Raw genomic sequence first — 72,089 nt, 5'->3', positions numbered from 1 at the left:
GCGCGTGTTGACTGACGCGCGCGAACTGATTGACGTGCGCGTGTTGACTGGCGCATGCGAATTGATTAATGCGTGCGTGTTGACCGACACACGTGAATTGATTGGCGCACGCGTGTTGACCGATGCGCACGAACTGATTGACGAGCTCGTATTGACTGACGTGCGCGAGCTGATTGACGCGCGCGTGTTGACCGACGCACGTGAACTGATTGACGCGTGCGTGTTGACCGACACGCGCGAACTGATTGACGCGCACGTGTTGACCGACGCGCGCGAGCTAGTTGACGTGAACCTTCTCGATTCGTCCACTCTTTGCTTCGAGTTTCGTGCGGGCACTCATAGGTAATTTTAGACGCCTACAGATACCCCCTCCAAAGTTTTTCAGCCTTATTCTTTTATAGAGGAGTCTGAAATTCTTTGGATATGATAGACCCCCACCTTCCAATTCTTGACTTCTCCATATTTCAGCCTATTCTGTATTTTGTCGAATAGCTAAAATTTTTCCCGATGCTGCGTTTATCGTCTGACCGTTGTTAAAGCCTTGAATCGGAATCGGTGAGTAGATTTTGGCTCGTGTCATTGAGTTGACTTCTGAACTAATTATCTACATCGCAAAGCGTTGACCGGCGTTGACATAGGGCTACGCGTTGACCGGTATTGACCTTAGGGTTTCGTGTTGACTCTCATCGCAACGCGTTGACTGGCTTTGAGCTGGGGCCACGCGTTGACCGGTGTTGATCCTAGGGTTTCGCGTCGACTTTCATCGTAACGCGTTGACTTGAGGAGGACCAGTTTATACTCGTATACTCCTGGGAGTTCGGGAATTAGTTTAACCTCGTGTACCTGTCGGAGGTTGCCGGGTTATCCTTAAGAATTATTATACATAATATTCTCCAGGAACTTCCCGTCAAAAATGGAAAACAGTTTAGACTCGTATACCCGTTGGAGTGTCCGTGGACTTCGAATATCTCAAACATGAGCGAAAATGTCACGAAATTACCCGGGAGTATGAAAGTGGGTCTTGAATATCCCAAAAGTAGGCAAAAAGCCGCAAAACTTGGATCCTGAATATTCTAAAAATAGGCAAAAATGCTACGAGCCACCCAAAAATATAAAATTGTATCCCGGATATTCCGAAAGCGAGCGAAAATGCCGCGAAGCCACCTAAAAATATAAAATCAGGTCCCGAATATTCCAAAAGTGAGTGAAAATGCCGTGAAGCCACCCAAAATATAAAATTGGGTATCGGATATTCCGAAAGCGAGCGAAAATGCCGTGAAGCCACCTAAAAATATAAAATCAGGTCCCGAATATTCCGAAAACGAGTGAATGCCGTGAAGCCACCCAAAATATAAAATTATGTCCCGAATATTCCGAAAGTGAGCGAAAATATCATGAAGCCACCCAAAATATAAAATTAGGTCCCGAATATTCCGAAAATGAGCAAAAATAAGCGAGAATACGATGAAAAATGGCCACCGAATCATACCCGACCCGCGCTAACGCGGGTCAGGTGAATCCGACCCACGCGAGCGCGGGTCGGATTGATCTGACCTGTGTGAGCGCGGGTCAGATATCAATCTGACCCACTGGAATGCGGGTCGGGTCTCTTTGGGGATTAAAATCCCATCTTCTTTCTTTCTTTCTTCTTTCTTCTTTTACATTTGGTCCCAGCCTTTCTTCCTCTTTCCCAAGCTTTACCCATTCAAGAATTCTTCTAGCTCAAGACTTCCAAATGAGATCAAAGTCCTCCTCTTTGAATTCTTTGTCTTCTTCTTCTTTAAACCCTCCACAACCAGTTGAATTCGTGAGCTTTGGGAGCTAGGGTTTCGACCTATTCTGATTTGTGCTCGGACATTGCAATGGGTCCTCTTAATCAAGCTCTGTTCTTCAAGGGTTCCAAGTAAGACTCGATCTCTTCTCTTCCATTTTTGTTGAAATAGCTTGATGGTTGAAACCCTAGTTCTTGAGTTCTGGGGAAAACTGAAATTATCATTGAGTTTTGGGTGATGGCCGAATTCTTGATTTTAATTGTGTGCATAACTCGATAATTGAAGCTCTAATTCTTTGATTTTGGAGAAAACCAAAATTTAGGTTTGATTTTGATGGTGGCCGAAATTTTTTGACTGAGTTCTTTGACCCTGTACATGGCCGAATCCTCCTTCATGGTTGATGTTGATGAGAATCTATGCATGGTCGAATTTTTCCTTTGGTTGATGATCGTGGATTTGAGTCTCGAACTTATACATGGCCGAATCCTCCAGGTTGATAAGCATAGTCGAATTTTTTCTTTGGTTGATGACTTGAATCTGAGCTTAAGCGTATGTGTTGACTGAGAACCGAACTCGTTAACTTGTATGTGAGTGGAGCTTAATTTGCACATGGCCAAATTTTTTTTTAGCCTTTGGTCAATCGAGTGTTGCATCCGAACTTGTACGTGTATTTGAGTGGAGCCTAAACTTGTACATGGCCGAATTTTTGGGTTGATGTTGAGGGTTGAATCCATAGTTCTCGAACCTATGTATGGCCGAGGCCTTTGATTGTTGTCCATAACCATGTATATAGCTTGAAATTTGAGTCGATACTCATGCTTCAATATTGGATGACCTCGTGAACTTGTGGGATAACCAAAACGCTTTGCCCATATGTTAATGTGCACTTGTTACCTTAGTCTTGCATGTTTGATCTTCCCTGTCCTAAATTTCGATAATGGTCAAGGATACTCTTCTTCAAGAATTTGAGTGATCACCTAAGCTTTGGATATATACTGAGTCCGAATCAAATCCTTAAAACTCAATTTTGTATGGGAGCTATATTTGGATGCTTGATTTTGTATGAAGGTTTAAATGAATTCTGTGCATGAAGCTTGGTTGTATGCGAGGTTCAATTGAACCCTGAGACTTGTGATCATGACCAAACCATTTAGCTTTAATTTGTCAAACTTTGAGCCTTGTTAGTCTTGAAATTGATGAATTGAAGCTTGAGTGAAGCTTAGCTTTGAACTTTTTGTTAACATCGAGCCCTCAGGGATGTTTGGTTGTGTACGTGACTTGATACCACTCAATTCTTGTTCATACTCATGTATGTATGCATGTATGATTTCGAAACTCAAGTCAACATCCATGCTTCGATTTTGAGTAATTCTGTGAGCTTATAAGTCTACATGTTTGACGTGGTCGAGACCCTATGTTTGACTCTGTGACCCTTAACTTGATTTTGCCCTTTCATTTTCATGCTTGATTATACACGTGAGCTATGTAGGAGGCGCTTGATTCCCTTGACTTGTATATTTGATTTTCCTCTCACTTTAACTTGAATCGAGAATGTCGTATAGGTTTAATTGGACCCTTAACTGGAAAATTTCATTTTGTAGAATTTCAATTAAAGATTTGTAATTTCCCGTTTTAATGTTATATTTTTTAATTCTCTGAATAACTGAATTGTTGGTCCCCATTGCAGGTTAGCTATGTCGATGAAGAGATCACGCCTCCTGAGGAGCCGCTTGGCTACTCAGTCACCTGAGAGGGAGCGCCCATCTTTTCACCGGTAAACCCTTGTAATTTCTTGCTTATGAACATAATTTCCTACTTATGAATTCAATCTTCATTATGTCATATAGCATATTGCATCCCCTCTCTGTCCCCCTTAGTGAGGCAGTCGGGAAGAGCTGATATCCTCCTTTGTGGGGATGAATGCTTCTATATTACATCCCCGCTCTGTTGTCCTTGGCGAGGTAGTTGAGAAGAGTTAATATCCACCTTTGTGGGGGTGGATACTTATCGGATATGTTCTGCTTGGTCAAAACACGTCTTAAGGCAATATGGACGATTTTTATCGTATTATGTTTGTAAGATAATTTACGTTATCTTGTGTATTTGTGATACGGTTAAAATCATCTCGCACTTACCAAGTAGTGACTCCATCTCACGGATTGGTGAAAAGAGTTCAACATCCTGTATCGCCTGAATATTTCTTCATAACCGTGTTTGACAAATATGCGTTACTCGTTTCAGTTGAATACCCTGCGACGCTGTTTTCTCCATTCGAGATAGATGGCCACGGGAGTAGATATTATGCCACTATTGATAACCCGTCATCAATTCCTTCCACTGAGCTCTCTAAGTTGGTACGGGAGGGGGGTCGTCGCATCATGTGCCAATTAATTACAGACGCGTCGTTCCCTGAAGATATAGATCCTGCTCATCCTTTAAGGAAGACGCATTATATGTTTGGCAATCCTGTGACGGATCCAACCGTCATAACCCTCGAAGAGGAACGATGGTTACACAGTGAGGGTACGACTTATTTATATCTTCCTCTGTTTCCTCGTCAGTGTTCACTAGTAGAATTGTAGGGGCAAGCGGTGACACGACAAATGCCATAGATTCTGACAGAAGAGCACACCAACATTCCTTACGGGTACGTCACCAGCCATTCACTTCCGGGTTCCATTGGTAGGAAACACATCACAGGATTGCACCCCGTGTTAGGTCTCATGTTATGAGCCTACATCTTCTAATCTTGTTTTGATGATGGCAAACAATTCCTAATATTATTTGTCTAGTGTTTATCTTTCTTATTAGGTATGAAGCCATTGCATATCAAGCCATATTCAAGATCTAGTTTCTTCCACAACCAAGTCAAGTATATTGAAGATCTCATATCATGGGTAAATTAGTTTAGGGTTTATATCATGTGTGTTATTTCTATGAGCTCAAATATGCACACACATATATATTTGTGCTTTTCTCAAATATAAGTGTTTTTATGCAAAATAAGCTTTGGACTATATTTACATCATAAACAACTTTTATTATGTCCATATAAATATTCCATAAGTTTTCAAAACTTATTTTGAGTCAAAAATAAAAATCACATGTTTTTCATAAACACGTATTTTAGTGCTTTTGCAGAATACAATGTTTTTCACAAATTATAAATGCAAATTGAAAAATTCTTTTTCCAACATGTTTGCATATACGATTATAAAATTTTCCCAAGATTTTACATTTTTGGAAATTGTTTACTATTTTTAAAGAGCCCTCAAAAGTTAGATTTTGGACATGCACAGTGTCTGTGCATGTTCATAAGTCGACTTATTAGGTCTGATAAGTCGACTTATGAACTAGCTTGGAATATGCATTTATTCTCTGTTAAGTCGACTTGTTTTTAAAGGTAAGTCAACTTGTACTAAGTCGACTATAAGTCGACTTATAAACTGTCTTTATGCATTGTTTTTTCCTTCTGGCAAGTCGACTTGTATAGACTGTTAAGTCGACTTATATATAGTCGTTGGCACAGTAACGGCTAGTTTTCAGCTTTGATTATTTTAATGTTTTTAAGGGTTTTGGTTGGATTTTTGGGATGGTTTCTTCAAGCCTATAAATACCCCTTTGCATTAACTATTTCCAATTAACTAAGAGGTTTTTAACAAGAGTTTTTAAGTGTTTAAAAGTTTACTTCTTCTCAAGTTTGAGTTTGGTATTTGTTTACCAAGGAGGAAGCTTACGTTGCCAATTGAGGGATTCATCCTCAATCTTCTTCATCCTTTCTTTGTGTTTATAGAGAAGTTTTCCTAACTCTATTCTCTAGCAATTTGTATTTGATTTTCATATCATCATTTATTGCTAGTTTGTTAATTGAGTTAGAATTTTTTTATACTCATATTATCACACACACCCTATTTGAGCTTGTAGCATTTCATACATCATATATTGGGTTGTGGGATTGTGTTTTGTGAGATTGAGCTCACATTGTGTTCTCACCTATTATTGAGAACAATTTATTTGTATTGTGCAAAATTGTGAGAGTTACACATTATAATACACTTGTACACCGAGAGGAGTGTGTGGTGAGGACGGAGTCGATACCGAGAGGAGTGGCGTCGGTAGCCTAGTGAGAGGTGATAATTCCGAGCACTTGAGAGAGTCGATACGTGAGGACCAACACTTGAGGTTGTTGCTTATGTATGTACATTGTGAGATTTTGTGAGAGTTATCGGTTGACTTGATAACCGAGTGTGTAGAGAAGTTCCGGCTTTCAAACCGGGTTTGTCGATAGTGGAGATCTCCTCGAGGTGAGGAGCGGAGACGTAGGTCAATGGGACCTAACTCCGTGATCATATCTTGTGTTTGAGTTTGCCTTGTGTTCAATTATTTTGTTCTTGTATTTTTCATTCTTGCTCATATATCATTTATATATCTCTTACAAGAATTAATTAATCAATAAAGTATTTAATTGGCACAAAATCGGAGTAGATTAGCATAAGACCCTAATCACCCCCTAGGGTCTAACAATTAGTATCAGAGCTTGGTGCTCTTTGATTTAAGGACTAATCGCCTTGAGTTAAAGATCCAAGTTATTTATCTTGCTAATCTTTTTTTTATCTTATTTGCTTTCTTGCTTCATATATCATGGACATGTTTAATACACCTAGTCTCGGTTATGCTACAAATATTGCTCCTAGATTAGATAGCTTTCCCTATGAACAATGGTGTATTAGATTTAAGCTATTTACTAGTTCTAATGATATTGATATTTGGAAAGTTATCGATTGTGCTTATAGAGATCCCACTACGGAGAAATCCAAGTGGAATAATGATGATAAATGATACGAGTCGCCGTGCGAGCACTCTTGATCGCGGAATTATCAAGAGTGGGTAAAGAAGAAAACAACTGAAGAACACAAGAGTTTAATTAGGGCGAAGGAAAATACCTTCTCTAGATTATGAGAATCAATTAGATTTAAAAAATCTCTCTCTCACAATCTCTCTAGATCAAAGAACAACCTCCCTGATCTCTTTTCTGATTACAAACTGAGTTCTCAACCCTAGAAAAGTCGTGTTTCTATTTATACTAAACAGAAATCCCAACTGGAGCAGGAAACAGACTCAGGCCCGGAACCGCTACGCGGTCGACCGCAGTGCCCAAGTCGGTCGACCGGTCAGAACGACGAAATCTGAAAAATCGATTACAGTGTTTCCGGTCGACCGCAGCGCCACCATCGGTCGACCGCTCTCAGTCCCGAGAATGAATCCTTTCGACTTCGTTGCTTCCAATGGCCTCGTCCACGACTCCTCTACTCTATTCTCAAGATACCATGAGAATCATCTATCCTCAAGCTCCCATGAGGATCGCTAAGCTCCCGAAGAGAAGATACACCCGTATCATGGGTCCCCCCTTTAGGAACTTGAAGTCCCATTCAAGTTAGAACTTCAGCTGAGGGAACTCGCGAGCCCCTCCTTCTCTGTTGAACCACTTGGCCTTGCTAGGTACCTGACCTTGACGTCCAATGAGAAACGACTCCTTCGTCCCCCGCCTCGTCGTGGTCGTCTTCCGTTCCAAAATGCAATCTTCTTTCAGTGGCTCCTCTCTATCAAACCACAAGTCTTCAACATGCGGTAAGATCAACTTGTCATCACCTTCATCATCCAATAACGGAGGTTCAAACAACTTCAAGTACTCGGCATTGATCACCGAATACATGCCTAAGTAAGGTGGTAAATCTAAACGAAAAGCGTTGTCACCAATCTGATCGATAATCCGAAACGGACCATAACGAATAGGCTTCAACTTCTTCCCTTCTCCTTTGAGCCTCTCCTTACTCAATTTTAGCCATACCATATCGCCTTTACCAAAGTTACAAGGAACCCGATGTTGATCATGCTTCGCCTTGTACTTAGCTTGCGATTTCTTCAATTGAGCTTCAACCGTGGCATGAATATTTGCAATCTTCTCAAGAAATCGCTGAGCACGTTGTCTCTCACTCCCCTCCTTGCCGTCCACTGTGGCTTCACACGAAAACACAAGATCAAATGGGCTCGGCGGTAAAAATCCATAACAAGTCTCAAACGGTGACTTCCCTGAAGATCCATGAATCGCCCGATTGAAAGCAAACTGCAAATATGGTAAACTCTCATCCCAAGTCTTAGGATGCCTGGAATTATACCCCCGCAACATATGCACCATAGTCCGGTTGACTACCTCCGTTTGTCCGTCTGTTTGTGGGTGAAATGCCGTGCTCTTCTTCAATTTGGTGTCCATCAAACTCCACAAAGAATCCCAAAAATGCCCGAGAAAACGGCTATCCCGATCCGAAATAATCGAATTCGGCAACCCAAAGTGCTTCCACACATGCTCAAAGAATAATTGTGCTGCACCCGCTCCCGTCACGGTCTTCTTACAAGGAATCAATATCACCATCTTGCTGAATCGGTCCACCACAACGTACAAATAGTCATGCCCGCGCTTCGTAGTTGGCAACCCTCCTAGAAAATCCATAGAAATGCTCTCCCACGGCCTAGAAGGAACCGGTAATGGTAGGTACAATCCCCTCTTTCTGTTAGAAGGCTTCGAAATACAGCATAACTTACACCCTCAAACATACTTTGTCACATCATCAAGCATCCGTGGCCAAAACACATGTCGTCGTAGATTGAGAAGCGTTTTCTGAATGCCAAAATGCCCTTGCACACGCGAGGTATGCGCTTCCCGAATCCACTGCAACCTATCACCATCCTCCGGAATGCATAGTGATATCCCACGATACAACAAGCCATCTTCTCCAAGTGCATACTCCCCCCTTCGACCAGCCTTCGCCTGCTCAAACACACTACCAAAGTCCCTACTAGATGCATACAGCTGTACATACTCCAAAGGAACCAAGGGCTGAATACGCGTCGCCACCAACAACGACCTTATCGGTGGGCGAGATAACATATCGGCCAACTTGTTCGTCGCCCCCTTCTTGTACCTAATAATGATGTTGAAAGCCATCAAATACGACATCCACTTCATGTGCCGTGCCTGCTGTAGCTTCGTCTGGGCATGTAAGAACTCCAACGGCTTATGATCCGAATGCACGACCACCTCCTTCCCTAACAAGTACACCCTCCAATGCTTAATTGCTTGATATAGTGCATAGAACTCCTTGTCGTAGGTTGGGTAGTTCGCAACAGCACCCGAAAACTTCTCAGAATAGTATTCCACCGGTTTCCCATCCTGAATCAACACCGCGCCCATCGCATAATTAGACGCGTCGGTCTCTACCTCGAAAGTCCGCTGCAAATTCGGCAATGCCAACACCGGTGCCTCCGAGATCTTTCTTTTTAGCAACTGAAAAGCCTCCTCATGCGTCCTTCCCCACTCAAACTGAACTTTAGCCTTTGTGAGGCCATGTAACGGTGCCGCATAAGTCGAAAAATGTCGAATGAACTTGCGCAAATACTGGCAAGCCCCCATGAAGCTCCTCACCTCAGTCACTGTCTTCGGCGTCGGCCACTTTGTGATCACCTCCACCTTGCCTGGATCTATCCTCCGCTGGCCCTTCCCTACGATGAAGCTGAGATACACCAACTCGTCCTTTCCAAACTCGCACTTTTTCCCGTTGAACTTCAGCTGTCCGTCCTGCAACACTTCAAATACCTTCTCAACATGAACGAGATGCTCCTCCCAAGTCCTGCTGTACACCAAGATATCATCAAGGTAAACTATCACAAAATCCTCTATAAAAGGTCGCAGCAAATCATTCATAAGTCTCATAAAGGTAGCCGGAGCATTGCACAATCCAAACGGCATCACCAACCACTCGAACAGGCCTTGCTTGGTCTTAAACGCAGTCTTCCAAGTGTCTTCCTCCCGAATCCTCACCTGATGGTAACCAGACTTCAAATCCAGCTTCGTGAAAAACCTCGCTCCCTCCAACTGGTCCATAAGATCATCGATCCGCGGTAATGGGTAGCGATTCTTGATGGTAATCTTGTTGAGTGCCCGATAATCTACGCACATGCGCCAGCCTCCATTCTTTTTGGGCACCAACAACACTGGTGACCCGCAAGGTGAACAACTCGGCATAATCACTCCCGCCTCCAAGAGCTCCTGAACCTGTTTCTTGATCTCCTCGGACTCCAGTACTGATGTGCGGTATAGGCCTATGTTAGGTAAGGAACTCTCCCCGGTCAACATAATCTCATGCTCTATACCTCGACGTGGTGGTAGTCCTGTGATTTCCAAAAACAAGTCCGTATACTTGACCTTCAACCTGTCAAGATCTCCCTCCTGGAGCTTGCTCAAGGTGGACAAGCACATCCTACTCAGCTGCTCTCCATACGGCCGAATGAACAATAAAACGAACTTCCGTCCCGCGTTCACCAACCTCTTAGCCTGAGTCACTGTCACCAAGCTCGTCTCCTGTGGAAGAGATGCTGAACGAAAAATGAATTGCTCGCCATCCTTGTTGAACGTGTACTTTTGGGCTCGCCGATCATATACTGCGTATCTATCCCACAAATAAGGATTACCCAAAATAACTTGGCAAACATCCAACGGAACCACGTCACATGTGACCTCGTCAATATACGACTCATGGAGTGCAAATCAGAATGAACACTGGTTCACTACACTCAATCCCGCCTCCTTCTGAATCCACCCTAATGGATAGGGCTTCGGATGCTTCACCGTCTTCAATCCCAGCTTCTGTACTAATGCCTCAGATATCAGATTTTTCTGACTCCCTGGATCTACAATAGCATCCACTAAACTGGTCTTGACCTACAATTTCAGAACAAAGAGTTGCTCCCTCGGGTCGTCATCTTCTTTGGTGGCCTGCTTCCCCGCCATAAGGTTGAGACTGCTATTGGGTTCGGTCATCCCGGGAACCTCCTTCGGACCCTGTGCTATCACGTACGCCTTCTTCTCCTCCTTCTTCTTCAATCCTTTTGGCTTCAGATGAGGATACTTATCCCAGCAACGATCAGCCACATGTCTTGTCTGCTTGCAGTGATTGCATGTCAATCCTGCTTTCCCCGAGTCAACCTTCTTCTTCTCATCCTTAGACTGAGAGCCACCCGTCTTGCTCCCCGATGGTTTAGAATCCCCCTTTGTCTCATTGCCCTTCTTCTGCCTGCCCTCAATGGCAATGGCCTTCACGCTCGCCTCTGCGATAGTCTCCACTGAAAACAGCTTCATCTCCTTCCGGATGTATTCATTCAGACCCTCCATGTACTTCATGAAAATGGGGTACTCGGATGTTGCGATGTTTAGGACCATCGCCTGTTGCTGGAACTCCGTAGTGTACTCTTAAACGGTCTGATTAAATTTTTGGCGCAAGCCATACCACTTGTACCAACACTCCTCAAGGAACCCCACTGGATAAAACTGTTTCCGAAGCAGCTCCTTGAACTTGTTCCACGACGCCGCTTTCTTCTCCTGTTTACAATAGGATTTCCACCACGTCAACGCGTGTCTTGAAAGCTTCAATGTCGCGAACACTATTTTCTCCTTGGACGAATATCCGTAGAGAGTGAAGTACATCTCCATACGCTCGATCCAATCATCAAGCTTCTCCACATTGATACTCCCATCATAAACAGGAATCTCAACCTTGAAGTCAATCTTTAGATTCTGGTAATGATTCTTACCCCCTTGATGTCCAACAGTCTTGACAATCTCAGTCTCCCCCTCTGAATCATCTTTCTCGCTCTCCTCATCGGATTCGAAGAGTCCCTTCTTACCCTTTGAAGAAGATTCCTCCTTTTTGTCTCCTCCGTTGATGAGACCCACGGGTTGGGTAAGAGTCGTCCCGATCGTCTCAATCTGCTTCTCCATGGCATCAAGTCTTGTTGAGTTATCTGCTTCAGACATCTTCTCCTTCCTTAATTTCTGGACCCCTTCCGAGGAATTAAGGATCTCGCCAAGCTTCTTGTACTGTGAGCGAGTAAGGACCATAAACAGTTCCCCCTTCACAGGATCTAGTGCTCTGATACCAACTTGATACGAGTCGCCGTGCGAGCACTCTTGATCGCGGAATTATCAAGAGTGGGTAAAGAAGAAAACGACTGAAGAACACAAGAGTTATAATTAGGGCGAAGGAAAATACCTTCTCTAGACTATGAGAATCAATTGGATTTACAAAATCTCTCTCTCACAATCTCTCTAGATCAAAGAACAACCTCCCTGATCTCTTTTCTGATTACAATCTGAGTTCTAAACCCTAGAAAAGTCGTGTTTCTATTTATACTAAACAGAAATCCCAACTGGAGCAGGAAACAGACCCAGGCCCAAATCCGCTACGTGGTCGACCGCAGTGCCCAAGCCGGTCGACCGGTCAGAACGACGAAATCTGGAAAATCGATTACAGGGTTCTCCGGTCGACCGCAGTGCCACCATCGGTCGACCGATCTCAGTCCCGAGACACAGTTGGGGTCCGTGCACGATGCGGGCCAAAGCCGGTCGACCGGCCAGAGTCCAACTGTAATTCCTGCAGTTTTGATGAATCCTTCGACTTCGTCGCCTCCAATGGCCTCGTCCACGACTCCTCTACTCTATTCTCAAGATACCATGAGAATCATCTATCCTCAAGCTCCCATGAGGATCGCTAAGTTCCCGAAGAGAAGATACACCCGTATCAATAAAAGATCCTTTGCTTTGAACAAGTCTTTGTTAGAATTCTTAATCAAAGCCTTTGGCCTATCTTTTGCTAACTTACTTGATTCTTTTGATAGTGCTTACGAGCTTTGGAATTTAATAGAAGCTCATCAAGGTGATTTGGAGGCCATCCGACAAGAGTTGGAAAATCCCGCCTCAAAGTCTAAAGGTGTCTCATCTTCATGTATGGAACCACTAGGAGATAACCCTAGTGAGGTACACGAGCTCGACAATGATGATGATATTACTTTTGATGAGCTTGCATATGAATTTGATAAATTATTGCATGACCATAAGAAATTGAAACGTAGCTATATCGAGTTAAAAAGCAAGCATGTTAAAATAAAATCCTCACATGAAATTTTGGCTACTAAGTTTGATTTCATTGCAAATGAAAATATAAATCTAAAAGAATGCAATGAGAAATTGAGATTGGAAAATGCTAGTTTGTTTCATGCTAAATGTGATGCTATATTAGAAGTTGAGAACATTAGAAAAGAGTTTACTTCTTTCAAAATTGATCATGCATGTTCCACTTCTAACAACAATGCTTATGTGAAAAATGATGAGTTGAATCAAGTTAGAAATAGAATATCCACTTTAGACTCAACATTAAAAACATGTATTGTTAATAACAACAAGCTACAAGCTTATGGACTTGTATGTAAAGTCCCACAAAAATATTTCCAAGAAACCTATTCACTATGCACACAAGTATAACAAAATTTACAAGTGTTCAATTTGCGACCGTAAATGCTATATTGCTAAATTTTGTTATAATGCACAAAAGCCTAACGTGCCAAATCATGTTTGTGCATCCCATCAACCTTCTTCTTCTCATACACACGTACACACACATAGTGATAATCATGAACATGCTCATGTGTATAAGTGTGAATATTATGGTCGTTTTGGTCATTTGACCAAGTTTTGTTTTGATTTGAGAAGAAATTCCTATTTGCAAAACAATTTTAAAGAAAAATTCATTTTTGCAAATGAGCCACGTGCACAACATCCTGGTCAACACAAATCTTTTCAACCTCTACATTACACAAATTGCAATCGTATAGGTCATGTATACAATTTTTATTTTGACCGTATCCGTGCACTAAATTCGCTCAAAAGGGTTCATAACCCTAGGGCTTTAAGCTTAAAAGATAGGGGTCATGTCCTTAAGTTTTTCGGCACCAACAATGATTGGGTGCCAAAACAAATTTGACTTTGTTTAATCTTGTTTTGTTTTCATATTTGTGTTTGAAAATGTTTTAAATTTTTGTTTATAAATGAAAATTTATCAAATTTTTCTTTAAAATTTTATCATGCAGATAATTTATTGATAAAATATTTAATTCAAAGATTTTCATACAATAAAAATGAATATTACATTTCTTTTTTTTTGTATTTAAAAATTAACTGTTTTAAACATTCTGGAAAAATCTTTTAGTCATAAGTCGACTACAAGTCAACTTATAGTAAGTCGAATCGCAGTTAATTTGTGGGTATTTGTCTGTCTTTGGTTTGGTTTTGGAAACATAGAAAACCCGACCCATTAGTGCATTCGATCTTGGCCGTCTATTAGTGAGTTGATCTAATCCTAGCCTTAAATGCCTTTCCTTTAGAGAGAACCGAAACCCCATCTCCCAAAATTCTTCGTTCCTCTTCCTCTTTCTCCAAGCTCAAGCCGTTCTCCCTTCCCTCTCATCCTCTGCTCCGGCCATTTGACTGCTCTCCTTCGCTATTTTGGGTCTCTATCTCGTGTCTAGGTATATCTCTTGCTCCTCAACCCTAATTTAGTTCAATTTCACCTATTACATTATCTAGGGTTTGAGTTTTAGGGTTCGTTCTTAGACCTGTGTTCATATTTCAGTTCTGTTTTTATCCATTATGTCTAAAAACATCCACAAACGTCGTAGAAGTGGGAGGGATCAACCCTCATCATCACATGCTCCACAACCTCCCTCTTCTAACTTTGCATCCTATGAACATTATCTTAGAGATCATTCAGCCCTTACTAAATATCGTTTTATTTGTCAACTTAAGCCTTTTCCCGGACGATATGTTAATTTTAAGGACTTTAGTCATTTTAGGCTTCAAAGATATTTTCGATCATGTTCACATGACTCAATTTCTTTCTAGTACTAATGACATCTCCTATTATCCTCATATGGTACATCTCTTTTATGCGAACATGAGAATCGACAAATCCAACCCTCACAATCACTTCATTTCCTCTATAGTTAAGGATCGTCGAATCACTTTTTGTGCCGACGAACTTTCTATCATTCTTGGTCTTTCTCGTGGTGAAATCCTCTTAAAGGATGTTATGTACGATGATCCAGCTATAGAAGCACTCTTGACCAAACCAGGCTTTCATCTACCCTTATAATCTTCTAATGCCTCCTTCTTGGCCAAAATCATTGGTCGTATCGTTTGCTACAACATTTTCCCCAAAACTGGAACCTATAGTCACTACTCCCAAGAGCTTACTACAGCTATCTATGCTATTGTAGGGAATGTAGATGTTAAATAGGGAAATGTTATTTTCGATGTCATGACCACTGAACCCAGCACATTCATTCCTTTCGGGGCTATACTCTCTCGTGTCTTCACTCACGTTGATATTGAGTTATCCAATGAAGTTAAGGTCCAAGTCTGTCCTCTATTCGACATTTCTGCTCTTCATCGGATGAAAATTCCTACCACCTATCTGTTAGCCCTTATGTTTTGATGATGTTTTACAACCACTATTATTGGTACTAATGGCTTATTGAGTGTAAATGTAGTAAATTTATTTATCAAGCTCGTTAGTGCCATAAATGGAGGATGAATGGAATATATGCTACAACAATGATATCCAAAGGAGGAGGAGGCATAATGATGAAGCAATGTTAATTCAAGAACAACAAATTCATAAAGAAGCTTCATCAAATTTAAAGCTATCAAGACTCAAGAACTGTATTCTATGTGAGGATATTAGCTAGTTTTTATTTTCTCTCTAATGCTAGAATGTAGGCAAAGAGTCATTGATTTTACTTGAAGCTATTGGGAATCACACACACGTTTTCATACTTATGTTTTTAAGCGTTTTTTTCACAAAATACTATTTTTCACAAGTATGAGGACCTATCTACAAAATTCTTTTTCCAAGCAGTTTGTTTTTAGTATTAAAAACATTTCATAAAGTTTCAGAATTTTCAGAGGTCAAATAAATATTTTACAAATATTTTAAGTTGGGTCAAAAATCTGTTTCTACATATATATCAGAAAGCGGTCGACCGGGCCGGTCGACCGCTCCCATGGTCATTCATCAGTATTTTCCAGAGAGGTCGTCGGTCGACCGGTGCGGTCGACCGAAATATCAATTTCTTATTCGGTCGACCGCGCGGTCGACCGATGATGGCTCTGTTTGTTTTCTAAATTTTCAAAGCTGCCTCCGGTCGACCGATTATTTCGGACGACCGAAATTTTCTTTCTGTCAACGGTGACTTTTTTAAAACGGTCGTTTGCGTCGACTGTTGTGCTTTCACTTAATAGTGTTTGGCACAGTCTGAGCTAACAATCTGAAAAGAAGATTATCTTCCTAAATGGGAAGATTGGGTTTTGTTTTAAAATGATTTTATCTTTTCTATAAAACCCCCAGTCTTCTTCTTCTTCAACAAGCCCTAACGTTTGCAAAAACCAGAGAGCTCTGTTTTCCTGAGAAAATTTTCAAATCTGTTTTTCTCTGTGTTTTTGTGTGTGATTCACTTCCCAGCTTCAGTAACCTTTCTCTTTGTCATAGGGGCTGTGTAAAGAGAGAGTCTTTCACTTTTTTCTTCTGCTGTGAGGGTGAGATCTTGTGTAAGATCTACTGTGAGGGTGTGATCTGTTGAGATCAAACTGTGTAGTGAGAGAGATCGTGTGGGATCGCTGTGTAGACGAAGTTCCGGCTTCCAAACCGGGTGTGTAGTGGATTTCTCCTCGAGAGTGGGGAGCGGGGACGTAGGCCAGAGGGCCGAACCTCGTTAACACATCGTGCGTCAAGGATAACGAACTCCTAACCCTATCTCTCTTACTTTAATCTCATTACTGTTTTGTGGTCTGCTTGTGTTTGATTTTTATTGCATATTAGAGCCTCTTGACCCTAATCACCCCCCCTCTAGGGTCCAACAATTGGTATCAGAGCCAGGTTTCTATATTAATTTTTTGGTTTAACCACCTTAGAGAAAAGATCTAATGGAGGCCTCTTTGAATATGCATATGTTAGAAGGACAATCCACAACTAGACCACCTCTCTTCACCGGGACTAAACTTTGCGTATTGGAAGGCTAGGATGAGAATTTACCTTCGTTGCATTGACCTTGACATCCTAGAGCTCATAGAAAAGAAATATGTAGAGAAGTCCAAAGTCGGGAATATGACCGATGATGAAAGGCACCTAGCCAATCTCAATGCTAATGCCATGAACGCCTTAATTTATGGTCTTTCCCCCAATGAATACAATAGAGTTTCCACGTGTGCAACCGCATACGAAATTTGGGAAAAATTATGTATCACACATGAAAGAACCTCCCAAGTTAAAGAATCTAAGATTAGTGGACTTATGCATGATTATGAGCTATTTAAAATGCTTCCTAATGAATCCATTGATGCTATGTTTTCTCGCTTTACTAATATCATCAATGAATTACATGGTCTTGACAAGCAATTATCCATTCAAGAGATGAACTACAAGATACTTCGCTCCTTGACTCCGGCATGGGAGCCCAAAGCTACGGCAATTGAGGAAGCTCATGACCTCACTACCTTAGCTCTTGATAGCCTCATCGGAAAGCTCAAAGTGCATGAGAAGAAGCTCAAGGGGAAGGAAAAGGAGGAAGTGTCATCACGCGAAGTTGAGGAGCCGTCACCAAAGTTGAAGACCATAGCTCTCAAAGGAGCTAGTGACAACTCATCTTCATCGTCGGAGAGTGAAGTCGATTTTTCTAGAGAAGTGGCTCATCTCTCTAGAAGAATCTCTAGACTTATAAAAATGAACAAAAAATTTAACCCTCGATCTAACAACAAGTTTTCCTCTCGTGTAGGTAAATGTTTTGAGTGCAATGAACCGGGTCACATCGCTAAGGATTGCCCCAAGCTCAAGGAAAAGTACATGAAGTACAAGAAGAAGAACGCTATGTATGCCGGATGGGAAGAATCCGAACCAAGTGACTCGGATAGTGATGAAGAAGGAGCCAAACTTGCTCTTCTTGACCCAAATGTTTGTTTCATGGTAAATGAACATGAGGTAATATCCGAGGCCGAAAATGAATCTTTCTATATGCAATGTGACATAGCTATGGCTTTAGAAGAGTTGAACTTTGAATTTAAAAGAATGTCTAAAGAATACTCTTCTTTTAAAAAATTGCTGCCACTTGTGATATTAAGCTAGAACAACTAACAACCTCTCTTGCTCTAAAAGATGAATTGCTAGGAGATCTCGATTTTGAGAACAAGCAATTAAGATTAAAGATTGAAAGATTAGAAATTGAGGGTTGTAGGACTAGACCCACTCATGCTTATGCCAACTATAATCACCATGGTAGAAATAGGTTTCATGGTTCAAACATCCGTACATACAACAGAAATTTTGTATGCACCTATTGTATGAGACATGGACACATTTCTACTCATTGTAGAATTAAAGACAACCAAAATTTTTATGGATTGATATGGGTACCCAAAGGTACCAAAACTACTAACCACCAAGGACCCAAGACATGGGTACCTAAAGCTACTACATCTTCATCTTCATTTTTTGTAGGGAACGTCACGGCAACGACGTAAGGAGATGTGGTACCTTGATAGTGGTTGCTCACATCATATGACGGGCAACAAAGAGTTATTTGCAGCCCTATCAAGGATTGAAGGAGGCAATGTCTCCTTCGGTGGAGGTGAGAAAGGTAAAATTATTGGAATTGGTTCTATTGGTAAGAAACCCTCACCCGTTATAGAAGATGTTTATTTAGTAAATGGTTTGAATCATAATCTTCTTAGCATTAGCCAATTGAGTGATAAAAGTTTTGATATTTCTTTTAAACCGGATAAATGCATCATTAGTATGGATGGAAAAATTGTTTTTATTGCTAATCGCAAATCTAATGTATACATTTTTGAGATGAATGAACTAGTGAATCAAGATGTGAAGTGCCTTGCGGCTATTGATGAAAACCCTTAGATTTGGCACAAGAGACTTGGACATGCAAATATGGAGTTAATATTAAAATTGTCTAAGAAAAATCTTGTAAGAGGGTTACCTAGCTTGCACTTCATTAAAGATACAATTTGTGAGGATTGTGCCAAAGGTAAACAAACAAAATCTTCTTTCAAATCCATCCATGAGGTATCGACTTCTAAACCTTTGTAATTACTTCATCTTGATTTATTTGGTCCTATGCGTGTTACCTCTCTTCGAGGCAAACATTATGTTTGTGTGATTATTGATGATTTTTCTTGTTTTACATGGACAATATTTCTTACAAAGAAAAATGATTGTTTTGAAGAATTTGCTAATCATGTCAAAAGAATTGAAAATGAAAAGGATTTGAAAGTTGTTAAAATAAGAAGTGATCATGGTGGTGAATTTCAAAATGAATTTTTCTATGATTTTTGTGCTCATCATGGTATAACTCATATGTTTTCCGCTCCTAGAACACCACAACAAAATGGTGTTGTTGAACGGAAAAATCGCACCATACAAGAGATGGCACGCACTATGTTAAACTCATTTGATTTACCAAAATACTTTTGGGCGGAAGTCGTCAATACGGCTTGCCATATTTTAAATCGTGTCTTGATTAGACCAAAGCTTAAGAAAACTCCTTATGAACTTTATTATGGAAAAACTCCTTTCATTGGTTATTTTCGTATCTTTGGTTGCAAATGTTTTACTTTAAATACAAAAGATCACCATGATAAATTTGATTCTAAAATTGATGTTGGTATTTTCTTGGGTTATGCACCTCGAAGTAAGGCTTATAGGGTCTTCAATAAACGAAGCCTCATTGTTGAAGAATCTATAAACGTTACTTTTGATGAGACTAATATTGGTTCTCAAGTTGTTTTGCCTAGGAAAGATGATGATGATGATATTGAGGGAGGATTAGACTTTTTGCAAATCAATGATACTCCCTCTATAGAGGCTCAAAAGGATGTAGATAGCTCAAATGCTCAAGAACAAGTTGAACCTCCTAAAGCTTGGAAATTCACATCTAACCATCCAAAGGAACAAATTATTGGGAGCCCTTCAAAAGGAGTTATCACTCGCTCAAAAGCTTTGAGTGAGTGTGGTAATGTTGCTTTCTTATCTCAACTAGAACCTAAAAAGATTAATGATGCTTTGAATGATGAGTTTTGGGTTTTGGCTATGCATGAAGAATTAAACAATTTTCAAAGAAATGAAGTTTGGAAGTTAGTTCCTAGACCTAACAATGCTAGTGTTATTGGTACAAAATGGGTTTTTAGAAATAAACTTGATGAACATGGCATTGTTACTAGAAATAAAGCTCGCTTGGTTGCCCAAGGATACAATCAAGAGGAGGGCATAGACTATGATGAAACCTTTGCACCGGTTGCAAGGTTGGAATCTATTACGATGTTTTTGGCTTTTGCTAGCTTTAAAAATTTCAAACTATTTCAAATGGATGTTAAAAGTGCCTTCTTAAATGGTTTTATAGAAGAGGAAGTGTATGTTGATCAACCCCCCGGATTTATAGATCATGCTTTTCCAAATCATGTATACCGGGTACATAAAGCTTTATATGGGTTGAAACAAGCTCCTAGAGCTTGGTATGCTCGCCTCTCTAGTTTTCTTGTTGAAAATGATTTTTCAAAAGGAACAATTGATAACACTCTTTTTGTGAGAAAAAGGAAAAATGATTTCATTTTAGTTCAAATATATGTGGATGACATTATTTTTGGTGCTACTAATGAATCCTTGTGCAATGAATTTTCTAAAGTCATGCAGGATCACTTTGAGATGAGTATGATGGGAGAGCTTACATTCTTCCTCGGGCTTCAAGTCAAGCAAACTAAGGATGTGATCTTTATTTCACAAAGCAAGTATGCGAAGGAATTGGTGAAGAAATTCAATTTGGAGAATTCTAAGCATGCGCCTACTCCCATGAGTACTAGTGTTAAGCTTGATGCGGATGAGAGTGGTGAAGACGTGGACCAAAAATTATACCGAGGTATGATAGGTAGTCTTCTTTACCTTACCGCTAGTAGACCCGATATTATGTTTAGTGTGTGTGCATGTGCACGTTTTTAAGCATCTCCTAAAGCATCTTATTTAATTGAGGTTAAAAGGATCATTAAGTATGTTAATGGAACTTTTAATCTTGGCTTATTTTATCCAAGAAGCACCTTCTTTGATTTATATGTTTTTTGTGATGCCGACTTTGCCGGATGTAAGGTAGATCGCAAGAGTACTAGTGGAACATGCCAATTCCTAGGAAATTCACTTGTTTCTTGGGCTTCCAAGAAACAAAATTGTGTTGCATTGTCCACTACGGAAGCGGAATACATTGCCGCCGGCCTATGTTGTGCTCAAGTTTTATGGATGAAACAAAGTTTAGTTGACTATGATTTGAATTTTCAAAACATTAAAATCTTTTGTGATAACACAAGTGCTATAAATATTTCCAAAAATTCGGTTTTGCATTCTAGAACTAAGCATATTGATATGCGCCATCATTTCTTATGCGATCATGTAGAAAGACAAGATGTATCCCTAGTATTTGTTGACACAAAATCTCAACTAGCGGATATATTTACTATGCCTTTCGGAGAGGATGATTTTGTCGCATAAGAAATGGTTTGGGCTTATGCACTATGTGAAAGTTCTACATTGTTTGCTTGTTTAGTTGCATTTTGTATTTCTCCTTACCCCATTTTTGATGGTGACAAAGGGGGAGAGAAATCTCCTCATTTGTTGCATATATTTAGGGGGAGCTTATAGATAAGGGGAGCACCTATCTACAAGCTATTTTATTTTTGCTCTTATATAATGGTTGGTTGTCATTATCAAAAAGGGGGAGATTGTTAGCCCTTATGTTTTGATGATGTTTTACAACCACCATTATTGATACTAATGGCTTATTGAGTGTAAATGTAGTAAATTCATTTATCAAGCTCGTTAGTGCCATAAATGGAGGATGGATGGAATATATGCTACAACAATGATATCCAAAGGAGGAGGAGACATAATGATGAAGCAATGTTAATTCAAGAACAACAAATTCATAAAGAAGCTTCATCAAATTTAAAGCTATCAAGACTCAAGAACTGTATTCTATGTGAGGATATTAGCTAGTTTTTATTTTCTCTCTAATGCTAGAATGTAGGCAAAGAGTCATTGATTTTACTTGAAGCTATTGGGAATCACACACACGTTTTTATACTTATGTTTTTAACCGTTTTTTTCACAAAATACTATTTTTCACAAGTATGAGGACCTATCTGCAAAATTCTTTTTCCAAGCAGTTTGTTTTTAGTATTAAAAACATTTCACAAAGTTTCAGAATTTTCAGAGGTCAAATAAATATTTTGCAAATATTTTAAGTTGGGTCAAAAATCTGTTTCTGCATATATATCAGAAAGCGGTCGACCGGGCCGGTCGACCGCTCCCATGGTCATTCGTCAGTATTTTCCAGAGAGGTCGTCGGTCGACCGGTGCGGTCGACCGAAATCTCAATTTCTTATCGGTCCGACCGCGCCGGTCGACCGATGATAGCTCTGAAAAGGAGATTATCATCTTATTTGGGAAGATTGGGTTTTGTTTTTAATTGATTAAATCTTTTCTATTTAAACCCCAGACTTCTTCTTCTTCCCTTGCCTTAACGTTTGCAAAAACCAGAGAGACTGCTGTTTCCTGAGAAAAATTTTCAAAGTCTGATTTCTGTGTTTTCTCTCTGTTTTTGTGTGTGATTCACTTCCCAGCTTCAGTACTCTTTCTCTTTGCTATAAGGGCTGTGTAAAGAGAGAGTCTTGCATCTTTTCTTCTGCTGTGTGAGTGAGATCTTGTGTAGATCAACTGTGAGGGAGTGTGATCTGTTGAGATCAAATTGTGTAGTGAGAGAGATCGTGTGGGATCGCTGTGTAGACGAAGTTCCGGCTTCCAAACCGGGTGTGTAGTGGATTTCTCCTCGAGAGTGGGGAGCGGGGACGTAGGCCAGCGGGCCGAACCTCGTTAACACATCGCGCGTCAAGGATAACGAACTCCTAACCCTATCTCTCTTACTTTAATCTCATTACTGTTTTGTGGTCTGCTTGTGTTTGATTTTTATTGCATATTAGAGCCTCTTGACCCTAATCACCCCCCCTCTAGGGTCCAACACCATCGTGCTTTAGAGGCCGAGCTTGCTCACCTTCATGGGTCTTCTGATCTTGAGCCTATTGTTGATCCTGTCCATTCTGAGTCTGAAGATGATGATTTTCCATCTACCCTACCTAGCTATATCCAGAACCTCTACACCCATATTGCTGAGTATCATGATGCTGATCAAGGGAGATTTCAGAGAATAGAAGACACTCAGGTGGATCTTAGGATGATGTTTGAAGAGATTGAGCGCACTCAGGATGACATTAGGAGCTCTTAGAAGACCATTAGGAGAGATCTCGATGCGATTAGGACTCATCAGGAGACGCATCTGTCCCACATTAAGAAGAGACTTGACGACATTGTTAGGATGATGCAGCACCCATCACCTCCCCCGGGTCCAGGACCATCCGAGCCATGATCTTTATGTTCTATATTAGTTTTTTTGTCAAAAACCTTGAACTTAGTTGTAATGAACTATCTCTTTTGTTGAATTATGTAGGTTTATGGATGTTCTTTTTGTTTTGTGTTAAACGATATGAATCGTTGTAAACACTTATGTTTGTTTGGTTTTCTATCTACATGCACTTTGATATATCATCTCTTATATTTTTGGTGGCTAGCGTATGGTGTGTGCTTATCTTATTTTCATATTTTCATGTGGCACTTATACAGGGGGAGCCTTTCCATATTTTTTTTATATACTTACCTATGCTTTATGATAGGAGGAGCTTTCGCTCTCTTATTCTTTTGTTTCCCCATTTTAATATTGCCAAAGGGGGAGAAAAAAGTGGTTTGTGAGTATTTTTTAAGAGTATTGTGCTTTATTGTATATCTTATATACTCATTGTGTAGATTATTCGTCATCATCAAAAAGGTGGAGATTGTTAGGTCTCATGTTATGAGCCTACATCTTCTAATCTTGTTTTGATGATGACAAACAATTCCTAATATTATTTGTCTAGTGTTTATGTTTCTTATTAGGTATGAAGCCATTGCACATCAAGCCATATTCAAGATCTAGTTTCTTCCACAACCAAGTCAAGTATATTGAAGATCTCATAGCTTGGGTAAATTAGTTTAGGGTTTATATATTGTGTGTTATTTCTATCAGCTCAAATATGCACACACATATATATTTGTGCTTTTCTCAAATATAAGTGTTTTTATGCAAAATAAGTTTTGGACTATATTTACATCATAAAACACTTTTATTATGTCCATATAAATATTCCATAAGTTTTCAAAACTTGTTTTGAGTCAAAAAAAAATCACATGTTTTTCATAAACACGTATTTTAGTGCTTTTGCAGAATACAGTGTTTTTCACAAATTACAAATGAAAATTGAAAATTTCTTTTTCCAACATGTTTGCATGTATGATTATAAACTTTTCCTAAGATTTTACATATTTTGGAAATTGTTTACCATTTTTAAAGAGCCCCCAAAAGTCAAATTTTGGACATGCACAGTGCCTGTGCATGTTCATAAGTCGACTTATTAGGTCTGATAAGTCGACTTATGAACTAGCTTGGAATATGCATTTATTCTCTGTTAAGTCGACTTGTTTTTAAAGGTAAGTCTGTTGGCCTTCTTGTTTTGATGATGATTTACAAACAATTTACTACTAATGTTGTTTGTCTAGTGTTTGTGCATTCCTATGTATTGTAGACAAACAACGTAGTTGGAGGTTGGATGGATTGCGTCATAACGATCATATCCAATGGAGGTTGGAGGAATTGTGGAGTGAAGCATCGTACAATTCAAGTTCAAGATCCAAGTTTAGCTTCATCCGCGACATGTACCAAGTTGAGCTCAATGAAGATCAAGATCAAGCTTGGGTAATTTAGTTTAGATTTTATATTATGTGTGTTATATACTCTAAGCTCAATATCTATACACACACATTTATTGGTTTCTTCGTATATATATATATAGTTATATATATATATACATAAGTTTTGGTTTCTATACATATGCATATATATAGTGTTTATGTCAAAACATCAAAATTCAAGTACCTCATATTTTCATGTTTTGGACTATTTTGTAAAATGATGATATTTTTCATTTGGGAAGTCCTTTCTGATAACCGGTCGCTGTAGCATGTTTATTATCATGTCTACAATCATTCCCCAAAGTTTTACATTTTTTGGAATTTCTTTGATATTTTTAAACAGGGTTTTAAAATCAGCAAAACAGTTTTCTGGTATGTCAGATTTCGGTCGACCGCACCGGTCGACCGCTCTTGTCTCCTTTGCTTAGTGTCCGACAGAGAGTTTGTCGGTCGACCGGTCCGGTCGACCGAAATCTCCATCGGTCGACCGCACCGGTCGACCGACGAGTGTCCAGAACAACTCTTCGGGTTTTTGTTCTTCGCGGTCGACCGCGCGAATTTTCGGTCGACCGCCAAGTTGACCGTTGGTTCCCTAACGGCTCTTTTCTGAGACGATTTTTTCTGGGCTTTTTGGACTTTTACTTAGGGGTTTTGGCTGAGATTTCAAGTGGGTATAAATACCCTATTGCTGTTCTTTTTCAAAACATCTAAGAAGTTTTTTAAACAAGTTTTAAACAAGGGTTTAAGTGTGTTTAAGTGTTTGTTTTGTTTGTGAAGAAGTTTTCACAAGTGGAGGAGATCATCTTCTTGTTTGGGCTTCAATCTCCATCTCTCCATCTTGTTATTCAGAGAAGAATATCTAAACTCATTTCTAGCTATTTATTATTTTGTTTATAATTTCTATATGCTAGATTTTAATTGAGTTTAGTTTTGATTGTGATTTCACTCATTGTTTACACACACCCACTTGAGCTTATTGTATTTGCATTCATAATATATTAGGGTTGTGAGAGTTGTAACATTGAGTGTGGGCTTTTATTGTGTTCTCATCCATATTAGAGAACAATTTATATTTGTTACATTGTGAGATTGTTAGGTTTTCGGTGAGCTAGAAACCGAGTGTGTTGTGAAGTTTTCGGTGAACTAGAAAACCGATTGTGAGGAGTGACGTTGATCGGTGAGCGTTGAAAACCGATACTGTGAGGTGTAAACGTTATTCGGGTGAACGTAGAAAACCTGGTTGTGATAGTGGATTTCTCCCCGGGAGTGGGGAGCGGAGACGTAGGACGGAAGGTCCGAACTCCGTGATCATATAGTGTGTTTAAGTGTGCTTTGGCGTTCATTTATATTTATGTTCATATCTTATATCGCCATTGTCCATAGCTCATTATTTATATGATCCACTATCTAGTTCATATTGTTTACCCCTTGTGTTCGTTTATATATCTTTGCATATATATATAATTCATCATATAGGATATATCTCATTGTTTACATTGCTTATCCTAGCTCATATATCTTGTGGTATTTCATACTTGCTAGGATAACTTTATAATTAATTTTAATTGGCATATAATCGGATTAGATTAGCATAAGACCCTAATCACCCCCCTCTAGGGTCTATCCCCCCCCCCCCCTCTAGGGTCTAACAAAGTCAACTTGTACTAAGTCGACTATAAGTCGACTTATAAACTGTTTTTCTGCATTGTTTTTTCCTTCTGGCAAGTCGACTTGTATAGACTGTTAAGTCGACTTATATATAGCCGTTAGCACAGTAACGCCTAGTTTCCATCTTTGATTATTTTAATATTTTAAGGGTTTTGATTGGATTTTTGGGTTGGTTTCTTCAAGCCTATAAATACCCCTTTGTATTACCTATTTCCAATTAACTAAGAGGTTTTTAACAAGAGTTTTTATTCGTACCCCCAGCCTGATAGTACAACTCATCGACGTTGCGGTCGGAGTAACCTATCGGCTGCTTACGTGGATTCTCAGGTATAACGCGTTCGTCTGTCTGACGCGTTTTCCTCTGAGTAAAAATTGCATTGTTGGCATCTACGGGAGTCACACGTTTGGAATCACACCCTTGTGAGGGTGAAACCTTAACGGGCTCCTGGTTTTCTGCGCGCATCTCCAAGCGGGCTGTTGTAGAGATTAACTTGTTAGGAGGTCGCGTACGACCCCCAGTCCGGATATTTGCTCGAAGCTCCTTCAACGGTCTCAAGCTTTCCTTAACAAGCGCTTTTCCTCGATTTTCGGGTAGGGCACCGACACGATCCTTCAATGAGACTCTAGATTTGGGGAGATCCACGCTATCATAGAACTTCACAGGAGGTGCGGGAGCAATAGGAATGGGATCTGGAGTTGACAAAGGCCGGAGAGCAGCCTCAGATGCTTTTTCCTTAAACGTTGACTTGGCCTTTGGCATCCAGACTTGCTTAGATCTTGGTGGTTTTTTGGCCACCTTTTCCTTCTGCAATTTCTGTGCCTTCCGTACAAGAATCCTCGTCTGCGCTAACAGTGCGTGGCGCTTATGGATGCGCTCCTCAAGAGTTAAACGGTTTCGTTTGACACGAACCCATTCATTAGTAGGTGATTGGGAGGAGGTTCTCAAAGCTTGTTGCTGGATCACTTTGCGCCTTCTGCGTTTCAGATCCGCATCATAGCAGATCCCGTCAACAGGCTCCAAAGCCTTGGCAAATTGACGCGTGAGATATTGACGGCGCCTTTGACAAGCCCTCTTCGTCAACACTGGTGCACTTTCAGCGGGCAACTCCTTGACTTTCGAGGAGTTGTCACGAACGTTGGATCTGGTTTCTTTGGAAGCCGGCGAATCGTTGCGAGGTGTAACTACAGCAGCGATGGCAGAGAGATCATCTTCTTGGGTCTTCAGATCTGAAGACCAGCGAATCTTCCTGGAGGGGGAGGCCTTCTTGTACCTGCAAGGAGAGGCAGATCTGGAGGAGGAAGAGGAGACGTACTCCTCGAACTTCTGCTAGTCGAACTCATATTTGACCTCTTCATCTACGAGGGCTGTTGGCTCCCACTGTGGTCGCCAGTTTGTTTGCGGTGAAAGTTGATGTTTTCATTGCTATCGAATCTATTATAACTTTAGTCATTACAATAAACTCGAATAAAATAAAAGTTGATCTTTTTATAAGATCTCCTTACACAATGAAAATAAAAAAAAATTACAACTTTATCAAACAAACGCAGAGATCGTTTATCGGTCTTCTGCTTGCGTGGGATCTTTGCATGTGCCGGGGTTTATCCGTGGACCACCGTCGATCAGATCTGATTGTTGAAAAATTAGGCAGAGCTTCGTCTATCCGCGAAGGGATCAAGAAAACCGTAGCTCTTATCTCGGCGAAGCGAGATAATCACTCTTCTTAGAATTACCACAACGGGATAATACTAAGGAACAGATCCGGGAAACTGTAGATCTGACGAATCTCTCTCTCTTGCGTTGAAGGACTCGATCCGATCTCTCCTCCTCCTCTCTGAAATCTGTGTACTTTTAAGTCTTCAATCCGGCAGGGCTTCGCCGAGGCACGAGAATTCCAGATCTTAAAAAAATGAGGCTAAGGCTTGTATTTATAGGCTTAAGGGGATAACGGAGCGGTTAAAAATACTTAAAGGCCCAAATCTGCCTTAGAGACACCCCAGGGTGTCTCCATTTGATCGGAGACACCCTAGGGTGTCTCCCATTGATCCGAGACACCCAAGGGTGTCTCGGCCTTAGCCGAGACACCGAAGGGTGTCTCGTTGGTCCGAGACACTCCATATGGTGTATTTATCTGTTTCCGCCGTAATTCCGTCGTCCGAACTCGGATTTGAGTGATTCGAAGTATGTTGGAAAGCCGACAAGGAGTTCTATCAGCTCCGATGGTTGGATCATCTATAGAATGAATGAGACACGAAGGGCATTGTTCCTTTTGTAAACATCGCGGGGCTCCCGATTAGCCCGTACCTTCGTTAGTTCGCGTAGTTCGTCGATTCACTTCAAGCGTTCACCGACATCAATCGAACTCTTGTGAACCGGATAGTGACGTTCATCATCGTTCCTTAACACTGAGCCGTTCGTGGAGACCTATAGGCAATTTTCGATGCCTACACGGCTCCGTTAGTCTAGTGTCAGCGGGCTCCGAGACAACAGCAGGGGTGGTCATTGAGGGTATATTAACCCCCGTAGGCAAATCGGTAGTACCTCCTGGCTGTGGCAGGGAGACACCACTGTTATGCAAGCTATCAGTCCCAGAAACTGTAGTTGCATCAGTCATGACGGCTGGTCCTATAGTTACAATTTCTTATTAGCCAAATGGAAATTTAGACAAATAAGGAGAATCAGGATGATAGGATCGTCTGCATACCTGCAAATCCATCATCCTCAGGCACACGGAAAACGCCAGGAGTCATAAGTCCCGGTGGCTGGTCCTATGATTGCACTCCTCCGTTAGTCAAAAAAAATCAGACAAATGAAAAGGAGCACGACGTCCTAGATTATATACATACCTGCAAGTCCATCGCCCCGGGGTAAACTAGAGATGCCGGGAATCATAACTGAATCAGTCCCAATGACTGGTACTATAATAATAATTCTTCATTAGTCAGACAAAAGATCAGGCAAAATGAAGGGAATTAGATATATACCTGCAGATGAATCACTCTCAAAAGAGGGTCCTGCGGCTCCTCTCGTGGCCTGCTCAGCCAGCATGTCGACTAATAGTCCGATATCGGATCCTGAGAAACTTGGTGCCGAGACATACCCCTGCTCCTCAAGACCTGTATCAGGAAAGGCCTCATCCTCAACTGGCCTCTCTAATATGACATCTGCAAAATAATTTAAGTGTTGGACATATATAAAGAAAGAAAAGCTCAGAGGTACCTGCAGTAGGAACAGGAGATTCCTTTTCCCTAATATCCATGTTTGGGTTCTTCAAGTGATCTGAAAGAAAGCAAAGAATGAGAATAATGAATCCTGAATTCCCTAACTCTTCTAAGTGCTACTCGAGTAGGGTATCATCGGATTTAGATATACCTGAGCATGAAATTGTGGGCTCAACACTATTAATCTGCTCAGTATCAATGTTCGTGTCAACATCCATGGGCTCGTCGTGAATGGCATCACACATCTGCTGCATGAAGCTATCCAGACGATCAGAATCAGGGAATACAGAATCATGTGGAAGTTCGCCCTCTTCATAGTTTCCTGAAACATAAAACATGATTACGCTTAATGAATCCCAGGAGGCAAGTCATCTTAAAGCAATAAAGACAATAAGGTATTACCTTCCTCTCCATCGGCGATGTCTCCTAACTCCACTCCATGGGGGCACCGCCAACATGTGGTTTATGAGCGGTCTTCTTTCGTTTCGGAATACCAACCCTCGTAGAACTAACGGGCAGTTCATGCATGAACTTGCTGCGCATCTCGACCTGTGCAGGAGCCTTGCCGCTAGGCCGGGATCTCGCATAGCGAGAAGCGAGCGATTCATACTCATCGACTGTCCTACCTGGGGTGATAATAGTCATCTTGTTAGGATAAGTGAATAAGACCTTTTGTTCTGGTTTTTTGAAAAGCCAATTGAGATCGAGAAAGGATATGACGTTGATGCCAACGAAAGAAGGCCAGGTCAGTTAATTCTAAAAAGAAAGAATCTGACAAACCTACGTTAGGTTCTTCCTTGTCAGTATCTGTATCCACATACTCCTCCTTAGAAGTCTCGTCCTCATCGCCAGTAGGAAGGAGCTCTTCATCGTCCTCCATCCTATCTCTGCTCGAGAGGGAAGGTTTGGCAGGCCTCTTCCCCTGTTTCTTAGCAACCTCAGCCTTACGAGCAGCCATCATAGTGACTTGAACCAGGTGCTCAGCCTATAACTCTGAAAGGCTCCTTACACCTATAAACTCACTGGCAGAAAGAAACCACTTGCAGCTGAGAAAAGTGGTCAACAGCTTGCACCTAGATGAAGGAAGAGCAAAATGGGCCTCAGTGCAGCCCACCATAGTCCATAGCTATGCCCGAACACCGTCAATAAGCCCTCCCTCAATCTTCAAACCACGGCTCGGATTCCCAACATATAGTTGGTCGTAGCCAAACTGACGAGCGAAACGGCAGGGAAGGTAAGGCTTTGTGTGACAATGGTTCTTCACCCGAAGAACGAGATACCCAACGCGGATGTTCACCAACCAACGGAAACAACCAACGTCGAGAGAAGTCCGACTAGTTCTGGGTTGCTCCTCATCAATCAGCACATCACCATAGCGACCCGAAAAGCGAGGAAAACACTTGAAGAACTCCCAGCTCTTACGAACCTGGAGCTCTCGTTGTACATCACTGAATGTTTTCTCGAGCCATCTGCTCCTCTCCAATAGCTGCACGAAAGGAACAGGAACATCAACAGTACTGGGGGGCCTACATCAAATCAGGACGATGAAGAACAAGCCACGCTATCAGATATGCATACAGAAGCTCGACCTTCACACAAATAAGCTCGGCCGACGGTTCAGAGCCCACCTGCGCAAAACCATCGACCAGATACCTAAGCCTACAATGGATGCCAGCAACCATTGCTGGAAGCAAGGAAAGCTCCCTCCCATAAGCTAGCTGAACTGCGGGGAAGAGCACCTCGAGGGGTAAGGCGTCTGAAAACTAATATGGAACGACACACTTCTTCAACCAGAGGGCAAGATAGCCTGCTAGCAGGGTTCTGGGCTCAATGGACTTCTGTGCATGACAAAGGAATGTCCGAAACTTGGTTCCTGCAGGAAAAGCTCCCTCAGCACTGGCAATGGTGTAAGAGCAAGCCTCGGCCTTTTCCATCAACTCATTAGCGGCGGAAGGTGTCAAAACATCTAATTCACATATGGTCTCGCTAGAATTACCCTCCAAATGCTGGAACAAATAAACAGCGAACTGCTTCAAGCTGATCTGCTTCTTCCTCTTCGCTTGAGTGGTAACCTTAATCAGAGAGGTGTGATAATGGCAGGTAAGATCCCAAAGAGTATTATACATATCAGGGGTATCCTTCTTCAGCCACTCCAATTGCTGATTTGAGGGAAAGTACTCCTGGTACGGACAATCCCCCATTGGAAGGCCAGAAACTTGGTACATCTCATGCAAGACCAACCCTAACTCTCCGCTGCTAGTCAGGAATGTGTTACTATCAGGGATGTATATTTCTAACAATGCTAAGAAGTGGCGACAGCTGACCGGGAGTCCGTACATAGTGGTTCGTATAGGTGCGTACAACCCACTGCTCTTCAGATCATTCTCCCAACGTCCCAACACATAACTGGTCATACGCGTCCACCATCCTTTGGGTTGTGAGAAAGCCCAACCAAAACACCTGAAATCTGGTGGAGGTAACCTCCTCCCAAGCTTAGCTAGACGATTCTTCACAGTAGGAGCGGCTGCTGATACCTCGCATGGGGGTGCAGTATCAAGACCCAGAATCCCTGGTCGAAGGCCGCAAATATAATGATTCCCAACAGAACCAGGAGTCTTATGTTGGGAAGTATATCCGCAATAAACTCGATCAACATCTTCGGTAAGATGCCAGGACATCTGTCGCTTTACGACCTGTCCCTCTAAGTGAGTGAAAGAATGCTGACAAGGAATGGAAGGAATATACAGGAGAGCTCCTTCATCATTATTCAGCCAATGCTCATCAGTAAGAATCAACCTAGCCGGATCCTCAATGTGATCTCCGAACAGAAAATTGGGCTTCTTTAAAGCCTGAGTAGAAATAGAGTCCGCAGTAAAAGGAGCATCCGTGATCAGCTGGCGTAAGCAATGATGTCCCCCATCTCGTATCAAACGGCAGGATTCATCGGAACGATCTCTATCAAACTGAGGAAGCGGACCAATAGCCTGCCTGACGGAAACCGAAGAGAAAACCTCCCCACTACAACCGGTAGTAGCATGAGGAGAGAGACTGCCCGTGGGGAACTCGACTGTAACAAAACAAGGATAGAGTCAGAAAATTATCCATGAAAGAGCGAGATAAGATCATCCATGGAGTAATTGGAGAGACGACTTTGAGTGTCTTACACTAGAAGAACGGTATGCATCATCACGTAAATAACGTGGTAACATATGCCGACCTACAAAGTGTAAGATGACACAAAATCGCCCCAATATACCGGAAGACTTGAATTGGCCAAACAAAACAAGTCCGAAACCTCGACCCCCGCGAAGGAGGGTGTCGGCCCTTCCCGAATGACCCGCGAAGGGGCCAGACGAGGGTGTGACAGAATCGCGAATTTCCCGAAGCCTCGACCCCCGCGAAGGAGGGTCTCAGTTCTTCCCGAACGACCCGCGAAGGGGCCAAACGAGGGTATACTGGAACCACGAATATCCTGAAACCTCGATCCCCGCGAAGGAGGATGTCGGTTCTTCCTGAATGACCCGCGAAGGGATCAATCAGGGATATAGAAAGTATAAATGCTCACCCCCGAAAAAGGATGCCGCTGGAGAGGATGCCGTGGGAACCTCTCCCTCGCTATGCTGCGAAAGGGAACGACTCCTATGAAGTCGAGGCCGACACGGAGACATCGAGAATCTGCAATGAAAATCAGCAGATCAGGTACAATCTAAAATATGAATACACGAAATTTAAAAGGAAAATTAAGAACTTTAACTAAAATCCTATGAATAAATAGGATTTTATAGTTGAAGTCTAATTAAACCTACAAACTTCGTGCATGCAAAACAATGATCATCATATTGCGGTGTAAGCCCTCATGATAAATTTTGGTGAAATACCTAAAATACCCCTCGTGTTCAAGGCTAAATTCTAGTCAAGGACATGCTCGAATTGGATCGTGGTCATCATATTTGTCCATATTACACCCCCGATATCCCACAATGTTGGTTAATTTTACAAATAAACCCTTTTGTAAAATCTAGCCAATTTTGCAAATAAACCCCTCCATAAATTTCGGTTTAGTTTTCGTATACTTTTCTCTAAACTTTGGTCATGGGTTTGTGGTCTAAACTTTTGGAGTTTCATCCCTAAAATTTCAGCCCTTTTGCAAATATACCCTTCTACAAGTTTTGGGTTGCCTTTTTGCAAATAAACCCCTCAAACAATGTCGATTCTTTTGAATGAAAACACCTTTCGAATTTTGTCCAAATAGACATGAAATTTCAGTCCCAAATTTCAGTTTACTTTTGCACAAAAGCCCTCAAATTTCAGTCCACTTTTGCACAAAAGCCCCCCAATTTCGGCCATATTACTTTTTTTGCATAAAACCCCCCAAAACTTTGTGCATACACAACCCATCATCAAAGATCCTATCTTTTTCACAAAACCCAACCTATGAGAACAAAAAGTTATGATCTTTGCATACAAATTTGTGGCATAACCTCTTTACAAGCATAAAGTTTCAATCTTTATCAAAAAATGAGAGAGTTTTTGAGAAGAAGCTTACCCAAATCAAGAGGCTTGAAAACCCAACTCCAAGAACCAAGGCTTGAGCTTGAAGATGAAGAAAGAAACCCTAGATTGAGAGGAAGATTTTCGGCCAAGAGGGGGGCATAAAATGAGCTTGAAGATGAAGAAAGAAACCCTAGATTGAGAGGAAGATTTTCGGCCAAGAGGGGGGCATAAAAATCCGAATTTTAGGGGTTTTAAAGAGAGGAATTTTAATGGGTTTGGAGTTCTTAGAGGGAAACAATGGTGGATGGATAAGAGGTGGAAGAAGAGAGAGAGTTTGAGAGGGAATAGGGCTCTTTTGAATTTTGGAAAGAGGGAGGAAACAAACAACACAAAAAAAGGGAAAATCTCGGCTTTTGAACCGAGACACCCTAGGGTGTCTCGGTTTTGGCTGAGACACCCAAGGGTGTCTCGGCCTTGGGTGTCTCGGCTAAGGTTGAGACACCATCGGGTGTCTCAGCCCAGTTCGAGCCCCCGGATCCTCGTTTCAAGCCCGTATTCGCCCGTTTTCGTCGATTGGTGGATGCTTCGACAAAATCAACACTAGTCAATGTACGACGTTTCAAAACCCTAGGGTCAACGCCGATCAACGCGTAACCCCTAGGACAACGCTAGTCAACGCGTTGCGAGCAAAAAGTCAATGTACGACGTTCGAAACCCTAGGGTCAACGCCGGTCAACGCGTAACCCTAGGTCAACGCAAAAAGTCAATGTACGACGTTCGAAACCCTAGGGTCAACGCCGGTCAACGCGTAACCCTAGGTCAACACCAGTCAACACGTTGCGAGCAAACAAGTCAACGTACGACGTTCGAAACCCTAGGAACAACGTCGGTCAACGCGTAACCCTAGGTTAACGCCAGCCAACGCTTTGCGAGAAAAAAGTCAACGTACGACGTTCGAAACCCTAGGGTCAACGCCGGTCAACGCGTAACCCTAGGTCAACGCCAGTCAACGCGTTGCGAGCAAAAAGTCAACGTACGACGTTCGAAACCCTAGGGTCAACGCCGATCAACGCGTAACCCTAGGTCAACGCCAGTCAATGCGTTGCGAGCAAAAAGTCAACGTACGACGTTCGAAAGCCTAGGGTCAACGCCGGTAAACGCGTAACCCTAGGTCAACGCCAGTCAACGCGTTGCGATCAAAAAGTCAACATACGACGTTCGAAACCCTAGGATCAACGCCGATCAACGCGTAACCCTAGGTCAATGTCAGTCAACGCGTTGCCATCAAAAAAGTCAACGTACGACGTTCGAAACCCTAGGGTCAACGCCGGTCAACATGTTACCCTAGGTCAACGCCAGTCGACGCGTTGCGAACAAAAAGTCAATGTACGACGTTCGAAACCCTAGGGTCAACGCCGGTCAACGCGTAACCCTAGGTCAACGCCAGTCAACACGTTGCGAGCAAAAAGTCAACGTATGACGTTCGAAACCCTAGGGACAACGCCGGTCAACGCGTAACCCTAGTTCAACGCCAGTCATCACGTTGCGAGCAAAAAGTCAACGTACGACGCTCGAAACCCTAGGGTCAACGACGGTCAACGCGTAACCCTAGGTCAACGCCAGTCAACATGTTGCGAGCAAAAAAGTCAACGTACGATGTTCGAAACCCTAGGGTCAACGTCGATCAACGTATAACCCTAGGTCAACGCTAGTCAACGCGTTGCGAGCAAAAAGTCAACGTACAATGTTCGTAACCCTAGGTCAACACCAGTCAACGTGTTGCGATAAAAAAAGTCAACGTACGACGTTCGAAACCCTAGGGTCAACACCGGTCAACGCGTAACCCTAGGTCAATGCCAGTCAACGCGTTGCGATCAAAAAAGTCAACGTACGACGTTCGAAACTCTAGGGTCAACGTCGGTCAACATGTAACCCTAGGTCAATGCCAGTCAACGCATTATGATAAAAAAGTCAACTCAATGACACGAGCCAAACTCAACTCATCAGTTGTAAATTTGAGACTTCGACGATGGCCAGACGATAAACGCAGCGCCGGAAGGATTTCAGCTATTCGTCAAAGCATCGAGCAGACTGAAAATCGAAGGAGTCAAGAATCGAAGCTAACTACAGGTCCTTTACGCCGACTAAAGGCTGGACCAATCACATCCAAAGTATTCCAGCCTCTTCTACAAAAGAAACGAGTCTGGAACACTTTGGAGGGGGGTATCTGTAGGCATCGAAAATTGCCTATAGGTCTTCACAAACAGCTTAGTGTTAGGAAATAACGATGAACGTCACCATCTGGTTCACAGAAGCTTGGTTAATGTCGGTGAACGTTTGAAGTAAACCGACGAACCATGTGAAACAACGGAACTTTGGAATGATGAAGATATGAACTGATCGGGAACTTCGTATCGTTCACAAACGGGAAAATACCCTTCGTGTCTCATTCATTCCACGGATGATTCAGTCATTGGAACTTGTAGAACTCCTCGTCAGATTTCCAACACGCTTGGAATCACTCAAATCCGAGTTCGGACGAAGAAGTTATGACGAAAACAATCAAACGGGCATAACACGGCGTCTCAGCTTGAATGAGACACCCCGAGGTGTCTCGGCCCGCTCGAGACACCCTAGGGTGTCTCGGCCCAGTTTGAGACACCCTGGGGTGTCTCCAATGCAGAAGTGGTTTTTTAGGTGGTTTTAACCACCCGAAACCCCCTGGAGCCTATAAATACAGCCCCGGGTCCTCATTTTTTTCAGATCTGGAGTTTTGGAGAATTGGCGAAGCCCTGCCGGATTGAAGAGTGATTGAGTTCTTCAATGCAAGAGATCGAGAGTCGTCAGATCTGCATCACCCGCATTCGATCCTTAGTATTATCCCGTTGTGGTAATTCTAAGAAGAGCAATTATCTCGCTGTTGTCGAGATAAGCGCTTCTGCTTCAAGATTCCTTCGCGGATCGATGAAGTTCTGAACCTGATCTGATTGCCAGGTAGTCCACGAATATCAACGTCCCCGTCACCGGCTAAAGACCCACGCAAGCAAGAAACGACGAACGGATCTTGTGTTATTTTCGATAAGTTGTAATCTTTCATTTTCTTATTCTTTTTATTAAATATTTTTGAATTCTTTGTAAGCAATCCAGATTATAATGAATTCAACAATGAAGGCAACTTTTACCAAAAACAACGAGCTTGGTGACAGTGACGCAGGCTAAGAGGTTGGTGAACGCGGGCACGAAGTTCGTTTTATTGTTCATTCGGCCGTATGAAGAGAAGCTGAGTAGGATGTGCATGTCCACCTTGAGCAAGCGCCAGGAGGGAGATCTTGACAGCTTGAAGGCCAAGTATGCGGACTTGTTTTCATAAATCACGGGACTACTGTTAGACCCTAGAGGGGGGGTGATTAGGGTCTTATGCTAATCTAATCCGATTATATGCCAATTAAAAACTAATTAACAAGTTATCCTAGCAAGTATGAAATACAACAATGTATATGAGCTAGGATAAGCAATGTGAACAACAAGATATATCCTAACAAAGAGATATAGGCAATGTATGTGCAAGGATATATAAACTCAAGGGTAAACAATCTAAACTAGATAGTGGGCAATATAATCAATAAGCAATATACAAAGGCGATATAAGATATGAACATAAAAGTAAGTGCGCCAATGCAATCACAAACAAATAATATGATTACGGAGTTCGGTCCCCACGACCTACGTCTCCGCTCCTCACCTCGAGGAGATCTCCACTATCACAACCGGGTTTTCTACATTCACCCGAACAACGTTTACACCTCACAATACAATCACTATGTAATCACACCTCACACACTAAGTGTTGGTCCTAGCCCGTGTCCTCCTCCTCAAGTGCTCGGTTACAACCTCTCCCTGGGCACGTCAACCGACGCCACTCCTCTTGGATTCGACCCCGTCTCTCACCACACACTTCTCTCGGCGTACAAGTGTATTACAAGTGAATCCTCACAATTAGGCTCAATACAAAGTGTTTGTTCTCTACAATGAATGAGAACGAATTATAAGCTCACTCTCTAAGTTACACAATCCCACAACCCAATTATACTATGAATGTAAATACAATAAGCTCAATGGTTGTGTGTGTAAACAAAGAGTATCAATAAAACAATTAAACTCAATATATAAATCTAGCTTATGGAAATTAAGATCAAAACAATAAATAGCTAGAATTGAGTTTAAGGAAAACTTCTCTATAGATCAAGAGTGAGAGAGAGATGAGTTGAATGCCCAAACACCAAAGGATGATCTCCTCTTTGCTCTTGTGAAATTTGCTTCACAAACTAAAACCCTCAATTGCTTAAAAGCTTTTTAAACCAAACTTAAACAAAACCTTAAACAAGTTTAAACCCTTGTTAAACTATTTTTAAAACAATCTCTTAGATAGCTTGAGAGTTGAAGACAATGGGGTATTTATACCCTCTCACAACTCAGCCAAAAACTACCCAAGAAAAGGACAAAAAGACCCAGAGAAAATCGGCTCAGAAAAGAGCCGTTAGAAAGCAACGGTCACATAGTCGGTCGACCGAAAATCCCGTCGGTCGACCGATGAGAGCAAAAACACGAAGAAAACGATTGGACCATCGTCGGTCGACCGTGGCGGTCGACGATGAAGCTTTGTCGACGGACCGGTCGACCGCCAACTCTCTGTCGCCCAGTGATGAAAGCAACAATGGTCGGTCGACCGGCGGTCGATCCGAAAACTGATATGCGAAAAATCTGATTTTGCTGATTTAAAATGTTGTTTAAAAATATCAAATAAATTCAAAAATGTAAAACTTTAGGGAATGATTGTAAGACATGATAATAAACATGATACATTGACTGGTTATCAAGAAAGGACTTTCCAAATGTAAATATCATCATTTTGCAAGGAGGTCCAAAACACGGAGAAATATACACATGAGTTTTGACTTTTAGCTAAACCAACATTTGAAACTTTACAAAATGATTTTATAGACTTAATAGAAGATGTAAACTATTGTTATGAAGTCTATAAATAATGAATATAGTATTTTATTAAAATACACATATAATACACTAAAACATGATTTCATGGAACTAAATAAAATTGATATTGATGAAATCATATAAATGCATATAAGTATGAAACAAAAATATGTTTTCTAATTATATTCAATTGTTTCATATTAAAACTTGAAAACTCAAAACCATGTATGTATATATATAACTAAATATACATAGAAACCAAAACTGTGTGTATATGATTGAGCTTAAAGTACTAACACACATAATATAAACTCCTAAACTAAATTACCCAAGCAATCTTGATCTTCAACGAAGCTCTATCTTGGTACACTTGCGGATGAAGCTTGAACTTGATCTTTAACTTGAATTGTACGATGCTTCACTCCACAATTCCGCCAACCTCCATTAGATATGATCGTGAATGCGCAATTTCATTGTTGTTTGTCTACAAAATATAGGAATGCACAAACACTAGACAAACAACATTAGTAGTAAATTGTTTGTAAATCATCATCAAAACAAGAAGGCTAACAATCTCCCCCTTTTTGATGATGACAAACAATTTACAAAAAGGATATATGCATGAAAGGAAATGAATATATAAATTACAATTCACATGCATATAAACAAGAAGGAATATACATATACTCACAATATTTCTCCCCCTTTGACAACATCAAAAAGGGACAAAAAGAATAAGAGAGCGAAAGCTCCCCCTGACAATATGCATGGGTGAGTATAACACATAGAAGGATATAGGGATTGCTCCCCCTATCAAAATGCCATATGGAATATATGAAATTATGAACATGGCAAACAAATGTGAGCAAGCATAAATGAAAGATATGCTAGATATCACTCACATACAAACAAGATAATGAGAACACATAATGATATGTCACGATAAAAAGGTGTCTCAAAATACAAGCCTAAAAACCATGTATAAAAAATAGATTTATGAAATCAAAAGAGAGAAAACATGAGAATCATGCAAAAAGAGTTTTCGAATGAAAACAAATCAACCAAATGAAATCATGAATCAACCATTTAAATCAAAAATGATGTTTGATTAACAAAAAAAAAATTCTTTTGTAAGACTTGATCAAACCACTCATAGAATACATTATAAGGCACGAATAGATGATCCATGAGCACAAACATATAAATATCATCATATAAGTGAAATATAATGAATTCAAAGCAACAAGTCAAAACAAAATCTTTAACAAAAGAATTTCAAGAGAGGCAACAATATATCAAGCTCTTAAGCTTGTTTCAACCCATATAATCATTTTAGCATCCGGTAAACATGATTTGGGAATAAACACCCAATAAATCCGGAGGGTTATATAAATACAAACCTCTCATCAAAATCAAAACTAATAATCATGAAAACAAAAGATTTGATAAAATAAAAATTATTTTCATAACCAAAAGATCTTAAAACATAATTTTCAAAACCAAGACAAAGAAAAATAAAAATACTAAAATTCTTGGTTTAAAATTCAAAATTGTTTTGGTACCCAAGAACTCTTGTACCAAAAGGTTTAGGGACATGACCCCTATCATTAAAGCTCAAAGTCCTAGGGTTGGGCACATATGGTGCACGAACACGGTCAAAACAAAAATTGTGTAAATGACCTTTCCGATTGCAATTAGTGCAATGAAGGAGGCCCATTTGATTTTGTTGACCATAAACATGTGCACGAGAAACATTAGAAACATTTACAAACATGAATGATCTTTTAAAATTATTTTGCAAATGTGAAACTCTCTTTAAATCAAAATAAAATTTGGCCAAATGACCAAATCGACCACAATGATCACATTTAAACACATGATCATGCTTATGATGAACATGATGAGTATGTGCATGTGTATGTGAAAAATGTGATGATGAAGCTTGATGAGAAACATTAGTCTTGGAGGATTTATGTGCATCATAGCAAAACTTAGCTAAATGGCCTTTACGACCGCAAATAGAACATTTATAAGCTTTGCTATACAAGTGTGCAAAGTGTACGGGTTTAGAAGTTGTAGTACTAGACTTTGCACCCAAGTCCATAAGTTTCTTATTATCTACAATGCATGTTTTAAGGGTTGAATCTAAAGATGATATGCGTTCTTTAACATGATCCAACTCATTTTTAGGCATACAAGCATTGGAAATAGAAGTAGATGAAACATGATCATTTTTGTAAAAGAATTAAACTCATTTCTAATGTTCTCTACTTCTAATATGACATTGTTCTTAGCATGAGATAAGCTAGAAATGGATGAGGTCAATTATTCATTTTCCAAATTTAATAAGTCATTGTTTTCTTTAAGCACAATATTTTCTTTTGCAATGATATCAAATTTGGAACCTAGCAACTCATGATCGGATTTCAAAATAACATGCTTGCTTTTCAAATCTATAAAATTATTATGCAACTTAGAATTGGCATGCATTAATCTATCATATGCACAAGCGAGTTCATTGATGGATATATCACTATCGGATTCTGAATCGCTTACCACACTAGGGCTATCGCCTAGTGGCCGTGTGCATGATGATGCTCTACACTCACTTGAAGAATAATCCTCCAAACTACGTTGGATTTCCTCCAAGTTGCCTTGATGTGCTTCTATGAATTTCCATAAATTGTAAGAACTATCAAAATGAACAAATTTGTTAGAAAAGGATGAGTCAAAGGCATTAAGCAAATATTCTAACAAAAGCTTGTTCATATTAAACATTCTTTTATCATTGCTACTCTACTTGGATTTTTCCGAAGTGGGTATAATATAAGCCTCTTCAATAACTTCCCATAAATTGGATTGTTTAGATCTAACAAATATGTTAAATCTAGAACACCATTGGTCATAGGGGAGATTATTTATTTTAGGAGCAACAACAGGATCATAGCCTAAACAAGATGCACAATGTATGTCCATAATAAGAAAATGTATGCAAGCAAGATACAAATAAAGCTCAAAAATAGATTAGCACAATAAGCTAACTTGGATCTTATAAATCACGGGACTACTGTTAGACCCTAGAGGGGGGGTGATTAGGGTCTTATGCTAATCTAATCCGATTATATGCCAATTAAAAACTAATTAACAAGTTATCCTAGCAAGTATGAAATACAACAATGTATATGAGCTAGGATAAGCAATGTGAACAATAAGATTTATCCTAACAAAGAGATATAGGCAATGTATGTGCAAGGATATATAAACTCAAGGGTAAACAATCTAAACTAGATAGTGGGCAATATAATCAACAAGCAATATACAAAGGCGATATAAGATATGAACATAAAAGTAAGTGCGCCAATGCAATCACAAACAAACAATATGATTACGGAGTTCGGTCCCCACGACCTACGTCTCCGCTCCTCACCTCGAGGAGATCTCCACTATCACAACCGGGTTTTCTACGTTCACCCGAACAACGTTTACACCTCACAATACAATCACTATGCAATCACACCTCACACACTAAGTGTTGGTCCTAGCCCGTGTCCTCCTCCTCAAGTGCTCGGTTACAACCTCTCCCTGGGCACGTCAACCGACGCCACTCCTCTTGGATTCGACCCCGTCTCTCACCACACACTTCTCTCGGCGTACAAGTGTATTACAGGTGAATCCTCACAATTAAGCACAATATAACAAATGATTGTTCTCTCTAACAAGGTGAGAACTCAATTAAGCACAACTCTAAGTCACAAACCCACAACCCCAAATTATACTATGAATGTAAATACAATAAGCTCAATAGGTTGTGTGTGAACAAAGAGTATCAATAAAACAATTAAACTAAGCTCAATATGAAATCTAGCTTATGAAATTAAGAACAAACTTATAAAATGCTAGAATTGAGTTTAAGGAAACTTCTCTATAGATGACAAGAGAGAGGGAGAAGAATGAATGCTCAAACACCAAGGATGATCTCCACTTGCTCTTGTGAAATTTGCTCCACAAACCAAACTCTTGTAAATGCTTAAAAGCTTTTTAAACAAACACTAAAAACAAACTTAAACCCTTGATTAAAACTTTCTTAAACTTGTTTTAAAAACTCTCTTAGATAGCTTGAAAGTTGAAGGCAATGGGGTATTTATACCCTCTCACAACTCAGCCAAAAACCCCAAGCAAAAAGACAGAAAAGTCCCCAGAAGACAGCTCAGAAAAATAGCCGTTAGTGTCTAACGGATCTATTGGCAGTCGACCGACAGAATTTTTGGTCGACCGAAAGAAAGAATTCGGTCGACCGACGGAAAATCCGGTCGACCGCGAGCAGATCTGAAAACAACGAAACAAACAGAGACTTCGTCGGTCGATCGGTGCGGTCGACCGATGGAGCTTTCGGTCGACCGGACCGATCGACCGACTCCAAATTTCCCACTTGGTCAAACCTTACGACAGTTAGGACCAAAGCCAAAGTCCCCTCTCGATTCCTTCAACGAACGAGAGGTCCACAAATCGGGCGGTCAAACTTTCACGTAGTTGTGATCGTTCCAAATTTCCCACTTGGTCAAACCTTACGACAGTTAGGACCAAAGCCAAAGTCCCCTCTCGATTCCTTCAACGAACGAGAGGTCCACAAATCGGGCGGTCAAACTTTCACGTAGTTGTGATCGTTCCAAATTTCCCACTTGGTCAAACCTTACGACAGTTAGGACCAAAGCCAAAGTCCCCTCTCGATTCCTTCAACGAACGAGAGGTCCACAAATCGGGCGGTCAAACTTTCACGTAGTTGTGATCGTTCCAAATTTCCCACTTGGTCAAACCTTACGACAGTTAGGACCAAAGCCAAAGTCCCCTCTCGATTCCTTCAATGAACGAGAGGTCCACTTTCAAACTCCCGAATGACCAAACCTTACGACAGTTAGGGTCATCTCGAACCCTCGCTTAGTCACAACTTACCCTGGTCGAGACTAAGACCGAGTCATCTTTTGTTCAAATGACCAAACCTTACGACAGTTAGGGTCGTTTGAACTTTCCGATTCTCGGAGTGGAGATCCCACTTCTAGTTTCATCCTGCGGATTCTGGAGGTGGAGATCCCACCTCGAGTTTCCCTCTTTTGCTGGAGATAGAATATAAAATTCTTCCTCTCCAGTTCTGAAGATAGAATATAAAATTCTTCCTCTTCAGAGTCAAATGACCAAACCTTACGACAGTTAGGGTCGTTTGAGCCTTTCGGATTCTGGGGGTGTGCCACCTCGAGTTTCCTTTCCAGCTGAAGATAGAATATAAAATTCTTCCTCTTCAGAGTCAAATGACCAAACCTTACGACAGTTAGGGTCGTTTGAGCCTTTCGGATTCTGGGGGTGTGCCACCTCGAGTTTCCTTTCCACCGGGAGATAGAATATAAAATTCTTCCTCTCCTCGGACCTTTCCGATGCTCTTGCACCCGGGGAAATTGATCTCAATTCCTAAAATAGAGATAAGCCTACGCCTAACACGCGTTGCCGGGTAGTCTATTCCCGTGAGAAAGACGAAGTCTATGTATTCAAAATCATAGCAACTTTTCCTCTGTCTTTGCTTTCAGAAAAGACAGGGATGAAGTCAACGCCTAATACGTGTTGCTGGGTAGTCTTTTCCCGTGAGAAAGACGAAGTCTATGTATTCAAAATCATAGCATTAAGTCTAAGAGAAGCAATTCTCTTAGCACAACGTTACATGTGAAACGGGTTTTAATAATTCACATGCTAGCCCGATTCAAACGGTAATCGGTAAAGGCACATCAAACCCGTTGATGGCTGGGGGTTTGCCAAAAATCCCAAAGCCTATGTCTAACACACATGGCCGGTTAGTCTTTGACCGTAAAAAGGACAAAAGACCACATATTCAACATTGTGGCAGGTTGTTATTAATAACACAAAAAAGTTACCAGGGTTTAAACCTGGGGAATTTTATCCCGAAGCCTAAGAAGGGATAAGTCATCACCTAACACGCGGTGCAAGGTGCCCTTCTTCCATATAAAATGACGGAATCTACGAATTCAAAGTCATAACATTAAGGGCTGGGGGTGTACCAAAACATCCTGTGAAAAGAAGCAGGTACAGAGTCTCTAAAAAAAAAAGATCAAGCCAAAAGCATATGACAACAAGTCCGTCAACCCGAAGGCAACCGACGGCTAAGAATATGAGACTCTAAACCGGAGAGCCTGTCCATATAGTCCGCAAATGCGGATTTTCTATTAATAAATCAAGTCAAAAGCATATGACAACAAGTCCGTCAACCCGAAGGCAACCGACGGCTAAGAATATGAGACTCTAAACCGGAGAGCCTGTCCATATAGTCCTGCTCGAACTCCGCCTGCAGGCTAGCTCGGACAGAATCTTCGGAACTGTTGAGAACCTCTGCGGCTTCGTGTCGCAGCTTCATCAACCCCTCCTGCGCTGATCCCAGCCTGTCGAGTGTCCATTCACGAGAACGCTCCAACCCAACCAGTTCCTCAGAAATGGTAGCGGCAGATTCTTCGGCGCGTTCCAAGGCCTCCTTCAGTCTAGCTATCTCTGCACGAGTGGAATCTAAGGAGCTCACTAACTCAGCTCTGCTGGTGTCTTTCCTCGCCAGAGAGGCCATCAGCTGCTCGACAGTGCGCTCACGTGATCGAAGCTCGCTGCCAACGGAAGATCGCAGTTCATGCCACTGCGTCAACCTATCCTCCACCTGAGAAGATGCAAAAGAGGGAGCTCCACCAGCCTTCAACTCCCTCAGCTCTCGAATCTCTGACTCCAGGGCAGCGAAATCAGCTGTAAAGGAATCGGCCAAATCCGGATATCCCTCTTCCCTCATCATCATCATGTGACGGGAGAAGGAACGCCTGAACTGATCAAAAGAAGACCCTCTGTGCAGAAGCTTATCAATCACGCCGTTATAAAAAGCAGTAAAGAAACCGAGGTCAGTGCGGAAGACATCCCCATCTGGATTGGTATCGGCCAAGAGAGCATGGACCTGCTCATATAGAGACGGTCGAGAACCTGCAAGCAGCAGTATGGGAGGTCAAGAAACTATTAAATACAATCGAAAAGACCCTAAGGGAAATTCGAGGTATACCTATACCGGCGGAAATCCCCTCGGGTTGGGGTTCGACAGGCTCCGAAGTAACGACAGGAATGCTCATGGAAGGTATATCAACCCTCGTGGGCAAGTCAGTCGTATTAGGCGAAGGCGGGAAAACACCCGAAGCTATAGCAGAATCAGGTACAGCGCCTGGTCATATAGTTGCACTTCTTTATTAGTCAAAATGGAGACTGAGACAAGCAAAGAAGAGAGGAAATTGGATATATACCTGTGGATGAATCACTCTCAAAGAGTGGTCTCACAGTCCCGGTGGGAGCTTGTTCAGCTAACATATCGGCTAACAGTCCAGAGTCAGGTCTCGGGAAGACCGGTGCAGGAACATATCCCTGCTCTTCGAAATCTGCAATAGGGGAGGCCCCATCCCCGTCTGGCCCTTCTGTCGCAACACCTGCAGCACCGGATGTAGGTATATCTGAAAATGAACCGGTGGGATCAACACCATCTGCCTGCCCAAGATCGATGTTCAGATCAATGCCCAGGGAGCCATCACGAAGGGCGTCGCACACCTGCTGCATGAAGCAGTCCATGTTGTCAGCCCCAGAGAATACCGGACCTGGTGGAAGCTCGCCCTCCTCGAAGAACCCTGAATTATGAAACAGGATCAGGGATCCCGGAAGGTAAATCATCTTAAAGCAATAAAAGTGGGTACAACAAAATGTTACCTTCCTCCCCGTCGGCAAAGCCTCCTGAATCTACCCCATGGGAGCGCTGATCAACATGAGGTTTATGGGCAATCTTTTTCCTTTTCGAAGGATCACCCCTCATAGAACCAACGGGGCGGTCATGCGAAGTTTGGCCACCAAACTTGGATTTCGCACGACGGGAAGCGAGCGACCCATGGTCGTCGGCTACCCCACCTGAAACAACAAGAATCATCTCATGAACCAGATCTTTCGCCAATACCAATTGAAGTCGAGAAAGAGGATCAAAGAGCATGACAAACCTGTATCAAGTTCTGCTTGGTCGGTATCTATATCTGCATACTCCCCTTCGGGAATTCCGGTGGACTTCTTCCTCTGTCTCTGAGCAGGCTCAGCCCTGCGAGCAGCCATCATAGCAGATTGAACCAAGTGATCGGATTCTAGTTCCGAAAGACTCCTCACACTTATGGATTCATCGGCAGAGAGGAACCATTTACAGCTGAGGAAGGTAATCATCGGCTTGCGTTTATAGGAGGGAAGAGCAAACTGAGCCCCGGTGCAGCCAACCATGGTCCATAACCACGCCCGTACGCCGTCAACGAGTCCTCCCTCAACACGCAAACTACGACTCGGATTCCCAACGTATAGTTGGTCATAGCCAAACTGACGTGCGAAACGGCAGGGAAGGTAAGGCTCTATGTGGCAGCGGTCCTTCACCCGGAGAACAAGATACCCGACTCGGATGTTCACCAACCAGCGGAAACAACCGACGTCGAGAGCAGTCCGGTTAGTTCGGGGTTTCTCCATATCAGTCAACTCCTCGCCATAACGTCCCGAAAAGCGAGGGAAGCATTTGAAGAACTCCCAGTTCCTGCGAACTCGAAGTTCTTTTTGTACATCTTCAAATTTCTTCCCAACCCATCTACTCTCCTCCAACAGCTGTAGGAAAGGAACGGGAACATCAACGGCGCTGGGCGCCGACATCAAGTCCGGACGGTGAAGAACGAACCACGCCATCAAATAAGCGTAGGGCAGCTCAACCTTCGGGCAGGTAAGCTCAGTCGAGGGTTTAGAACCCACTTGGGTAAGAACACGAACTACACCCCTAAGCCCGCAATGGATGCTGGCAACCATCGCTGGAAGCAGAGAAAGCTCCCTCCCATAAGCTAGCTGGACCGCAGGGAAGAGCACCTCGAGGGGTAGAGCGTCTGAAGACTGATATGGAACAACACACTTCTTCAGCCAAAGAGCAAGGTAGCCAGCTAACAGAGACCGAGGATCGATAGACTTCTGGGCATGATAGAGGAACGATCGAAACTTAGTCCCGGCCGGAAAAGCCCCCTCGGCACTAGCAATGGTATAAGAATGAGTTTCATTCTTCTCCATCAGCTCATTAATAGCGGCAGGGGTCAAAACGCCTAACTCATGTATGGACTCCTCGGAATCATCCTCCAAGTTAGGAAACAGGTAAACAGCAAACTGCTTCAAGCTGATCTTCCTCTTCGTCTTCGCTGGAGGAGAACTCTGGAGCAAACAGGTGTGATAATGACAGGTGAGGTCCCAGAGAGTGTCATACACATCGGGAGTATCCTTCTTCAAACACTCCAACTGTTGGTTAGAAGGGAAGTATTCCTGATACGGGCAATCTCCCATCGAAAGCCCGGAAACCTGGTGCATCTCATGAAGAGCCAACCCTAGCTCTCCGCCACTGGTCAAGAAGGTATTACTATCAGGCATATATGTCTCGAGCAATGCCAAGAAGTGACGGCAGCTAACGGGAAGTCCATACATAGTAGCCCGTATGGGCGTATATAATCCACTACCCTTCAAGTCTCTCTCCCAGCGTCCCAGAACATAACTGGTCAAACGGGTCCACCATCCCTTAGCCAGTGAGGAAGCCCAACCATAACATCGGTAATCCAGTCGAGGTAATTGTCTTCCCAGATGAGCTAAACGATTCCTCACGGTGAGAGCGGCCGCCGATACCTCGCCTGGAGGTGCAGTGTCAAGACCCATGATCCCGGGTCGAAGGCCACAAATGGATTGATACCCCAGAGAACCGGGACTCTTGTGATGAGAAATGTATCCGCACTGAACGTGTGTAACAGCATTGGTAAGAGGCCAGGACATCTGTCGCCCCACAGCCTGTTTCTCCAAGTCAGTAAAAGAGCACTGGCGAGGAATAGAGGGGATATATAAAAGAGCTCCCTCGTCAAGGGTAAGCCAGTGCTCCTCAGCAAGAGTCAGCGCGGCAGGATCTTCGGTGCGATCCCCGAATAGAAAACCCGGCTTCTTTAAAGCTTCAGTAGAAGTGGCGTCTGCGGTGAGAGGAGCATCGGTGATAAGTTGGCGTAAACAGTGACGCCCTCCATCCTTTATCAAGCGACAGAACTCGTCTGAGCGATCTCTGTCGAACTGCGGAAGGGGATCGATGATCTGCCTGGCAGAAGCCGAAGAAAACACTTCCCTACTACAACCGGTAGGGGCATGATGAGGGAGACTACCCCCGGGAAACTCAACTGCAACAAAGCAAAGATGGAGTCAGAAAATCCATGTCATAAACGCAAGACGAGATTATTCGATTTCGAGTGCCCTACACCGGGAGAACGGTATGCGTCATCACGTAGACACCGTGATAACATATACCGACCTATAAGGTGTAAGGCAACACGAGATCGCCCCAATATAACCGAGGACTTGAATTGGCTAAGCAAAGCAAGTCCGAAACCTTAACCCCCGCGGGAGGGGTATCGGTTCTTCCGTCATGACCCGCGAGAGGTCAATCCGGGATAAAAGAAAAAAATATATATAAGATTCTTACCCCCAAAGCAAGAGGTCACTGGAGATGATGTCGTAGGAGCCTCCTCCACGCCATGCTGCGAGCAAGGGTGACTCCCGGAAAGACGAGACCGACGGGGAGACATCGTGAATCTGCAATGAAGAGCAGTACATCAGGTACGATATATATACACGAAATATCGGAAGAAGGGAAATTAAGCACTTGGACTCGAAATCCTAATAACAAATAGGATTTTGTAGTTAAAGTCTAATTAAGCCTACGAATTTCGTGCACGCGAAACGATAATCGTCATTTCGCGGAAAATTTTGGTGAAATACCCAAAATACCCCTCGTGCTCAAGGCCAAATTCAGGTCAAGGACACGTATGACTCGGGTTATGGTCATCATACTTGATCATCGAACATCCCGGTACCCTATAATTTTGATCAAATTTTGCAAATAAGCCCTTTTGCAGAATTTGGTCAATTTTACATAAAAGTCCCTCCATGAACTTTTGGTTTTGCATCCATATGCTTTTACCAAAAATTCGATCAAGGGTCGGGGGTTTAAACTTCTTGGATTTCAGCCCCAAATTCGTGGCTCTTTTGACAATAAGCCCCTCCAAATATTTAGGGACTGTTTTGCAAATAAACCCCTCAAACAGTTCTTTAACCCTCTTACACAAAGCACCCCCATTTCTTGAAGAAACAAACACGAACCCAAGCCTCCCAAATTTCAGTTCATGTTTGCATAAGAGCCCCCAAAATTTCAGACCCACGAATTTTGCAAATAAACCCCTATAGTTTCGGTTTTTGCAATAAAACCCCCCAAATGCTTATTTCATCCATAAACCCTTATCTATTACAAGCATAAAGACATGATCTTTGCAAGAAAATAAGGGGTTTGTGAAGAAAAACTTACCAAGTCAAAGGAGTTTTCCTTCGGGCTCGGAAATGGAGGCCAAGACCCTCGTTTGAAAGAGGAGAAGATTCCGGCAAATGGGTACCCGTCAAAATCCCGAATCTTTTAAGGGATTGAAGGGTTCTCAAGAGCAAATCAATGGAGGAAAGAGGGGGAGGAAGAAGAAAGAAAACCGAAAATGGGGGGAAAGAATTCGGTTTTGGGGGTGGGGTTCTCTCTTGAAATTCAAAATAAAGGAGGGGGGGACCATGCACAAGAGGCCAAAAAAAGGAACAAGACAAAACTAGGGGAGAAACACCCCTAGGGGTGTCTCGGCATTGCCGAGACACCCCCAAGGGTGTCTCGGCATTGCCGAGGCACCCCGGGGTGCTTCGCCCGGGTTTCAACCCCCTACGCGATGTTTTGATCCCCCGAGATATTTTCCGGTACCCGGAATTGTTTTCCATATCCACGATGTTTCCACAAACATTGGTTTTCTCCGCCGACGGTTGAAAAATATGGATGAGTCCCACAAGTCAACCTACGCGGTTCAAAACCCTAAGGTGGACGCCGGTCAACGCGTAACCTTAGGTCAACGCCGGACAACGCGTTGCGTCAAAAATCAACACGTGGCGACGAAAATCAACACGTGATGACAAGAGCCAACCCACGCGGTTCAAAACCCTAAGGTGGACGCCGGTCAACGCGTAACCTTAGGTCAACGCCGGACAACGCGTTGCGTCAAAAGTCAACACGTGGCGACGAAAATCAACACGTGATGACAAGAGCCAACCTACGCGGTTCAAAACCCTAAGGTGGACGCCGGTCAACGCGTAACCTTAGGTCAACGCCGGACAGCGCGTTGCGACAAAAGTCAACACGTGACGACGAAAGTCAACACGTGACGACAAAAGCCAACCTACGCGGTTCAAAACCCTAAGGTGGACGCCGGTCAACGCGTAACCTTAGGTCAACGCCGGACAGCGCGTTGCGACAAAAGTCAACACGTGACGACGAAAGTCAACACGTGACGACAAAAGCCAACCTACGCGGTTCAAAACCCTAAGGTGGACGCCGGTCAACGCGTAACCTTAGGTCAACGCCGGACAGCGCGTTGCGACAAAAGTCAACACGTGACGACGAAAGTCACGGTGCGGTCGACCGATGGAGCTTTCGGTCAACCGGACCGGTCGACCGACCAACTCTCTGTCACCCAGTGATGAAAGAACAAATGATCGGTCGACCGGTGCGGTCGACCGAAAACTGATATGCAGAAAATCTGATTTGCTGATTTTAAAAAATGCTGTTTAAAAATATCAAACAAATTCCAAAAAATGTAAAACTTTGGGGAATGATTGTAGACATGATAATAAACATGCTACAGCGACTGGTTTTCAGAAAGGACTTCCCAAATGTAAAATATCATCATTTTGCAAGGAGGTCCAAAACACGAAAATATAAACACATGAGTTTTGACATTTTAGCTAAACCATGTTTTGAAACAATACAAAATGATTTTATAGACTTAATAGAAGATGTAAACTATTGTTATGAAGTCTATAAATAATGAATATAGTATTTTATCAAAATAATATGATTTCATTAAATATAAGCTTGTTAAAGATGAAATCATATATATACATATAAGCATGAAACAAAATAGTATTTTCCAATTCTATTCATTTGTTTCATAGTAAAACTTGAAAACTATCAAACCAAAACATATATGTATATATATAACTATATATATACATGGAAACCAATAAATGTGTGTGTGTGTTTGATATTGAGCTTAAAGTACCAACACACATAATATAAACTCCTAAACTAAATTACCCAAGCAATCTTGATCTTCAACGAAGCTCTATCTTGGTACACTTGCGGATGAAGATTGAATTTGACCTTTAACTTGAATTGTACGATGCTTCACTCCACAATTCCGCCAACCTCCATTTGATATCGTCGTTGAAGCGCTATTCCATCCGTCCTCCAACTACGTTGTTTGTCTACAATACATAGGAATACACAAACACTAGACAAACAACATTAGTAGTAAATTGTTTGTAAATCATCATCAAAACAAAAAGGCCAACAACTACCACCACGGCGAGGTGTAGAGCATGAGATTATGTTGACTGGCGAGAGTTCCTTGCCAAACATAGGCCTATACCGCACATCAATACAGGATTCCGAGGAGATCAAGAAGCAAGTTCAGGAGCTCTTGGAGACGGAAGTGATTATGCCGAGTTGTTCACATTGCGGGTCACCAGTGTTGTTGGTGCCCAAAAAGGATAGAGGCTGGCACATGTGCGTGGATTACCGGGCGCTCAACAAGATAACCATCAAGAATCGCTACCCATTACCGCGGATCGATGATCTTATGGACCAGTTGGAGGGAGCGAGGTTTTTCACGAAGCTGGATTTGAAGTCTGGTTATGATCAGGTGAGGATTCGGGAGGAAGACACTTGGAAGACTGCGTTCTAGACCAAGCAAGGCCTGTTCGAGTGGTTGGTGATGCCGTTTGGATTGTGAAATGCTCCGGCTACCTTTATGAGGCTTATGAATGATTTGTTGCGACCCTTTATAGAGGATTTTGTGATAGTTTACCTTGATGATATCTTGGTGTACAGCAGGACTTGGGAGGAGCATCTCGTTCATGTTGAGAAGGTATTTAAAGTGTTGCAGGACGGACAGCTGAAGCTCAACGGGAAAAAGTGCGAGTTCGGGAAGGACGAGTTGGTGTATCTCGGCTTCATCGTAGGGAAGGGCCAGCGGAGGATAGATCCAGGTAAGGTGGAGGTGATCACAAAGTGGCCGACGCCGAAGACAGTGACTGAGGTGAGGAGCTTCATGGGGGATTGCCAGTATTTGCGCAAGTTCATTCGACATTTTTCGGCTTATGCGGCACCGTTATATAGCCTCACAAAGGCTAAAGTTCAGTTTGAGTGGGGAAGGACGCATGAGGAGGCTTTTCAGTTGCTAAAAAGGAAGATCTCGGAGGCACCGGTGTTGGCGTTGCCGAATTTGCAGCGGACTTTCGAGGTAGAGACTGACGCGTCTAATTATGCGATGGGCGCGGTGTTGATTCAGGATAGGAAACCGGTGGAATACCATTCTGAGAAGTTTTCGGGTGCTATTACGAACTACCCAACCTACGACAAAGAGTTCTATGCACTATATCAAGCAATTAAGCATTAGAGGGTGTACTTGTTAGGGAAGGAGGTGGTCGTGCATTCGGATCACAAGCCGTTGGAGTTCTTACATGCCCAGACAAAGCTACAGCAGGCACGGCACATGAAGTGGATGTCCTATTTGATGGCTTTCAACATCATTATTATCTCGTCCGCCGATAAGGTCTTTATTGGTGGCGACGCGTATTCAGCCCTTGGTTCCTTTAGAGTATATACAGTTGTATGCATACAGTAGGGACTTCGGTAGTGTGTTTGAGCAGGCGAAGGCTGGTCGAAGGGGGGAGTATGCACTTGGAGAAGATGGCTTGTTGTATCGTGGGACATCACTATGCATTCCGGAAGATGGTGATAGGTTGCAGTGGATTCGGGAAGCGCACACCTCGCGTGTGCAAGGGCATTTTGGCATTCAAAAAACGCTTCTCAATCTACGGCGACATGTGTTTTGGCCACGGATGCTTGATGATGTGACCAAGTATGTTGGAGGGTGTAAGTTATGCTGTATTTCGTGTTGGCCCTTTGGTTTTGATGATGATTCGCTAAACAATTTACAGCTAATTTGTTTTCTAGTGTTTGTGGTTTATTTTCTTCTTTTCAGGACATCAACACATGGTGAAAAGATTTCTATATCAAGAGTTAAAGATGCAAGTTTATATGTGGCAATCACCTAGGTATAAGAGAGGTTTGTTTACATATAGTGTATGACTTTATCTAAGCTCAAAATATATATACACAACACAAGTTTGTTCAAATGATTTTTGTTTCAAACTTTGTTAGAATTGTCTTTATGTTTACATCTCTATCATACTTCATAATATATATAATGTATTCATAAAATATAAATACATCTTCTTAAGTCATAGTTCAATTCTTATTTTTATGAAAAACAGGTTTTCTATACTCTGCTCAAAAACAGTGAGCTTTTACAAAATAAAATTGCATTTCCAACAATTACTTTTCAAACATACTTATTCTCTCATTTATAAACTTTCCCTAAAGTTTCATAATTGTTGGACAACATTAGCTAATTTTTATATGCCAAAAAATCCACTTTTAAGTCTGCAGTTTTCATAAATGTCTGTTTTCGGTCGACCGAGCATGTCGCTGCGGTCGACCGCAAATTATCCCGAGAGCATACTATGAGTTTCAGCCTTTGGCGGTCGACCGGACATGGATCTGCGGTCGACCGCAGATATAGCCGTTGCACTGTAACGGCTACTTCTCTGTTTTGTTTTCTAATGGGTTTTTGGTCTTTTTACTTAGGTTTTTACTGATGTATTGGGTTGTTATAAATACCCTACTGCTTTCAACACCTAAATAAACTCAAAAAAAATTAATTACTTAAGTTTACAAAGTTTGCAAAGTGTTTAAGAGGTGTTTAGTGCCTTGTTTCAAGCCTTGTTTCAAAAGAGCAGTTTTTCACAAAGAAGAAGCCCTGAATTCAAATTGAGGAATCCATCCTCATCATCATTTCTTCAGCTCTTCTTACTCATTGAGAAGTTTTTCTAAACTCTTCCTTATATAGCTTATTATTTCATTTTCATTTGATTAGCTATATTCATTGAGTTATATTATTTTCATTCACTGTTATCACACACACTTATTGAGCTTAATTATTTTCATACCATATATTATTAGGTACAAGAAGGGGGCGACGAACAAGTTGGCCGATATGTTATCTCGTCCGCCGATAAGGTCTTTATTGGTGGCGACGCGTATTCAGCCCTTGGTTCCTTTGGAGTATGTACAGCTGTATGCATCTAGTAGGGACTTCGGTAGTGTGTTTGAGCAGGCGAAGGCTGGTCGAAGGGGGGAGTATGCACTTGGAGAAGATGGCTTGTTGTATCGTGGGACATCACTATGCATTCCGGAAGATGGTGATAGGTTGCAGTGGATTCGGGAAGCGCATACCTCGCGTGTGCAAGGGCATTTTGGCATTCAGAAAACGCTTCTCAATCTACGGCGACATGTGTTTTGGCCACGGATGCTTGATGATGTGACCAAGTATGTTGGAGGGTGTAAGTTATGCTGTATTTCGAAGCCTTCTAACAGAAAGAGGGGATTGTACCTACCATTACCGGTTCCTTCTAGGCCTTGGGAGAGCATTTCTATGGATTTTCTAGGAGGGTTGCCGACTACGAAGCGCGGGCATGACTATTTGTACGTTGTGGTGGACCGGTTCAGTAAGATGGTGATATTAATTCCTTGTAAGAAGACCGTGACGGGAGCGGGTGCAGCACAATTGTTCTTTGAGCATGTGTGGAAGCACTTTGGGTTGCCGAGCTCGATTATTTCGGATCGGGATAGCCGTTTTCTCGGACATTTTTGGGATTCTTTGTGGAGTTTGATGGACACTAAATTGAAGAAGAGCACGTCCTTTCATCCACAAACAGACGGACAAACAGAGGTAGTCAACCGGACTATGGTGCATATGTTACGGGGGTATAATTCCAGGCATCCTAAGACTTGGGATGAGAGTTTACCATATTTGCAGTTTGCTTTTAATCGGGCAATTCATGAATCTTCTGGAAAGTCACCGTTTGAGACTTGTTATGGATTTTTACCGCCGAGCCCGTTCGATCTTGTGTTTTCAAGTGAAGCCACAGTGGACGGCAAGGAGGGGAGTGAAAGACAACGTGCTCAGCGATTTCTCAAGAAGATTGCAAATATTCATGCCACGGTTGAAGCTCAATTAAAGAAATCGCAAGCTAAGTACAAGGCGAAGCATGATCAACATCGGGTTCCTTGTAACTTTGGTAAAGTCGATATGGTATGGTTAAAATTGAGTAAGGAGAGGCTCAATGGAGAAGGGAAGAAGTTGAAGCCTATTTGTTATGGTCCATTTCGGATTATCGATCAGATTGGCGACAACGCTTTTTAGATTTGCCACCTTACTTAGGCATGTATTCGGTGATCAATGCCGAGTACTTGAAGTTGTTTGAGCCTCCATTATTGGATGATGAAGGTGATGATAAGATGATATTACCGCATGTTGAAGACTTATGGTTTGATAGAGAGGAGCCACTGAAAGAAGATTGCATTTTGGAACGGAAGACGACTAAGACGAGGCGGGGAACGAAGGAGTCGTTTCTCATTGGACGTCAAGGTCAGGTCCCTAGCAAGGCCAAGTGGTTCAACAGAGAAGGAGGGGCTCGCGAGTTCCCTCAGCTGAAGTTCTAACTTGAATGGGACTTCAAGTTCCTAAAGGGGGACCCATGATACGGGTGTATCTTCTCTTCGGGAGCTTAGCGATCCTCATGGGAGCTTGAGGATAGATGATTCTCATGGTATCTTGAGAATAGAGTAGAGAAGTCGTGGAAGAGGCCATTGGAAGCAACGAAGTCGAAGGATTCATCAAAACTGCAGGAATTACAGTTGGACTCTGGCCGGTCGACCGGCTTGGTCGCGGCGGTCGACCGCTTAGTGCACATGCCCAGACTATGTCTCGGGACTGAGAGCGGTCGACCGAAGGTGGCGCTACGGTCGACCAGAAAACCCTGTAATCGATTTCCCAGATTTCGACGTTCTGACCGGTCGACCGCCTTGGGCACTGCGGTCGAGACCGCTTAGTACACAGACCCAGACTATGTCTCGGGACTGAGAGCGGTCGACCGATGGTGGCGCTGCGGGCGACCGGAAACACTGTAATTGATTTTTCCAGTTTTCGATGTTCTGACCGGTCGACCGCCTTGGGCACTGCAGTCGACCGCGTAGCGGTTCCGGGCCTGGGTCTGTTTCCTGCTCCAGTTAGGATTTCTGTTTAGTATAAATAGAAACACGACTTTTCTAGGGTTTAGAACTCAGATTGTAATCAGAAAAGAGATCAGGGAGGTTGTTCTTTGATCTAGAGAGATTGTGAGAGAGGGAGATTGTAAATCCAATTGATTCTCATAATCTAGAGAAGGTATTTTCCTTCGCCCTAATTATAACTCTTGTATTCTTCAGTCGTTTTCTTCTTTACCCACTCTTGATAATTCCACGATCAAGAGTGCTCGCACGGCGACTCGTATCAGTACAAGTGTATTACAAAGTATATCCTCACAATTAAGCACAATACAAAGTGTTTGTTGTCTACAATGGATGAGAACGAATCATAAGCTCACTCTCTAAGTTACACAATCCCACAACCCAATTATACTATGAATGTAAATACAATAAGCTCAATGGTTGTGTGTGTGTAAACAAAGAGAAAATAAAATCTAACTCAAATAGCAAACTAGCAATAATAAGAATATGAAAATCAATAATAAAACAGCTAGAGAAAAGAGTTAGAAAACTTCTCTATAAACTCAGAGGAGAAGATGAATAAGATTGAGAATGAATCCCTCAATTTGCAATGTAAGCTTCCTCCTTTATAAACAAAAACCAAATTTAAAACAAACTGTAAAACCCTCTTAAACTTGTTTAAAACTTTCTCCCAATTCTTGTTGGCAGAAGAGGGGTTGAGGGGTTTTTATAGGAAGAGAAACCAACGGCCAACACCCCAAACAAAAAATAAAAATCCCAAAAAATCAGGAATACGAATCTGTATAAAAAGAGCCGTTGGGGTGAACAACGGTCGTCCGTGAAAATCTCGCGATCGGGGGGGAGCCACTTTCAAAGCTGAGAATTTTCCAGAGACTTTGGCGGTCGACCTTGATGGTCGACCATGGGAAAATTCGAGCTGACGGTCGACCGTGACGGTCGACCGCAAACTGATACATGAACAGAACAGTTTGAAAGTTGATTTTCTGATTTTAAAACCATATTTAAAAATATCAAATAAATTCAAAAAAATGTAAAACTTTGGGAAATAATTATAAACATGATAATACACATGCTACAAAAACTAGTTTACAAAAAGAACCACCCAAATGAGAAATATCATCATTTTGCAAAATAGTCCAAAACATAAAAATGTGAACACATGAGTTTTAACATTTTAGCTTAACCATGTTTTGAAACATTACAAAATAATTTTATAGACTTAAAGAAAGATATAAACTATTGTTATGAAGTCTATATACAATGAATATAGTATTTTATCAAAATACACATATAATGCACTAAAACATGATTTCATTGAACTAAATAAAATTAATATTGATGAAATCATATATACGCATATAAGTATGAAACAAAAATATGTTTTCCAATTGTACTCAATTGTTTCATAGTAAAACATACATACAAAACCAAAACGTGTATGTGTGTATATGATTAAGCTTAAAGTACTAACACACATAATATAAACCTAAACTAAATATACCCAAGCTTGTGATCTTCAACGAAACTCTATCTTGGTACACTCGTGGATGAAGCTTGAACTTGGATCTTTAATTTGAATTGCATAGGCTTCACTCCACTATTCCGCCAATCTCCATTGGATATGATCGTGAAAGCTTTATTCTATCCATCCTCTAACATATTATTTGCCTAGAATAAATATAAAACACAAACACTAGACAAACTATATTAGATATAAATTGTTTGTTAAATCATCATCAAAACAAGAAGTCCAACGAGAGTCTCTCTCAACTCTCACTTCCTCGCCCCTTGAAACCAGAAAACATCCACTTCAGATTTTATCAAAGGAGCAACCCGACATAGAGTGATGGGCTACGGTAGGGAGCCGACCTACAAAAGGGAGATAAGACTCAAAGTGGCGCAGTAGAACACAAAGATGTTAAAAGGGATTGAGTACCATCGGGTAGGAGAGAGGAATAGAGGGGGCTGCCGACTTAGGGGGTGAAAAGATCAGATGAGTTAGGGCAAGAGAATAAAGGTGGGGCACTGGGCCTTTTATGTAACGGGCCATCAACATATCATTTTGGGCCAACACAATATCAACAATATGAGTGTGTATATAAGAGATTTATTCTAAAAAATTAAATCATATTTACTCCTCCGATCCTGTGCTGTTCGTGATGCTCATAAGCATAATCAAGCCTTCTCGTGTTAACTAATCTATCTGTTACAAATCTACGCTCAGGTATACATATGTTGTTCTCCTTTCACCTGTTCATATCACATGGAGTTATTATAACTTTTGGGACCCTAAAAATATTTCTTACTATTCTCCTTTCACCTGTTCATATCACATGGAGTTATTATAACTTTTGGGACCCTAAAAATATTTCTTACTATGGTTTATTTTCATGTGATATAGATTCAGGGAGATACCTGACATATGCATATCTAACTTCCAACTGTTTTTGCTCGTAGTTACTAGTTTTCTTTGATATTATGGTTTTCCCATTTGCGTAGTTTTTTTTCTTTTGTAATTAAGGAAAATAGTGGAACATTCACAACTGATGCAGTAAGTCACACTATCGAATATAATTATACACATATAGTACTTCGTGTCTTATGCATTTAAAAGGGCTAAATAACCAAATTGACATATTTTATTGTTCTTAATTAAGTACCCACACAACCTTAATTAATTTTGGGATCGATATATGAGCTATTGAGTGACAAGAGTTCTTGCCAAAAGAGTATCATTGCACGAATTCACAATTGTACGGCTCTGGTCTCTTTAAAGGGTCTATTTGCGCTTTATACTCCAAGGTTTTACCTTTATTGTTATTCTTTAATTTTGATAACGTAATACCCTAACGTGCGACATTTATGTTGTTCAGAATTAATAGCGAACGAGAGATAATTTTTCTTATCATATTTCAATTTTCTGGGTTTTGGGGAAAGTGAGGAACAAATTAAAGCTGGGACTTCAAGGTATCAAGATTATCAAATAACATCAATTTGAAAATTATGGATATCAAACTGTCAAAATAAAACTCAAGCATCAAAGTCCGAGAATGTTGGGACAAACCCGGGGCCCAATAGAGCAGGATTGCAACAATAGTAGAGCAAAAGTAGAGTAAAATGTTGGACACACAGATTTACGTGGTTCGGCACTTGATTGCCTACGTCCACGGGCAAGGATAGAAGAATTTACTATGAGGAGAAAACTCTGGAGATACAAACTCTCTCTCTTTACAAGGAGAAACTCTCTCTATTTTTTCTCTCTCACTCTTCTTATATAAGAAGTTGTTTTTGGGATGAGATTTCCTTAAGGATTTGGAGCCCTATTTATAGTTTTTTGAAAAACACTATGCACAATAAAATATTAATATTTTACTGTAGCAGTGTGGCCCGCTCTTTTGTTTTCTTTCTCCTTTTCAACATTGGCTGTGCACTTTCGGTGGGTTTTGGAGTTGATAGGCGCCTGACAATCTCCCACTTGAAGATTTGATTGAGTATCAATCATATCTTCACACCATTCTTTCTATCTTGCCATCTTTATGTTGCTTACGTCTCTGACACACCACAAGAGGATCGACACCAAATGAATTTGTCAGTACTGACTGCTTTTGTCAAAAAAATCTGCTAGGTTGTCTTTGGTGTGAATTTTCTGCATATCCACTGTTCCTTCTTCCACTTTCTCACGAACGAAGTGATACTGAACTCGTATGTGCTTGGTCTTTGAATGAAAGGCTGGATTTCTTGCCAAATGCAAAGCACTCTGACTGTCACAAAATAAAGATATCTTCTTTTGTTCATAGCCGAGTTCCTCCAGCACCATCTTCAACCACATCGCTTCTTTACTAGCTTGTGTAGCTGCTACATACTCTGCTTCTGTTGTTGAAGTAGCCACAACTGACTGCAGTTTTGAAACCCAGCTTACAGCTCCGCCAGCAAGTGCAAACACATAACCTGTGGTGGATTTGCTATTATCACGATCACCTGCATAATCAGAATCAACATATCCACTGACAATAAAATCAGATCCCCCATAACATAATGCAACATTTGAGGTTCCTTGAATGTATCTTAGAACCCTCTTTACAGCATTCCAATGCTCTTTACCAGGATTCGCCATGTATCGACTAACCACTCCCACTGCTTGTGCAATGTCTGGTCTTGTACAAATCATCGCGAACATTAAGCTTCCCACTGCTGATGCATACTGCTGATGCATACGGTACTCGAGACATCTCCATCCTCTCTTCTTCACTGCTAGGACTCATACTGGAGGATAACTTGAAATTAACAGGAAGTGGGGTAGAAATTGACTTACAATCTTGCATGTTAAAGCGTCGCAAGATTTTCTTCAAATAGTTCTTCTGAGAAAGCCAAATCTTCCTATTAACTCTGTCTCGGTAAATTTGCATCCCTAGAATCTTGTTTGCAGATCCTAAATCCTTCATTTCAAATTCCCTAGCCAACTGAGCCTTTAATTCTTGGATACGATCTTTGTTGGGACCTGCAACCAACATGTCGTCAACATACAATAATAGGATAACAAAGTTATTTTCACCAAACCTCTTGAAATATGCGCAAGGGTCTGAATTAAGTCTGTTGTATCCAAGGCTCATGATGAATGAATCAAATCTCTTGTACCAACACCTCGGCGCCTGCTTTAGACCGTACAGAGATTTGTTCAATCTGCAAACCAAGTTCTCTTTTCCTTTTTCTTTAAAACCTTCTGGTTGGAGCATGTAAATTTCTTCTTCAAGATCTCCATGAAGAAATGCTGTTTTCACATCTAGCTGCTCTAGATGTAAGTCAAATATAGCGCTCATAGCCAGGACAATTCGGACTGTTGTTAGTCGAACTACAGGAGAAAATATTTCATTAAAATCAATACCTTCTTTCTGAGCATATCCTTTTACCACCAATCTAGCACGATACCGCTCCACTTGATCATCGCTATTTCGCTTGATCTTGTAGACCCATTTGTTTCCAATGGTCTTTCTTCCTTGTGGCAGTGACACAAGTTCCCAAGTCTTGTTCTTATGGAGAGCTTCAATTTCTTCCTGCATTGCTGCCATCCATAAAGATGCATCTGTGCCATTTATAGCTTCATGAAAAGTTGATGGCTCTCCATCTTCTGTTAGAAGACAGTATGCAATATTACTCTCCGTAATATACTCCGAGTGCCAAGTCGGTCGTCTTCTCTCACGAGTTGACCTTCGAACTTCTGGAGCCTCGGCCTCGACTGGTTCTTGTACATCATGCTCCGGTGTCGCTTCAGAAGAATTCGGATTATCTTCTACCTGAACAGCTACAGTCTCTGAGTCCTTCCTCGAACTGCTTTCTTTCTCTTCACTTTGTAGTTGGTTCTCTACAAAGATAACATCTCTGCTGATGATAACCTTGCGGGTAGTGGGATCCCACAGGCGATACCCCTTTACTCCATCAGCATACCCCAAGAATATGCATTTTCTGGATTTTGAATCCAGCTTTGTAATTTCTTGAGTATTGTACATTACGTACACTGGACATCCAAATATATGGAGGTTGGAATAATCAGCTGGCTTGCCAGTCCACATCTCCATCGGCGTCTTCAATTGTATTGCAGTTGATGGAGATCGATTTATCACATAACAGGCGGTTTTTACTGCTTCCGCCCAAAAGACTTTTTCCAGATTTGCAGTAGCCAACATAGCTCTTGTTCTTTCCAACAGAGTTCTGTTCATCCGCTCCGCCACTCCATTTTGTTGAGGAGTATAAGCCGTACTGAATTGTCTTTTGATGCCTTCATGCTTGCAGAATGCTAGGAATTCACCGTCTGTGTATTCTCCTCCATTATCTGACCTTAAGCACTTGATCTTCTTCTCAGATTCAAGCTCGACCCGCGCTTTGTAGGCTTTAAAGACTGAGAACACATCCGCCTTCTTCTTGATAGGATACACCCAACATCTCCTGGAGTAATCATCAATAAAGGACACAAAGTACTTTGCTCCTCCTAAGGATGTAACTGGTGCTTGCCATACATCAGAATGAACCAGTTCCAGAATAGCCTTGCTTCTAGAACTCGATGTGTTGAACTTCAGTCGATGCTGCTTGCTTGTAACACAATGCTCGCAAAATGGAAGAACTACCGAATTAAGTCCAGGAAGCAGTTTCTGATCGGAGAGAGCCTTCAAGCCTCGTTCTGACATGTGGCCTAGCTTGCGATGCCACATCATGGTTTGTTCTTCTCCACGGCTGGTTGATGCCACACATGAATCAGCTTCTTGCAGAGTCTCTCCCTTGAGCATGTACAAATTTGCAGCTATCTTTTCTCCTTTTATCACCACAAGCGCTCCTCTAACAATCTTCATGATTCCATTTTCTATATGAGTTTTGCACCCGAGCTCATCTAATTGTCCCAAAGACAATAGATTCTTCTTCAAGCCCTTCACATGTCGCACATCTTGAATAGTGCGTATTATACCATCAAACATTTTGATTTTGATAGTACCAATACCATAAATTTCCAAGGCATGATCATTCCCCATGAATACAGATCCTCCTGAGATAGGTTCATATTTGTGAAACCAATCTCTCCGAGAGGTCATGTGCCAAGAGGCTGCTGAATCTAGAAGCCAGATATCAGCAAACTTCTTTCTGCCTTCATCAACAGTGGTTGCTCCACTGAATAGAATTTCACCATCCTCTGACGTGCTGACAACGCATCCTTGAGATATTGATGGCTCTGAAGACTTTTTATCTCCACTCTTCTTGTTGTGCCAACACTCCGATTTAACGTGCCCTCTTTTGCCACAGTTGTAGCATTTGATATTCTTCTTACTTCGTGATTTCGATCTACCATGGGCATGACTCCCACTGGAGCCACGTTCCGTTGATCTTCCTCTCTTGTCCCAAAGACAATAGATTCTTCTTCAAGCCCTTCACATGTCGCACATCTTGAATGGTGCGTATTATACCATCAAACATTTTGATTTTGATAGTACCAATACCACAAATCTCCAAGGCATGATCATTCCCCATGAATACAGATCCTCCTGAGATAGGTTCATATTTGTGAAACCAATCTCTCCGAGAGGTCATGTGCCAAGAGGCTGCTGAATCTAGAAGCCAGACATCAGCAAACTTCTTTCTGCCTTCATCAACAGTGGTTGCTCCACTGAATAGAATTTCACCATCCTCTGACGTGCTGACAATGCATCCTTGAGATGTTGATGGCTCTGAAGACTTTTTATCTCCACTCTTCTTGTTGTGCCAACACTCCGATTTGACGTGCCCTCTTTTGCCACAGTTGTAGCATTTGATATTCTTCTTACTTCGTGATTTCGATCTACCATGGGCATGACTCCCACTGGAGCCACGTTCTGTTGATCTTCCTCTCGTCACCGACAAGGCCTCCGCTTACTGCGAACTTGTCTGTCTGTCTTCCTTGTTCTTGCGCTGATTTTCTTCCTCCAGAACAGCGGCTGCAACATCGTCGAAGACTAGATTGTCCGTGAGGACGTTGTTCGTCAGGTTGATGATGAGTTGATCATACGAGTCAGGTAGACTCTGAAGTAGAAGTTCTGCACGTTCATTCGCACCAACTGTATATCCCAACGTTGTGAGTTGGGAGAACAGTGTGTTTAGGGTGTTGATGTGGTCGGTCATCGATGTAGATTCCGCCATCCTCAGAGTGTAAAGTCTCCTTTTTAAGAAGATTTTATTGTGCATGGATTTCGCCTCATATAGCTTTGTTAGAGTATCCCAGATCTCCTTTGCTGTCTTCTTCTCCTCTATGCTTGACAGCACCCCGTCTGCTAATGCCAGATGGAGATTTGCAATAGCATTTTCGTCCATCTCGTTCCACTTCTTATCATCTGTGATGTCGTCCGGCCTTGCACCGATGGCCGCCAGGCAATTATCTTTTCTCAAGATAGCCTTTATCTTCAACTTCCACAATGAGAAATTACTCCCATCGAATTTCTCGATCTTGAATTTTGCCTCCATTGCTTCTACCACGAACAGTAACTTCTTACTATTTCACGTAAATAGTACTGTATTTATGAACAGTAACCGTATCCGTGAATAGTACCGTAATTGTGAATAGTACCGTATTTGTGAACAGTACCGTACTCGTGAATAGTACCCGTCACCTTCAAAGGGTAAATGATAACCTAACTTATTTTCTGATGTGGAGGATCCACCTTTGGTGGCAGCCACAGAGCATACGATAAGTAGATATATACAAGTACCCTAAGTTGGCTCTGATACCACTTGTTGGGACAAACCCGGGGCCCAATAGAGCAGGATTGCAACAATAGTAGAGCAAAAGTAGAGTAAAATGTTGGACACACAGATTTACGTGGTTCGGCACTTGATTGCCTACGTCCACGGGCAAGGATAGAAGAATTTACTATGAGGAGAAAACTCTGGAGATACAAACTCTCTCTCTTTACAAGGAGAAACTCTCTCTATTTTTTCTCTCTCACTCTTCTTATATAAGAAGTTGTTTTTGGGATGAGATTTCCTTAAGGATTTGGAGCCCTATTTATAGTTTTTTGAAAAACACTATGCACAATAAAATATTAATATTTTACTGTAGCAGTGGGGCCCGCTCTTTTGTTTTCTTTCTCCTTTTCAACATTGGCTGTGCACTTTCGGTGGGTTTTGGAGTTGATAGGCGCCTGACAGAGAAGAGTTAAATTTTGGGGCGTTAGAGTACTAACAACTCTTTTTAAGTAGACCCCCTCTCTATCTGACTAGTCCTAATCCTAGAAGTTTAAGATCTCCATTGTCCTTAGAATTTTATGTTTTGTGGGCTTTCCTTTGGTTTTACTCCATAAGAGGCTAGACAAATTTGCTCGACAAAGACTACAATGCTATCCTATTAAAATTAGGAAATCAGAATTTTGTTTATGGTCCTAAGGTTTCGGTATACAATTAACAAGCCCACGTAGCCGGCCCTATGTATATATATAGGGGAGACCCAATCTAAAAGATTTAAATCATATTTACTTCTCCGATCCAGTGCTGTTCGTGCTGCCCATAATCGTAATCAAGCCTTCTCTTTATTAACCTCTCTGTTACAAATCTACGATCAGGTATATATGTCTCCTTCTTAATTCCTCCACATGCTATATTATTCTTTCATATATATATATATATATATACTATATATATATATATATATATATATTACCTATTTGCTACTATTGTAACCATAGTTGGAACCATGGCACTTAATTTGTTAGGGTAATTCGGCAGCCTTTTTAATGCTGGTTTAGAATATTAGTGGAAGGTCAATAGTTGTGATAATTTTCAGACCTCAAAGAAAAATTCTTACCATGATTCCTTTCTTTTTTGGGAGATCCGCCTTTCATAATAGATTCAATGAGATATCTATAGTTGTGATATCTAAATTTAGACCGTCATTTTAGTAATTAGATTTTTAGAAAATAGCTGGATATTCACGCGATGAAATTACCATCCTATAAAAGTCACAGGATGAAATAATATTACACACATATGCACACAAAATACCTTGTTAAAATACAATATTATTTCTCAAAGTAATTTATTGGGCCTTTCATAGAGGCTGTTCCAATGGGCCTTTCTCTTGTTTTTATTTTACACCATAAGATCCGAGACAAATTTTTTTGACAAAGAAGACAAGCTCGTGCGTTATCCTATAAAAATTAGGAACCAGAATTTTGGTTAATGGTCCTAATGTTCCGAGGAGTGGTGATAGGCACCGTAATAATCCCGTATACAATTAACAAGCCCACGTAGCCCGCCCTATATATATCGGGGAGATCCAACCTAAAGAATTAAACTATGTTTACTCCTCCGATCCTGTGCTGTTCGTGCTTCTCATGATCGTAATCAAGTCTTCTTTTTATTAACCAACCTCTCTGTTACAAATCTACAATCAGGTATAGATGTCTCCTTCTTAATTCCTCCACATGCTATATTATTCTTTCATATATATTACCTATTTGATACTATTATAACCTATAGTTGTGATAATTTTCAGACCTTACAGGAAAAATTCTTACAATGATTCTTTTTTTTGGGTCCGCCTTTCATCATATAGATTCAGTGAGATATGTATAGTTGTGACACCTAAATTTAGACACGAAATTATGGGTTAGCTACGATCTCATTGATTTAACCTGATATTTAGTCTTGTGATTAAATTGTTAAGCTCACGGGAGTGTTACCCCAGAGATTTAGTATTAGTTTGCAGAAGCTTGTGATTAGTTGCTTCTTAAAGTAATATATAGAAACAATTTATATAAGATGCTAAAAATAGTTGTTTGGTAGTCAAAAATTAAAATCCGCTTGAAAAACGATTATGATGTTTGGTAGAACTGTGCTTATTGGACATTATTAAAAGATAAAATGTATTACACATATGCTTTAAATAAAAAACAAAATATACTTTTAAAAGAATCTTTAGACATCCACTTAAAAATAGAAGCAGTTTCAATAATCATTGTCAAAAAAAATTAAAAACCTACTGACTTTCGATGGACATCATTGACGTGGTAAATTTACCCCCACGTTAATAACAGGCCTGCATATATACTATTACATTGTGCATGTGCACACGCATGCACTTACACTCTCTCTTAGTTTACAGGTTTTTGTTGGATTGGGGATAATGAGAGATAAGGAAAGTTAGGGGAATCTTTACTCTTACTTGGGAATAAACTTAGAGGTTTACTTCGGTGCTCCAATAATTAGTAGTTTCTTTTAATTTTAATTTGACAAAAAAAGAAGTTAGGCTTAAAAATAGAAAGAGTACATTTGTCTTCCCATGTTTTTCTACTAGTCTATCTCTCTTTGCCAAAACTAAAATTCCCACACTTCTTTTATAGAGATTGTTAACAAATTAATCACTTAAAGTTGAAGAAATTTATTTATACAAAAAAGGAAAATTTAAAATTTTATCTATATGGAAATTGAAGATCGGTAGAAACAAGAAGAAAATAGTTAGATTTATAACTAACTTTAAAAATCAAAAATAAATGTTATCTTGAAATTTTAAAAAATAATTTGCTAGAAACAAAAAAATTTTGTTACCGCATATGAACATAGTTCGATCAAAATAACCAATGGAAATAAAAACTAAGACTAATATAAAATTAAATTGTTTAATTTAATTATGAGCATATCTTGTAAAAAAAATTACATCGTTTTCTGTACGTGGTTAGTTTGGAGTTTTAACGGACCTTAAAATCAATTTCTCTACGTATATTTGTACGTGGTTAGTTGGAGAATTCTAACAAATCATAAATTCTGTTTCTCACCTAAATTGTATTTCCTAAAATAACTTTTTTATCTAATTGAAATTATAGTTAATTACAATTTTTGGTGTGGAACACCTCATAACCGTCAAATCTATCTATCTAGAGATGTGAGAGCTATTTTAAGGAATTTATTTATAGATATTGCCACCGATGCTCGATCTAACAAATCTTTATGGAGTACCGAAGCTACAGACATAAACTTATGCTAGGTAATGGGGGAAGAAGGGAAGATAAAATTGGGAGAAAAATTAACTTTTAGTTACTTTCTAATTTGCGGTGTAATTAGGGTGAAAGGAAGTTAAGGGAACTTCTAATAATAGAACAATTATGGAGAGATCATTTTACATTCTATCTAACTTCTGATAATAAAATAACTTAATAACATGCAATGTTATTTATGTGAGTTTACACATATTCCATTCCATTCATTTCAATTTATTGAACTTTCTAAACGATATGAAATAAGTTCTCCTTGATTTTTCTTACTAATTTCCCAAATAAATTTTACATGTTTCCTTACCTTATCTTAACTTAACTCATTCTATATTCTCAATAACTTCCCCTCGCAAATCCAAACAAGCTATATAACTCCACGTAACCAACTAAACACGTGTCTTCATTCCCTGGCCAGCTACGCTCCCTTTGATTCCTTGGACCGGGCGGCCTCTGTGTTACCTAATTGACAAGCTATGGGCTTTTTGGAATTGGGCATGCTAATAGGTCACATTTATTTACTCAGCCACATCATTTAGTCCGCCTGAGCATTACTTGTACATACATTTTCACGACGAAGGCTGCAACGGTGCAACCTCGTTCGTTATCCTACAAAACTTAGGAAATCAGATTTTTTTTTTTTTAAATCGTCCTACCCCTCGGAGGAGTTCCGATAGGAAAATTAGTTAATCCGAGAGTTTATATATATATATATATATATTACCTATTTGTTACTATTATAACCTATAGTTGTGATAATTTTCAAACCTTAAAGGAAAATTCTTGCATGAAGATAACATTAATCGGTTGTCATTTATACGAGTCATTGATTAATGATTTATAACCGTAACGTTCATTATAAAAGATTTAGAGGTCTACTTCTTCACATTCGACATGTACATGTCTATTGATTTATGATTTAAATTGAGCTTAAGTTTTTAACTATGTTTATGAGTGCGACTCCGTATTAAATATGTTTTCCTTATAGGGATTCTCAGAAGCTCCTGACTATCCTGGTATAATAAGTTTCGAGAACTTGTGCAGATATGGAAGAAGAAAAGAAACCGGATGAATCAGTGTCAATTAATAAAGCTCAGTCTAGCCCATGCATCATCTTCTTTTATGAAATGAAGAAGCAAAGATATCAAACCTTCTTCAATCTTTCTAAAGGATGTTATATTCGGAATATTGAACAGATGCAAAATGGCATGTGTTTTCCAACTCCTCAGGGATGGATGCTAATTGTTCACCCACACGGTAAACACTGTTGCTTATTTGACCCTCTCACTATGTCGAAGAAAAACCTACCTTCCCTGCAACAGGAAGCTAGTCCTGTCACCAACCTTATCTGCACCTTATCCTCTTCTCCAACAGATGAAAATTGCACGGTATTATGCGCTGACATGGGGAAAAGATTACTCTTCTTCTATCAAGATGGAGATACAAAATGGACTCTTTACAAGTACAACCTTGGAGATAACTATCTTTCAAATGTTGCAACTTGTGATGGAAAGTTCTATGGTCTTACGTTGCAAGATAACTTTGCAACAATTGATTGCTCCCCAAACCCTCGAATAAATATATTGGAACCATTGAATATTCATTGGCCCGTTGGGGCTTCTACAAGAATATCATACCTGGTTGAATCTTGCGGCGAGATGTATTCAGTTGATTGCTTTAAAAGGGCTCACAAATCAAATAAAACCACGCATATTTCGGTCAAGAAGAGAGACTCGTCGAGACAAGCATGGGATACAGTTTACAGTATTGGCGGGAGGGTGATCCTATTAGGAAGCGAAAATTCTTCAGCGTCGTGGTCTGCGAGTGAACTTGGCGTCAAGGGAGATTGCATATATTATGTAGAAACTAATGATAAGCGCGTGTATTGTTTCGACCTGGAGGAAGGATGCACATCAGTTCATATGGCTTGCTCTCGTCTTCAGCCCTCGGGACTTACACCCATGTGGATATTGCCTGCATCATAAGTGATGTCGTCGCTAGTTTCGTGTCATTATGGGTTCTATTTTGTATTGCTTACATTAATTATGACCTTATAAAGTGCTATTTCGCATTGATTTGATAAATGTATGTTCATGGTATTATTCAGTAATCCATTCTAAGTATGAACTCTTAATTAATTAGTACCAGTCTTTCTTTTTATCCCAGCAGAGTGTTTTCCCTAATGGTCATGTGGATTCAAATAAATCTCCTCCTCTAAATAGCTTCTGGTGTTTGAGGGAAAACTTATTGAAAGTTATTGTATCTATAGTAACCGCCTACCCACTACATTACTAACTTGCTACTTGTCAGAAGGGGATCACGATTCAGCCTTCTGCTACTTGCTGCACTTGAGAATGGATATCAGGTTGCAATTAATTATATGCTCAAACTTGTTTTTAGCATGAATTGGATCCAAATTAGCTGAACCTTTGAGTCTTTGGAGTCTGAATTCGGCTGAGAATTGATCATTTGACAATATTGAGATTTTTTTTTTTTGAGAAGTCTGTGGGTGCGTCTTAGTTTAGTAATATGGCTATTATTTCTACATAATTACCGACGACTTGCTATTTTATAACCCAAATTACCCTTAGGTCCTTCAGTTTGGATAGTTTGTATAGCTTGAACCTGTAGAAATTGGCTGTTTCCCTCGGCTGCCATCACACGTCTCCTGCGAGTGAGTCTCATTTATTTATTTATTTATTATTTTTTCAGTTATTATTTTGTTATGTGTTAGATATTAGTGTTTTTGCTAACTTTTTTTACCGTGGTATAACATTAATCCAGCTTGCGTGTTGCTGAATTGGTAAGTCAGTATCGGATTGCCCTGTCTACACTGTTCCATTTGGTCGAAGAGGTATCCTCATTTAAAAAATTTATTATTTCATCACCTAAATAAGTAAAATAAATAAGTCGACAGAGTGGAAAACTCTTGATGTCTATATTGGTTGTAAAACTCTTGATGTCTATATTGGTTGTACCATTGGAATACTAATAAATCGTCTCAAAAGAATTGAAATTACTGGTAATTTATTGTTTATAGGCTTCATTATGCATGAGACATAGTGACTATGTTTATCGGTGTTAGGAAATACTCAGGGGGCTACGCTAAACCCCTCAAACAGCAAAAAACACAGTATAGAGAAAAGTACACCAAGATTTATGAGGTTCGACAAACTTGTCTACGTCCTCGGGAGCCACATAATTAATTTCTTATTAATCAAATATATTACAATGCAAGAGCAGATCTCAAACT

General features: G+C 41.1%; 2 protein-coding genes across 3 annotated transcripts; one reads left to right on the top strand and one right to left on the bottom strand.

Annotated features, from left to right (window-relative positions):
- LOC109842492 lies at positions 45,234-50,526 on the bottom strand. The gene is made up of 7 exons (XM_020411361.1): positions 50,427-50,526; positions 49,548-49,657; positions 47,029-49,245; positions 46,748-46,942; positions 46,294-46,668; positions 46,059-46,214; positions 45,234-45,982 (listed from the first exon to the last, which is right to left on the bottom strand). Exons 2-7 carry the CDS (start codon positions 49,648-49,650, stop codon positions 45,234-45,236), a joined length of 3,795 nt encoding a protein of 1,264 aa, XP_020266950.1. The 5' UTR covers positions 49,651-49,657; positions 50,427-50,526.
- On the top strand, positions 66,329-70,913 carry LOC109843529. Of its 2 annotated transcripts, none has more exons than XM_020412466.1 (2): positions 66,329-66,412; positions 69,825-70,913. In XM_020412466.1, exon 2 carries the CDS (start codon positions 69,883-69,885, stop codon positions 70,819-70,821), a length of 939 nt encoding a protein of 312 aa, XP_020268055.1. In that variant the 5' UTR covers positions 66,329-66,412; positions 69,825-69,882; the 3' UTR covers positions 70,822-70,913. The 2 variants fall into 2 exon arrangements, with proteins under 2 accessions (XP_020268055.1, XP_020268056.1); XM_020412467.1 differs by having other exon boundaries at positions 66,343-66,412; positions 69,881-70,913.

This window comes from Asparagus officinalis, chromosome 5, assembly GCF_001876935.1.
Source record: "Asparagus officinalis chromosome 5, Aspof.V1, whole genome shotgun sequence".
NCBI lineage: Eukaryota > Viridiplantae > Streptophyta > Magnoliopsida > Asparagales > Asparagaceae > Asparagus > Asparagus officinalis.
The sequence above is the reverse complement of the archived record's forward strand: the minus strand, read 5'-3'. Positions and strand labels throughout refer to the sequence as shown.

Coding starts and splice junctions, on each gene's coding strand:
- LOC109842492 (XM_020411361.1), bottom strand. CDS start 49,650: ATGTCTCCCCGTCGGTCTCGTCTTTCCGGGAGTCACCCTTGCTCGCAG. Junction 46,669..46,747: donor CTTTGCCGACGGGGAGGAAG/GTAACATTTTGT, acceptor TTCATAATTCAG/GGTTCTTCGAGGAGGGCGAG. Junction 46,215..46,293: donor TGAGAGTGATTCATCCACAG/GTATATATCCAA, acceptor CTATATGACCAG/GCGCTGTACCTGATTCTGCT.
- LOC109843529 (XM_020412466.1), top strand. CDS start 69,883: ATGGAAGAAGAAAAGAAACCGGATGAATCAGTGTCAATTAATAAAGCT.